Source organism: Dama dama, chromosome 7 (assembly GCF_033118175.1).
Source record: "Dama dama isolate Ldn47 chromosome 7, ASM3311817v1, whole genome shotgun sequence".
NCBI classification, from domain to species: domain Eukaryota; kingdom Metazoa; phylum Chordata; class Mammalia; order Artiodactyla; family Cervidae; genus Dama; species Dama dama.
This window is the reverse complement of record NC_083687.1, coordinates 37,057,243-37,119,595: the sequence shown is the minus strand read 5'-3', so window position 1 is coordinate 37,119,595 and position 62,353 is coordinate 37,057,243. Positions and strand designations below refer to the sequence as shown.

Sequence of the window (62,353 nt, the reverse complement as noted above, 5' to 3'; positions counted from 1 at the left end):
CCATATACTTTTTGAGATTGAAACTGTGACATGAAACTTTTGAAAAAGAAATCATCAATCCAAGATAGTTTGACCAGAGAATTCTAACAAATATTTAAAAAAGTAAGATCAATTTGACATAATCTCTTCAAGAAAAAGAAAGAGTAGAAAACCTTTCCCAACTAATTAGATGGGGCCAGTATTGCTGTATATCAAAATAAGACAAAGACAGTACAAAAAGGAAATTTCAGACTAACGTCTCTGACAAATTTGGAATTAAAAGTTTTCACTCTCACACATACAAATCAACCAAATGAATTCAACTATGTATAAAAACATGTCTTGATAGTTTCTGATCCCTTCCTAAGTCTGGTCACATTACCTATCTCTTCAAAGGGTTTAAGTGAATCAAGTGTACAGACACTTCAGTTCAGTTCAGTTCAGTTGCTCAGTCATATCTGACTCTTTGAGACCCCATGAATCGCAGCACACCAGGCCTCCCTTTCCATCACAAACTCCCAGAGTTTACTCAAACTCATGTCCATCGAGCTGGTGATGCCATCCAGCCATCTCATCCTCTGTCGTCCCCTTCTCCTCCTGCCCCCAATCCCTCACAGCATCTCAGTTAGGGTCCCAGTAAGAATATTATCATACCAGAAATACAGTGACAAATCCTCGAGTCTAGGTCAAATCAGCAACTGACCTCTCCCATTCAAGTTAATCCTACCCAGTCATTTTAAGTGTCTGGCAAAAATCACTGCAACTAGATTCATAAGATAAACAAAACATATCTACTACATAGAAATGGTGGGTGAGTTTGATATTCTTTATTAGCCTCTCTGGAACCCTGTTGATCATATTCTATTATGTTATGAACCTTTGGAGGATGAGAAGACCAGACTTTATCCCTCTAGCTCTCCTGGCCTCTGGCTTCTACTTGAGTTTGGCCAGTGGTTGACAAAAGAAATTATTGAGTCAGTGGAGAAAGAGATTCATGGATTGATTCTTTCCTCTGACTCCTTTCTTACTGGGCAGTGGCCAGATCTCTCCACTGAAGCCCAGAGCTCTGGTCAGAGGCGCTTGCTTTTAGCTGCAGCTATGTACAAGACTCTTTAGAGACTGCAATATCCATTCTCTTCTTTGTCCTGTGGCCCTAAAAGTGTTCATGCACCCCTGTTCTTGCATGTCTCAAAGAGTTTTACTTTTCCTTTTAAGCTTTCCTGAGCTCTGCTACAGCTTCCAAATCCTTAAAGACCATTGTGTGTTAGTCGCTCAGGCATGTCTGACATTTTGTGATCCCCATGGACTGTAGCCTACAAGGCTTCTCTGTCTGAAGGAATCTTCAGACAAGAATAGTGGAGAGGGTAACCATTCCCTTCTGGATGGATCTTCCCTACCCTGGGGAGTAACCCAGGTCTCCCACATTGCAAGGAGATTCTCTGTCATCTGCACCACCAGGGAAGCCAGTTTCCTTTATTTTCCTTATCTGTGTAAACCATCTTGATTTCTGACAATGATAGGGGTGGCTATGGAGCTGCTAGATAAAGATGGTCCCTCAAAGATCTAATGCTAAACTATTATAACAGGAGGGGGAGAACTTTTTTCCTGACTCCAAAATCATAAATACAAAAACTTGTCACAGGTCATGTGAAAATAAGTGCTGAGAAATCAATGATTTAAGAATGAATTCGGTAAAAGTGTACAAACTTTAAGCTGTAAGATGATGACTGAGATCTAAGGATCTAATGTGTAACATGGTGACTATGGTTTGTAATGTGTTATTGAAATTTGTGGTGTTTCCCAGGTGATGTTAGTGGTAAAGAACCCTCTTGTGAGTGCAGGATGCATAAGAGATGTGGGGTGAATCCCTGGGTCAGGAAGATCCCCTGGAGGAAGGCATGGCAACCCACTCTAGTATTCTTTCCTGAAGAATCCCCAAGGACAGAGGACCCATGCAGGCTATAGTCCATGGGGTCACAAAGAGTTGGACATGACTGAAGTCACTTAGCACACATGTAAGAGAGGAAAACTTAAAAGTTCTCACCAAAAAATCTTTAAAGGTAAATATGTGAGGTGATATTAATAGATATGTTAATTAAATCAATGAGGGAATCCATTAATCATGTATACCTATTTAAATTGGCATGTATACTTTAAATATCTTGCCATTTTATCTGGAAATTATATTTTAAAAGACTGAACAAAGGAAAAAAAACAAGAATTTCAATGCTTTTTATATAATATTGTAGATATTTCAGCCATTACTCTTGGTATGTAAAAGGGTTTTCTTTATTCCAGACAATAACCTGTGGGATTCACTGGATATTCGGAAATGGAAGAAACGTTGGAAATTATCTAGACATTCCTCCCATATTAAGGATCTATAAGTGAATCCAAGAATGATTAAGTTACTTATCTAAACTTATAAACTCGATACAAAGGTAGCAATAGCAACCAAGTTTCCTAGGTTTAAGGAACTATTTACCAAATTACCTGGCAAATGGAAATATCTCCTATGCTTTGTAAAACTTGATTCTTATCTCTTTCACAGAAGTGATCATATTCTGCTTTGTATTCATTGTCCAGTTAGCATAAGTTTTACCAAGTAAATGAAATTATTTGAAGGTTCAGCCCTGGCATGTCTGTTCTTCTCACTCTAAATTCTCACTTATGGCTAAAGCTCTTTATCAATGCCATTTCTTCTCTCTGGAAGACCCTCGCTCTTTTACCTCATGACTTCCCCAACATCTTCAGCTCTCAGTGAAAACCACTGCCACAAAGCAGCCTTTCGTGATTCTGACACAGCTCAGGTCTCCTTATGTGGACATATGGCATTTTGTGCTTTTCCCTCTTGACACGTGTCCCAATTATGGTGCAATATTTAACTTTGAAATTTATCTCATTTCTCTTTTTCTATTAAATTTTAAGTCCTACATTACAAAGTCCACATGTGTGCTCCTGACTACTGTCCATTCTTTGCATCCACCATGGCTTCGTTAGGTGTCTGGTCAATGAAAGACTTCTTTCCTGCAAAGTTAAATTCCACTGAATTTTCATGCTGCTCTCACAGCATACAGTGAGAACCATACAACCATTGAGGTCTTTTCTTTCCACCCAAATCCTCATACCCTGATTATTTGGACATAATTACAGAAATAGAAGCGAGGGGCTTCCCTTGTGGCTCAGCTCGTAAAATATCTGCCTGCAATGTGGGAGATCTGGGTTTGATCCCTGGGTTGGAAAGATTCCCTGGAGAAGGGAAAGGCTACCCACTCCAGTATTCTGGCCTGGAGAATTGCATGGACTGCATAGTCCATGGGTCACAAGTCGGACACGACTGAGTGACTTTCTTTCAAAGAACTGTGGATGCATTTGCTTTCAGTTTTTGCCCTATTAGATAGAAAGCACTGGATGTTTGGTCTTTTATTCCACATACACTAGCCGTCACAGTTTCCTGTCCTATGATAATGTGATAATTGATCACTGACTAAAAGGCTGAATAGGACAGAACTAGAGACAGTGCTCTGAACCTGCCACTTGAGTCTACTTTTTACCATAGGATTCCTAACTTCACTAGAGGAGTTTACTTTCTTAGCTGTACTCTCTGATCATGACAGATAAAAATACTTTAAGGAGAGCCTACAAATCAAATATTCTTACATTGTACACAAACACCTAATCTCTCTTCAAACTCACAAATGAAATTCACCTCCTTGATGAATTGTCACCTACTTTTCCTAGATGAATGTACCATTTTCCTCCTTAGGGCTTCCTAATTTCATTCTCACCATTTTTATCTCCCTGACCACATTCTGACTTATATTATAGTTAATTATCTGAGCAACACCAACCCCCACTCCTTTAATTCAGTTCCCCTGGGTCTACATACGTATGCCAACTGCCTGGCACCCCACTCCAGTACTCTTGCCTGGAAAATCCCATGGATGGAGGAGCCTGGTGGGCTGCAGTCCATGGGGTCGCTAAGAGTCAGACACGACTGAGCGACTTCACTTTCACTTTTCACTTTCATGCATTGGAGAAGGAAATGGCAACCCACTCCAGTGTTCTTGCCTGGAGAATCCCAGGGACGGTGGAACCTGGTGGGCTGCCATCTATGGTGTCACATAGACTCCACACGACTGAAACGACTTAGCAGCAGCAGCAGCAGCAAACATGGCAGAAACTGGCCAGCCATTTGTTCTTTCTGAGATAAATATAATCAAAAACAAATAGCCAGCCTCTGGTATTTTGGATAAACTGACAACTGGACAAAATCTTAACTGCTATTCCAGATAAAAGTTCCCTTTGTTTTAATGTCTTTCTTTTAGAGAGAACTTCCGTTCTACATAGAGGTCGGGTAAATAGAAATGGGACTTATATGTTAGCTGGAAAATAAACCCACTGTTGCAGGAAACAAAAGTAGACAAATCACTCATCTTCTGTATACTTCAAGACCCATTTTATTAGGGGCTGGCAGCACAGACTGTAAAGAGTCCGCCTGCAGTACAGGAGACCTGGGCTCCATCCATGGTCAGGAAGATCCCTGGAAGAGGGCATGTCAAACCACTCCAGTGTTCTTGCTTAGGGAATCCCCATGGACAGAGGAGCCTGGCGGGCTGCAGTCCAACGGGTCATCAGTCCATGGGCTCATAAAGTGTTGGACACGACAGAGCAACTACACACAGTAACTTCTCAAGTTGACATAGTGACATTTAGAAATAGTTTCTCTCACTAGTGTGCTTTACTACAACTCCTGATTTTCAATGGAAGATCAAAGATAAAAGTAATATTCCATAACAGTCAAGTAATTATTTCTATCAATGATTTGTTCTTAAAGCTAAACTAGAGAAATACATTTTGAGATAGAGCATATAATGAGAAGTATAAGACATCCAAACAGGGAAGTTGCTCAACCAATCGATAATTTTCTTTTCAGAAAAAAGAACAAACGTCAGTTTGGAATCATCTTTTATACAGAGATTTGCATAATCTTTGAAAAGGTAAAGGATTTTCTACTCTAATTGTCCTTTTCCAGTTAAGAAAACCTAGCTGTAGTGAAGTGAAGATAGGTTTTCCAAGTCAAAGAGTAGTTATGTTAGGATTCTGATGAGAGCCCGGTGACAGGCCTTAGGGTCCAGTTGTTTCATCTTTACACTGACAGGCTGGAGTTGGGCTACCAGTATTGGTTCTATCTTCAGACTGATATCTTTAATTTTGAGAAACTTCTTTCTTTTTTCTTAATGCCCTCAACTGATCACAAAAAATCCACAATCTATAGGTTTAAATGTTAATTACCTCTAAGAAAATATGTTCCCAGGTGAGCATGTCAAAGAACTACAATTTGAAAGAAATGTACAATTCTTTGGAATATATTACCATGTGCCACTTTATTTGGAATTGAATATCTATGCTACGTGTTCCACACTCATGACCTTGGAAGGGAAAACAACATTGACAAGTTTTTTTTTCCATTTAATCATGCCCAGTGTTTTAGTGCATGCAGGCTGCTCTTACAAAATGCCAGAGGCTGGGTTGTTTATAAACCACATTATTTGTCACTGTTCTAGAGGCTGGAAGTCCAAGATCAGGGTGCCAGCATGGTTGAGGGAGTGAGGGCCTCTTCCAGGACATATCCCTGAATAGAAGGGATGAGCAAGCATTTCAGGCCTCTTTCACAAGAGCCCTAATCCCATTCATGTGGGCTCTGCCCTCATGACCTAATCATTTTCCAATGGTCTCACCTCCTAAAATCATCACTTTGGGGATTAGGTTTTCAACATATGAATTTTGGAAGAACACAAGCATTTAGACTATGGCACCCAACGAGGAGACTGGCTTGTCTAAGGTAACGCAATGCCTCATGGATACTGAATGCTCTGTGGTGCTGATAGGGAGCCAAGGCCTAAGGAAGTTGAATAAGGACTAGCAGCCCCGGGTGGAGGGTCTGAAATGGCAAACTCCTTGATGGACTTTACAACAATATATGAGTGTCTCCAGTGTCTTCCTTGGTTATCAGTCATTGAGGAATTCCCCCCTCCTATACATGTTCCTATATGACATATGAGTTAATTACTGAGTTCCTAGAGAAAGTACCATTTGATCAACATGATAACATCACGACTATACATAGGAAGAAATGGGCCTTTGACAGATACAAATTTCAGACTGGAAAGTCTTCAAGACTTTATTCACTTCAGGTAGCAATTACAAGTTTGGGGACCTCCCAAGACCATTCTTGGGTTCCATAATCAGCCTGGATTCCAAGAGCTCACTGAAAGCTGTAATACATGTGGTTATGGTTTATTTCAGATCTTTGATTTATTTTTAATTCATTTTTTTATTTTCGATGCTATAAATGTCAATTGTTGTTGAACAGTGAATAACTTGTTTGTATATAAATATATCCACTTTTGTTTAAATTCTTTCCTCATGGAGCAACAGACAGGTTTCAAAAAGGAATAGGAGTATGTCAAAATTGTATATTCTCACCCTGCTTATTTAACTCATATACAGAATACATCATGAGAAATGCTGGGCAGGATAAAGCACAAACTGCAGTCAAGATTGCTGGGAGAAATATCAATAACCTCAAATATACAGATGCCACCACCCTTATGGCAGAAAGTGAAGAAGAACTAAAGAGCCTCTTGATGAAAGTGAAAGAAGAGAGTGAAAAACTTGGCTTAAGCTCAACTTTCAGAAAACTAAGGTCACGGCTTCCTGTCCATCACTTCATGACAGGAACATGGGGAAACTGGATAGTGGCTGACTTTATTGTTTGGGGCTCCAAAATCACTGCAGATGGTGATTACAGCCATGAAATTAAAAGACGCTTACTCTTTGGAAGGAAAGTTATGACCAACCTAGATAGCATATTAAGAATCAGAGACATTACTTTGTCAACAAAGGTCCGTCTAGTCAAGGCTATGTTTCTTCCAGTAGTCATGTGTGGATGTAACAGTTGGACTGTAAAGAAAGCTGAGCACTGAAGAATTGATGCTTTTGAACTGTGGTGTTGGAGCCGACTCTTTAGTGTGTTGGAGTGCAAGGAGATGCAACCAGTCCATCCTAAAGGAGATCAGTCCTGGGTGTTCATTGAAGGACTGATGTTGAAGCTGAAACTCCAATATTTTGGCCACCTGATGAGAAGAGCTGACTTATTTGAAAAGACCCTGATGTTGTGAAAGATTGAAGGCAGGAGAAGAAGGGGATGACAGAGGGTGAAATGGTTAGTGGCATCACTGACTCAGTGGACATGAGTTTGGGCAGACTCCGGGAGTTGGTGATTCACAGGGAGGCCTGGCGTGCTGCGGTTCATGGGGTCGCAAGGAGTTGGTCACGACTGAGTGACTGAACTGAACTGAACTCAAGTAGGTCATTTCAGAGAGTTGAGTAGAGTTTCCTGTTCCATACAATAGGTCCTTATTAGTTATCTATCTTATATATATTAGTGTGTACACATCAATCCCAGTGTCACAATTCATCCCTCCATTCTTGCCCCTGGAACCATAAGATAATTTTCTACATTGTGAGTCTCTTCCTGTTAATAAGTTCATTTGTACCACTTTTTAATATCCCAGATATCAGTGATATCATATGCTTTTGTCTTTCTCTGTCTTACTTCACTTGGTATGACAATATCCAGGTCTATCCATATTGCTTTTGTTAGCATTACTTTATTCCTTCTTATGGCTGAGTAACATTACATTCTATATCTGCAATACATCTTCTTTGCCCATTTCTCTGTTGATGGACATTTAGGTTGCTTCCATGTTCTGGCTATTATAAACGGTGCTACAATGAACACCGCTATGCTTAGTCACTTAATTGTGCCCGACTCTTTGCGACCCCATGGATTGTAGCCTGCCAGGCCTCCCTGGAGACTACCCTTGGGGGTAGTCTCCGTGGACAATAATAGGCAAGAAGATTGGAGTCGATTGCCATCCTCTCCTCCAGGGGATCTTCCCAACAGAGGGATCGACCCAGGTCTCTCGCACTGCAGGTGGAATTTTTACCCTCTGAGCCACAAGGGAAGGCCTGATGGAGGAGCTTTTTAAAAGATACAGATAAAAAACTGCCCAGGAAAAAGCATATAGGGCAGAGTCAAAGGAAACGTGAAACTTGGAATTTTGGTTTCATCTTCCCAGGGTGTCATGGGCAGCTCTGTGTTCCCAGCATCTATGTGCCAGCAGTGAGCACTTGCAGACAGGGGAGCTCACTCCAGGCTCCGTGTCCAGAGTTTTACTGGGGCTCCATCGCCAAGGAATGACTGAGGGTCCGTACAGCTGAACTCAGGCTCAAACCTCTCTAGAGGTGCAGCTGATACTGCATGACCAAAACCCTCGTCATGATTCACATCATTTTTGTGGCTCAAACTTTTTACTCTAAGTCATGCTTTGACATCCCTGTCAGGCTGGCCCAAGACCCTCACAAAAACAAAGGCACTTTTCTCAGTGTTAACCTTTGACACCTTTAATCACCCTTTCTCAGAGGAAACAGCCTAAGGGTTTAGAGAGGAGCTTCCAGGAACAAGGGCAAAGTCCAGACTTCCCTTTGGATGAGACTGAGCCCTTCACTACACAGCCCTGTGGATGGATGGTTTTGCTTGAGAAGGCTCCCTTGTTGTAGCTTCACAATAAGAAAATGTGGAGTTACAAACATCAGTCAAACATTTATCTTCTCCTGGTCTTTCTCTGAAATGTTTTTTTTTTTTTTTTTTGCACTATCTTCATTAATTCTTATGCAACTCCATGAGGTAGACACTTGTTTGAATGGCCTTATGGAGAGAAGTAAAATAAGGCTTGCCTAAAGGTTCAGGGCTCATGAGTGGTGGAGTGGGAGTATGTACAAGGTCTAGAGGACTCCAAGGTTCATACTTAAAGCCACTAAGTTGAAAGATAGCGACAATTCTTTTTTAGCCGTTTGTTTTTTGTTTGTTTGTTTGTTTGCTTGTGTTGCTTAGGGGCTATTTTTTTAGCAGTTTTATTTTTTTGGTTGTGAGGCTGAGGGGCTATTCGTCCACTGAATACTACTTAATTATTAATCCTTTTGCTTAAGTGATATTTAAGCATCAAAAAAAGTCTCCATTTTGCCTTTCTCTGTAGTACTGCAAAGTTTTTCTTTTTCCTATGTAGACAACAAGATATATAAATCAAATGTCATGAATAGTGACTAGCAAGCAGAGTATTGTTTGAAGCAGAATTGGCAAAGAAAACTGTAATATATTTAAAGTATATAAAATGAGAATTTGATAAAGATATATCTTATTTTCTTAATTTATTTTTTAATTGGAATATAATTTCTTTAAAATGCGTTGTGCAATGCTGTGAATCAGGCTGAAGTGTACATATACCCCCTCCCTCTTGAGTCCCCCACTCGCACCCCGTCCCGCTTCTCCAGGCGGTCACACAGACGGGGTGAGCTTCCTGTGTCATACAGCATCTTCCCACCAGCTATCTGTTAACATTTTACACATGGTAATGTACTGTGTTTCAATGCTATTCCCTCAGTTCAACTTGCCCTCTCCTCCCCTGTTATGTCCACAAACATGTTCTCCATCTGTGCCTCTCTTCCTTCCCTGAAAATAGGTTAACCAGTGCCATTTTTCTGGATTCCATATATACATTAACATACAATATTTCGTTTTCTCTTTGTGACTTACTTCATTCTACATAACAGGCTGTAGGTTCATCCACCTCAGCTTAAGTGACCCAAATTCGCTTCTTTTTAGGGTTAGTTAAAATTCCCTTGTATAGATTTACCACAACTTCTTTATCCATTCCTCTCTCAGTGCACATCTAGATTGCTTCCATGTCCTGGCTATTGTAAACACTGTTGCAATGAATTTTGGGGTACACTTGTGCCGGGCTCCAGCCCCGACAAGAACCAGGGGTTCCCTCAGGATGAACGGTGTCGGCGAGGGAGAGAGAGAAAGAAAGAGAGAGAGAGAAAGAAAGAGAGAAAGAGAGACAGACCAGACTGGGGTTGTGCAGCAGAGTCTGGCAGTGCTTTATTTTTTACCATAGCGTTCATACCCTAAGTTAGTACATTTCTAAGGGGAAGATAGTTTAACATTACATCAGCTTGTCCTTCACGAAACCAGGGTGTTTTCTGCATACTTCTTTGTCTGTAAGGGTCTTGTACATTACCTTCTGGCCTTCGGGCCTATTGACACATTATGCAAGTCAGGTGAATGTAAACCTATTTTTCCTTTCTGTGGTGATCTTAACAGAAAAGTTTCAGTCTCTTAGGGCAACAGTACAGCATGTCACAACATTGTAGAAGTATAACCTTGTTAACGCAAAGGTCAATTCTTCTGCAGAAGTTGTCAGTTGAATTTATCTAAGAGGATTACCCCATCCAGACTCTGTGGCTTCAGTGAGGTAGCCTCTGCCTAGCACTCCTGGCTGACAATTAACAACCATCTCATTGTTACCACACTAGGGCTAAGCTCTTATTTTTCTAGACCTTTAAGTATATTAACAATGGTTTCCATAACTTAACCTTAGCACATTAAGAGCAGAAACACAGCAAGCAAATGTTAACCCAATAGCCACTTTTAGAATAATTTTTCTTGTGTTTTCTAATAGGGCTTCCTCACTCCCCGAAGGGCTCTATGTCTATTAGGGCCTTTATATGATTAGGTTCTTTATGCTGTTTTATGATTAGGGTATTGTAAGCAGTCATGCTTATTAGTACCAAGGGCATAGAGGCATTTGCTAATCAAACTAGAATGCCAGCATAGGAGTTTAAATTGAAACACTCCTTTCATCCTGGATAATCTCATAAGATACCACCACCCAGGAAATTTATTGATTAAACTTCTAAATTGATTCTTATTTGGAAAGAGATCGGGAAAGGCCTTCTGCCTGTGTCACAGAAATTAAGGAGTAGTCTGTTGAAGCAAGCATCAGAAACACAGATATCATCTTTAAGGTGAGTGCCGGGGGCAGCTTTTTGGAATCCCTGAAAACCTGATCCGCCTTGCCTGTCAGTTTTCTCCTCATGACCTTGTCATGGGTGGGATCTCGTGAGTTGGCTCCTGGCACATGTGTGTGTTTGAATTATGGTTTTCTCAGGGTATATGCCCAATAGTAGAATTTCTAGGTCATACTGTAGAGTTGTTAGGACTACCCTGATGGCTCAGCAGCTAAAGAATCTGCCTGCAATGTAGGAGACACAGGATATGGTTCAAACCCTGGTTCAGGAAGCTTCTCTGGAGGAGGAAATGGCAAGCCACTCCAAATGCCATTTCCCCCTACCCCTCTGCCATAGTGCTGACCCTCATTTACATATGTATTAGAAAAGAGTTTCCCTTTCTACTAACTTAAGTAACATAGCTATCATCTGACATGTTTCCCTTTTATTTTTTGAAGAGAACACAGATAAGTTCCATTCTCTTAGACATCACCAATTATACAACACAATTTTATCAGTTATAGTCATCATGCTACACATTAGATCCTCAGACCTTATAATTTTCATATGTTAAGATGTATAACCTTTTACAAACCCGTTCCTATTTCCTTCACTCTCCAAGCCCTGGCACTTTCCTACACCGTTTCTGAGTTCCACTATTTTTTTTTTTTTTTTTTTTTTAGATTTCTTACAAATAGATCATACAGTATCTGTCTTTCTCTAACTTATTTCACTTAGCATAAGGCCCTCCAATTTCATCCATGCTGCCACATATCAAAGAATTTCTTTCTTTTTTAATGGCTAAATAAAATTCATATATATATATATAAATCACACTGCATTGTTTTAATCTCGTCACATGCTGACAGATATTTAGAATTTTTTTCCAATAGGTTGTTTCCAGGCTACTGTGATGGAGAAGGAAACGGCAACCACTCCAGTACACTTGCCTGGAAAATCCCATGGATGGAGGAGCCTGGTAGGCTGCAGTCCTTGAGGTCACTAAAAGTCAGTCATGACTTCACTTTCACTTTTCACTTTCATGCATCAGCAAAGGAAATGGCAACCTACTCTAGTGTTCTTGCCTGGACAATCCCAGGGATGGGGGAGCCTGGTGGGATGATGTCTATGGGGTCGCACAGAGTCGGACATGACTGAAGTGACTTAGCAGCAGCAGCCGCAGGCGATTGTCAATATTGATGCAGTGAATATGGGAGTAAAGATTTCTCTTTGAGGTAATTACTTCATTTCCTTTGAATATATATTCAGGAATGAATATATATCCAAAAGTGTGAAATTTCGTGAGAAACTTCCCAAAGGTATTCCATGGGAGTTGCACCAATATACATTCCTACCAAGAATCCATTAAGACCTCCATTTTCTACACATCCTCAGCCAAACTTGTTTCTTACTTTTTGATAGAAGCTATTTAAATAGGAGTGAGGTGGTTGGTGTTATACTTTTTTTTTTTTTTTTGGTGTTATACTTTTGATTTGCACTTCCCTGATATGATGTTGAGCATCTTGTCATATACTTCTTGGGATTCTGTATGTCTTATTTGGGGGGAAAATTGTCTATTCTGTAAAAAATAGCATATATTTTGTATATTGCATTTGAATATATAAAACTCAGGTACCTTTCCATACACCAAAAAAATTACAGAAATACAAATAATTCCATTTATAATTGCATTAAAAAATTAAAATAGTTAGAAATAAATTAAAACAAGGTGTTGAAAGATCTATGTAAGAAAATATTCAAGACACTCATGAAAGAAATGTTTAAAAGACACAAAAGGAAACATGTTTCATATTGATTGACTGGCATGGAAACAGACACATAGATCAACAGAGCAGAACAACAAAGCCAGAAAGAACTGCACACCCATATATTGTCTGTTAGCTTATGAAAAAGGACCCAAGAATATCCAGTGGGGAAAGGAGAAGCTTTTCAAATACGGCACTGGGAAAACTGGATAGTGCTATGAAAAAGTGAAACTGTGCCCCCATCTTTTAGCATACACAAAAGTCAACTAAAAAGGGATTAAAAAATTGAACATAAGACTTTAAGTGATTAAACAGCTAGAAGAAATCATTGAGGTAATCTTCTTGCCATCGGTCTTTGCAATGAATTTTTGGGTCTCACACTAAAAGCAAAGGCAACAACTGCAAAAACAAACAAGTGGGACCACATCAAACTCCAAAGAAAGGAACATCAACAAAATCAAATGGCTTTTTACAGATTGACAAAAGATATTTCCAAATCATATATTTCATAAGGGCTTAATATCCAAAAATACATGAGACATACAACTCGAGGGCAAAAAACCCCAAATAATTCAAATTTTTAATGGAGCATAAGAAAAGTAAGAGTTTCATTAAATCTGAAGATCAGACTATAGATGAGAGACACTGCAAGGTTTTCCTGCTAGAGCAACAAAAGCCTGTGCCTTCCTGACATTACTTTCTTCATCTCCATTCACATGTTTGACAATGACAGTTCACAGTGTACATTCTTCAGTCAATAGAAATCACCCCACAGTGAGCTATAATATTTACTAAGCACAGCCTCACAGGGGGAAAAAAAAAGCAAAACTAATATTTGCATACTAACTAATGAGACATACAAAAAGGAAGGTCAATTGTTTCCATATTTCCTTTTAAAATTGAGCCACCTAGTAAGGAAAATGACTTCAGAGACCTCACTAATATATTGATAGAAAATCAGTTTCAAATGGGATCACTAATGGATTATAATTTGGGGGTAATTTATTACTAGTGTTGAAACTGAAGTCCTTTTGATTCTCTACTGCATTGGGTTAATAATTTATTATAAATATTAATAGCAACATAGGGACAAATACTACTAAAGTTATAGTGAATAGAGAAAAACATAGAATATAGTAGGAAGAAGTGAAAGTATGGGAAGTCAGCAATGGTAGTAAAGTAAAGGGCAGTATTACCTTGAGAGGGAGGAAGGTTCTCAAAGTTTATTCAAACACCAAGAATGAGTCAGATGTGAGGAATTAGCTTAATTTGTAAACCAGAAACTCTACCAGAAGAAATTTAAGTTAATAAAAATTTTACAATGTTAATATACACAATTTAGACAGAGAACAGGGTAGGGTAGTGTATATAGACATTCAAAACTCTTCATTGCTTAGTGCATCAGGCACTCAAGGAACACCCTCACTGAAGTCTTCTCTATTGCTCAACCTACAGGTACCAGCATGGAGAAAGAGATAGCTCTACTCCACAGGCAACTGAGCCCTACTTTTATGGCCTCGTGGATTTCCTTAAGTAGCATTCGATGCAGCAGATTTCCTCCATCCCATCCCATCTGGCTGACTCCGCACGGTCAACAGGACTTCTCACCCTGGGGTCATTCTGCAGTCCCCATGGCTCCAGCTCTCAGCTTCCATGGACACCAGTGGACTTACAACCCTGTCCGAGGTATGAAAGGCAGCAGCATGGCTTGTCTATGTGGTTCTCACTCCATTCAGACGGTCGCTGATTAGTTAGTTCACTCCCCAACAGCTTCAAATGACTCCCCTATTCCAGAGGACGGTCATGGAGGCGGGGATCTCTCCCCTGCGCTTCAGCTCCCTCAGACCCAGGTGCAGGCAGGTCCCACCTGTTCACTCCTTCTTTCCCCTTCCTCCTTGTCCCTTCTTTCCTTTCTCCTACCAAGTTCTGTGTGGATCCAGACATTCCTTCTCTGTAGTCATGGAGTCATGCCAGTATTCACCTGGTCTTCTGTGAGAACTGCTGTGTCTTTAGATGTTCTTGATGCATTGGTGGAGAGAGGTGTACCCCACTTCCAACTACCCAATCATCATCTTGTCAACCCCCATTTGTGTATGTATTAGAAACGAGTTTCCCTCTCTATTAAGTAACATTGCCATCACCACACCTTTAAACTTTTGTGGTATGCATACACAATGGAATATTACTCAGCCATTAAAAAGAATAAATTTAAATCAGTTCTAAAGAGGTGGATGAGACTGGAGCTTATTATACAGAGTGAAGTAAGCCAGAAAGTAAAACACCAATACAGCACACTAACATAATATATGGACTTTAGAAATATGGTAACGATAACCTTGTATGCGAGACAGCAAAAGACACACAGTTGTATAGAAGTCTTCTGGACTCTGTGGGAGAGGGTGAGGGTGGGCTGACTTGGGAGAATGGCATTGAACCATGTATATTATCACATATGACATGAATTGCCAGTCCAGGTTCGCTGCATGATCCAGGGTGCTCGGGGCTGGTGCACTGGGATGACCCAGAAGGATGGGATGGGGAGAGAGGTGGGAAGAGGGTCAGGATGGGCATACTTTTACACCCATGGTGGATTCTTGTCAATGTATGGCAAAACCAATACAATATTATAAAGTAACTAGCCTCCAATTAAAATTAACAAAATAAAATAAAATAGTAATACCAACATAGAGACACATAGTGCTCAAGTTAGAGTAGACTGAGAAAGACAAAGCTTATGAGGCAGGAGGTGAAATCACAGAAAATTAGCAATGGTATTAAATGAAGGGGCAGTATTGCCTAGAAAGAAAGCAGAGTTCTCTAATTTTTTGGAGACAACACGAAAAAGCCAGATGGGAGCCCATCAGCTTAAACTGTATACCGGAAACTTCACCAGAAGGAAAATGAAGTTCATAAAAGTATGCTGATGCTGAACGCCAAAATCCAGACAGTAAGCAAATAGGGAAGGGTATTTGTAGAGACTGAAAACTACTCAGAGAGGTAGACATGGAAGCAAATACACTAATGAGCATCAGAAAAATCAAAGCACAAAAGGGTCTGAAAAGTAAATCGTAAAGAGACTTGGTAGTCTGATCAAAAGAATAAGAGAATCAAATTAGACAATCAAAATAGAAAGACTTGTGCACATGATAGAACCAGAGAATGCTCAGGAGAGAAAGTTTCAGACCTAGTGGACCAGCGAACAGAAGCCTCCAGCATCAGGAACAGAAACCCTGAACAGAACTTATGACTGTGTGCTTCTGGGAACGGTGTCAGTTTCAAAGTTTGGGCACAATGCCGCCTAAAAGCAAACGCAGACAAGGATTATAGCTTGCTATGACACTGAGTCACAGACAATAGTGTTTGTTAGCTTACTTTTCTCATTCAACTATAAAGTTAATGAATCACTGACCAAGGATAATTGACACCATCAGTTTGCAGTCAGATCCTCTTTAGTCATTCAATGGATATCTGAACCTGTTATATGATCCCCGGTAACAGTTTTAATCATTAAATTTATTGATGTTTAATTGAAGGCTAATTACTTTACAATACTGTACTGCTTTCTGCCAACCATCAACATGAGTCAGCCATAGGTTTACCTATGTCGCCTCAGTCTTGAATCTCCTTCCCACCTTGATTCCCATCGGACCCCTTGAAGCTGTTAGAGAAAAATATGGAAGGCTTCATAAATTTGTGTGTTATCCTTGGGCCAGGGCCATGCTAATCTTCTCAGTATTATTTAAATTTTCTAATATATATATGCTACCAAAGCAAACACACAAATAACAATTTAACAGAAAAAAAATCATATATCATATTGTTAGTCATCAACCAACAAATGATCAATTATATTAAGAATTAGGGTATTCTGTTACATTTACTGCCACTTATAAAATTGAATTTTATAAGGTCCAAAGTTCCATGTAGGAATTAAGCATATATTTATTCATAACACATGTATACATGCACAGAATATATACACAGAAACACATCTATGTTATACAAGCTATTATTCTCCTTGCCTGTCACAATAAGCTCTTTAGTTGATGACAGAGATTGTCCCAAATTTCTCCAACTTATATGTCTTCTTTTTGAGAACCAGTTCTTTGATTTTTATCACCTAATTTTAAATAACCATTTTATTCTTAGATACCATGCCACTTTAAGCTAACTAAGAGCAGAGAAAACCTAGTAAATGCTGATATCTTATCCTTCATTAAATTACCACTATTCTGGAAAATTGGAAAAAGAATCATGTTCAGATCTCATTCAGGAGGATAAAATTCCTGTTTAATCAGTTTCTTGTCCAAACTCTATTCTCCTCACTTCAGTCTTAAATTTTACTTACTTACAAAGGACGGACAGGAAAAGTAATATTAAAATCAAGCTTGCAAGAGTCTATGATTTTATGCTTCTGTTGGCCAAAAGTAGGGCCAGAAGTAATTTGTGAAATATTAAAATACATAATGGAAGCATGAAGGTCTAGTTCTCTTATCAAGCGGTGGTGTTTGGAGATGGTTCAAAAACTAAGTCCCATGGGTTGTCAGGATATACTCCCGACCAGACAGATGAATTTACTCCCTAAAACATCAAAGTCAGGCCTTTATTCACAGAGCCAATGACGCTGTCTTGGGTGCTGATTAGGTAATATTCTTGTATTACTATTTGGAGATTTACCTGCCATTTTCTCGAAGAAACAAATGTAATGAGAAGATTAAGGATGCTTAATAGTAGAAGAGTTGTCAAGTTGCCTAGAAGCAACGTTGGCCAGGAAAACCAGGCCCCTACACTGATAATTGTCAAAGACTTTAACGGTGAGTGTTTTAGAGACAGAGCAGAACGAGTGGATAAAACCAATGTTCTATGGTCACTGCTGTTTTGTGTAAGAACGCCCCGGCAAGACAAAGAGAGCGACGGAGTATCAGGAGGCTTTTATTGGGCAATCGCTCCCAGGCAGAGCTCCCAGGCATGAGCAGGGGGAAAGCGGGAGTCTGCAACCTGCGGGAAGGGGGGCGACACCTATATACCCTGGCGGCTGTGGACGTGGCGGGACCTTTCCATATACGGTTAGGGTCGGGCTCTAGGGTGCTGGTTGGACTTTCTGGTCTCGTGCCAGTTTTTGATTGGCCGGAGTCTTGGTGCCTTTGTGTCCATCAGTCTGCCTGGCAACAGGCCATTGATTGGTGGATGTCTGTCCCTGGGACTTATCCGGGACTTTCCGGCGGGGGCTTCTCTGTCAGCATTTTCTGGCTGCAGCTTTCCCGCCTGCGGTCAGCGTGACCTTTCATCCTGGCCTTTTGGTATAGGACAAGGGACTACGTTTGTCTTCTGGCTACTGCCTGCTGAATGGGGGCGACGTGGGGGTCAGGGCTGGTCGGGACGAAAGTTCAGCTTATGTAGGATTGTGAGGTGGGTCTATGTCTTCTTGATTGAGTTGAGTGTAAGCTGTTAGTATCATGGCCTGTCCGGTCGTGGCCTGCGCTATTTTTTGGACCCTGCAAAAAACAAGTTGGAGGAGGCAGGGGCCTATGGTGAGGCTCATAACCAGCAGGAGTATAGGGCCTAGAAGTAGCAAGAGGTATGGGAGTAAACCATAGAGTCCGGTCCAGAGGGGGCTCTCCTGGAGCTGTCTGCGCCTTTGTTCCAGGTAGTCCTGTAGCTCCTTAATCTTAGTCTGGACTATTCTGGAGCGGTTGGCATAGAAACAGCATCTTTCCTGTAAGAAAAGGCATGTGCCGCCCTCTTGGGCAGTGAGGAGGTCTAGCCCACGTCTATTTTGGAGGACAACTTCTGCTAGAGAATCTATTTGCCCCTGAAGTTCTAACATGGTGTCAGCCACATGTTGGACATCTGATATGATCTGTTGGGAGAGCTTGGCATATCTGTGCTGTGAGAGGCCGATCCCTGCTGCCCCTGCCGCTAAGCTGGTGGATAAGCCCAGTCCCATCAGCAGGGGTACCATTTGGATAGCTCGCTTTTTTTTCCCGGCCACATGGTCTAGAGTGGGTATGGGGACTGGTTCTTTTCCTGATATCAGGTCAATGTCTGGGAGCAGGACTGCGAGTACGCAGGTTCCAGTCCAGTTTGTAGGGAGGAAAGTATAGTCCAGGTTTCCTCCACAGACAAAGACCAGGGGATGAGGGGCGCATATTGAGGTGGTGATGTTCTGTATTGTGGTGCAGCTGGCAAAGTCTCCCACCCCCTCGTCTAGAGCTGTCTCATTGTCTGTTATTTGGCCTCTTAGGCAGTATCCTATTGAGGCTTCTATCGGTTGTGCCTGCAAGGGTGGTGTCACTTTACACGCTGCTGGGTATACAGAGGTGTTGACAGGTTGGGAGAGGTTGGCCGGCACGGCTAGCAGGCGAGGGGTTCCTACGGCTAGGCATATCCAGCAATCTTGGGCCCACTCGGGGCTGGACTGATTTAGGGTGTTCCATATTAGCTGTATTAAGTTTGTAGTTGCTGGGTCTAGTTGTAGAGGGCCCCGCTGATCAGGCAGGGCCAGGGGATGGTAATGGACTTTTGGAAAGTAATGGTCCATTACTTCTTGGAGTCTTTGTTGGGCTTGTTCTCTTCGTGCCATATCCTGGACCCCTCCTCCATCTGAGACGTGTATGGGTGCCTTTAGGTTCCAGCAGACCTCTTTACCTGCCTTATTTGGGCACACAGGTGAGGAAGGGCCTGGGCCCGATGTACCCGGGAAGTGTCCTGTTTGTGTTGCAGTCCAATAATTCTTATTTTTGGGCCCCTGCATTGGCTTGCCTGTTCCTTAAGGTAGCATAGAGAGTGGAGAGTTTCCTGGTATTCTCAGCAAGAGCAATTCTTGAGCTGACCTGGGGGTAGGGGTTCTGGGGTCTGGATGGCGTTAACGCATTGCCATGAATTGGCTTTTCCAATGTGTGAGTATCCATTTGAGGAAGACTCGTATCCCGACCCTATAAAGCTGTAAGCCATTTTGTCCCTGCAGTTGACTGATTGGACGTGTCTGACCCTTCCCTCAGGATATTGGGAGAGAGTACCCCCGGTGCAGTCACAAGGTTTTCCCATTTGCCTGGCCAGGATTTGCCTCGCCTTAGCTGGGTCATCAAATCCCCCGTAGGTCTGACCAAGGAGAACAAGCAATAGGAGGGTACCTGTCATTCTTTGGCCACTGGTGGGAAGGGGGTCCGGGAGATTTTTAGTTTTGTGGGCCCCGTTAGAGAGGACTGGTATGTGTCTCCTGGCGAAGCCTTTGGACCCGAGCCTAAGCCTGGATCTCTTTCTGGAAGGCCTGGGGGGGCTCGTTTGAGCCTGGTCACGTGGTACCAGGGTTCGAGGCCTGAGAGGTTGGCTGCAGTGGGGGTGGTCAGGACTACTGTGTAAGGATCCGTCCAACGAGGTTGGAGGGGCCTGGGAGACAGGGTCCTGAGTAGCACCTGGTCCCTGGGCAACAGCGGTCTGATGGAACCATCACCTTCTCCAGGTTGTGGCAGGAACCGATCTGCATGTTCCCTGAGTAAGGCGCGCAGGCGGGTGAAGAGGGGCAGATAATTGGCCAGGGGAGGTGGTTTTTCTGGGGGCAGAAGGGTCAGCAGGTAGGGCCTGCCGTACAGCAGTTTGAAGGGGGTCAAACCTGTCTTTGAGTATGGTGTTGTGCGGATGCGGGTGAGAGCCAAGGGGAGGAGGTCGACCCAGGAGAGCCACACTTCTGAGGCGAGCTTGGCGAGGTGGGCTGTGAGGACCCAGTTGGCCCATTCTACCTTACCCGATGACTGGGGTCAGTACGGGATGTGACGATGCCAGGTGATGTTGAGGGCTGCAGCTACCTGCTGGGTTATCTGCGAAACAAAAGCAGGTCCGTTATCGGACTGGAGGGAGCTAGGGAGTCCGAACCGGGGGATGATGTGTTTGACCAGCGTTTCGGATACTATTGCGGCTGTTTCGCAGGAGGTGGGGAAGGCCTCGACCCATCCTGAGAATGTGTCCACGAGTACCAGCAGATAACGATAAGCCCAGTGTTTGGGCATGTGAGTGAAGTCCACCTGCCAATCTTGACTGGGCAGATGTCCTCTCAGCTGGTGGGTTTCCTGGGGGGGCCGGAGCCCTCCTTGAGGAGAGATCATTGCGCAGGTCAAACAGGAGCGATGTACGGTCTGGATGGCCTGTCTAAGGTGAAGAGGGGAGAAGAGCAGGCTAAGGAAAGTTAAGAGAGCTCGCGGTCCGATATGGAGGATGTCATGGATCTGCTTTATGATGGTGATGGCTTGTTGTTCAGGGAGGACCAGTTTTTCGTGGAGGGTGATCCATCTGGAAGGATGTGTTTGTGTCCCCTCCTGGGCGAGTAGAGCTCTGGTTTCTGCCTTGGTGTATTTAGGGGTAAAGGATGTTTCCAGGACCAGTAGAGGGACCGCCTCTTGCTGCAGGGCGGTTTGCCGGGCCACTTGGTCAGCCAAATTATTACCCTGGGCTATTTTATCACGAGCTGCCTGGTGTCCCCGGCGATGTAAGCTGGCTACTTCTTTTGGCAGGGGGATGGCCTCCAGTAGTCTGGTAATATGGGAGGCATTACATATGGGGGAGCCCTTAGTTGTGAGAAAGCCTCTCTCTTTCCAGATTGCTGCGTGTGAGTGGGCGATTAGGAAAGCGTACTTAGAGTCTATGTAGATATTGGCCCTTTTGTTTCTTGCTAGGTGTGGGGCTCGGGTCATTGCAGTTAGTTCTGCCTTTTGGGAAGTTGTTCCTAGTGGGAGGGGTTGGGCCTCAAGGACTTTCTGTAGGGTGACTACAGCGTAGGCCGCTGCCCGGCGCCCATCTGGGTCCTTTTTCGAACTCCCATCGACAAACACGGTTATATCGGGATCCGGCAGTGGCTCTGCAAAGAGGTTTGGAGGTGGCTGTGTCAGAGAGTCCAAGATCTCGGTACACTGGTGAGCAGGGACTCTTGAGGAAATCGGGAGAGACGGAAGCGCAGATAGCGGGTTCAGCTGGGAACTACGTCCCACGGTGACCTGCGGGCTGTCTAGGAATATTAAGTGGAACTGCTGTAGTCTGGAGTCACTGAGGTCAAAGAGGAACCTGGAAGCCAAGAGGTCACTGAGGTGGTGAGGGGAGAAAATGGTTAGAGGTTGATTTTGAAGTAATTTTTTGCGTCCATGTAAACCGCTGCTGCCGCTGCCAGTGCTCATAGGCAGGGGAACCATCACCTGGCAGTGGGGTCTAGTTGTTTGGAGATGAAGGCGACAGGCAGCAACTCAGAGCCCACCGGCTGTACCAGGGCCCCAAAGGCTATTCCCCCCTTTTCATCAGTATAGAGATGATATGGGTAGTTTGGATTAGGCAGGGAGAGGGGAGCGGCAGATGTCAGGGCGGCCTGTAACGTGAGGAAGGCTCGGGTGACCTCGTCTTGTGAGGAGAGTGGCCCCTGTGGGGTTTCCTGTGCCGCTGTGTAGAGGGGTCTCGCCAGGGAGGCATAGTTGGGAACCCAATGGCGGAAGAACCCCGCCAGGCCCAGGAAAGACAGGATTTGGTCTCCGTTAGTTGGAGGCTGGATAGACCGGAGGAGTTGGCAACGGTCGGTTGTGAGGGCCTTGGTGGTGGGGGTAATTTGTAACCCCAGGTAAGTAACTGAGGACTGGGTGAGTTGGGCCTTTGACTGTGAGGCCCGGTATCCTCTGGAGGCCAGGAAGTTAAGGAGAGCTGTGGTGTGTTGTTTTGAGAGATCTTCGGAAGGGCTACATAGTAAGAGGTCATCTACATATTGGAGCAGGGTACTAGGGCTAAGAGGGCAGAGGGCCAGGTCCCGGGCCAGGGCCTGGCCGAAGTAATGAGGGCTATCTCGAAACCCCTGAGGCAGGACCATCCACGTGAGTTGAGTGGCCTGTCTGGTGTCAGGATCAGTCCAGGTGAAGGCAAACAGAAATTGACAGGCGGGGTGGATTGGTATGGAAAAGAATGCATCTTTGAGATCGATTACCGTGAAGTGGGTGGTGCCCGTGGGTATTTGGGACAATAAAGTATAGAGGTTGGGGACCAGCGGGTGTGTAGGGACAACGGCCTCGTTGATAAGCCGGAGGTCTTGGACTAGTCGGTAGGCTCCTGAGGCCTTACGGACCAAAAGGATGGGGGTATTACATGGGGACGAGGTGGGGACCAGTAGGCCCTGTCCCAGGAGGCAGAAATGATTGGCTTAAGCCCTCGAAGGTTGGGCTGGGACAGGGGGAACTGGGCCTGAGCCGGAAAACAGGTGGGGTCTTTTAGGTGGATGAGGACTGGGGGTTGGTGTTGGGCAATTGTTGGGATCTTGGTGTCCCAAACCTGGGGATCTATTTGGGAGCTAGAGGACCCAGTGAGTAGCAGTAGGAATCTGCCTGTGGAAGGGAAAGTCCCTGGGGCTAGGTGAAGTGTGGCCTTATCTCTCCCTAGCAGAGGGGTCAGGCAGGAGGGAATAACTAGAAAGGAGTGGGTGAATAGGCAATTGTCTAATTGGCAGTTTAAGGGCTTGGTCTCTAAAGGCTGTGACAGCTGGCCGTCAAATCCCATTACCGAGACCCGGGAAGGACGCAAGGTGCCTCCAAAAGAGGGAAGGACCGAATAGGTAGCCCCCGTGTCAACCAAGAAGTCAATGGACTTACCTGCTACCTGGAGCATTACCCTGGGCTCGGCTTGGGTTATCGGGGTTCCTGAGTCTGGGCGGCTTCAGTCTTCACCGAAGGTCAGCAGTTGTAGGGCGGGGTCTGGGTTCGGAGTCATCCTGGGTCACTCTGGTCCCTTACCCCCTGGGGTCAGGGGCGAGAGGCCGAGGGACAGTCACTTGCCCAGTGCCCGCGTTGCCTGCACTTTGGGCAGGGCCTTGTGGGCGGTCTTGGGTTAGGACACATTTTGGCCCAGTGTCCCTCTTTGCCGCATTTGAAGCAGGCCCCCGGTGGGGGTTTTTGTGGGCCCGAGCCCGTTGCCGGCCGCAGGGTTGCTATCGGAGCCTGGGTTTGTTGGTTGGGGAGGCTGGCCTGGAGTTCGCCCTTTTGTCTCAGTCTGGCTTTATGACTAGCCTCTGCAGTCTCTTCCCGGGCATTGTAAACTTTAAAGGCCATTTTTACCAGGTCTCGTATGGGAGTCTGAGGGCCGCCCTCAGCCTTGGCCAGTTTTTTTTGGATGTCGGGGGCAGATTGAGAGATAAAACAGTTGGCCAGAGTGACTGCTCCGGCTGGGGAGTCTGGAGCCAGTCGGGTATATTGGATAAGGGCCTCTGTCAGCCTATTTAAGAACATAGCGGGGTTTTCGTCAGGGCCCTGGGTGATCTTATCCAGCTTGAGGAAGTTGACCACTTTATTAGAAGTGGCTTCCATGCCACCCAGGAGGCACTCTACCATATATCTGACCCTGAGTTCGCCTCCCCCGGTCTCCTGATAGTCCCAGTTAGGGTCTGTGTTGGGGACTGCCTGGGCCCCTGGGGGGCGCTCAGGAGAGGGGTTAGCGAAGTGTCTCTGGTTGGCCTGGGTCTTAGAGGCCATCCAGATGGCTTGTCGCTCTTCTGGGGTGGTGGTGGAACCTAAGACCACATAGATATCTTTCCAGGTTAAGGCGTATGAGCGGGTCAGTTGGGTGAACTGCTTGATGTAATGGGTAGGGTTGGATGAGAATGACCCAAGCTTGGCCTCGATTTGAGACAGGTCTTGGAGGGAGAAGGGGATGTGGACCTGTGCCAAGCCCTCGGCTCCAGTTACTTGTCTCAGAGGGAGTGGGGGGGCCGGGGCACCGGGAAAAGAATCTCGGGACGGCTGTCCATGGGACCATGTGTGTGAGCTGACCGGTGATGGGGAGGGTATTAGGGGAGGTAATGGAGGATAGAGAACGGGAGTAGGAGGGAGGTATATAGTTTCAGTCAGTTGTGTATCGATTGAGGAAGTGTGGGGAGGTGTTGTTGGGGCAGTTAGGGAAGTGGGAGTGGGGGAGGGAGCTGCTGGAGTCAGAGGAGCATAGGGCAGGGGGGCGACCAGGTCGTCTGGGGGAATAGAGAAGGCAGAGGACTCAGGGCCTGGCGATTCTTTGGGAGAGGGGTCTGGATTTGGGCAGGCGGGCCGTTTAGGAGCCATGGTGAGCATAATTTGGGTCGGGGAGCAGGTTGTGCAAAGGGTAGGGCGGGAGCGCAGTGTCCAGAAAGCCTGTACGTAGGGGACCTCGGACCATTTTCCCATTCTCCGACAGTAATTATCTAGATCACGGAGGACATCAAAGTCTAGCGTCCCTGTGGGGGGCCAATGGGAATCATTGTCTAGGGGGTATTGAGGCCAAGCCTCTTAGCACAAAAAAGTGAGCCATTTTGGCCGGACGTAGCCTGTTAACCTCAGATTTTTTAGGTTGGCCAGCAGGCATTCTAGTGGAGTAGACCAATTGGACTCGTGTTTGGAGGCCGCTGACCCCATGGCGACCACGTGGGGCTAGCCTCTATTGTCCGGGCGTCCCCAGGCAAACAGAGGCAGCCAGATCGGAGGTCTCGAGAGAGACCGGGGGTTACTCAGCTGATTAGGACATCTCCAGCATGAGCTGAGAACCGGGAGGAGGCACTCCTGCTGGATGAGGGCCTGATAAGTGCGCACCGGTTATCTGGCCCTAGGAAGTGGTAGCCCAGGGTGGCGGGACCCAAAGCCAGAGGGACTTACCCCATCGTCTGCCGTCTGGGAGGTTGGTCCATGGCTGGGGCACATATGGCCGCGGTGGTGGAGCTTGAGGGGCCCCGCACTGCATGAGCTGGGGCACTCACCTCGAGCCCCACGTTGTGCGCCAAATGTAAGAATGCCTCGGCAAGACAAAGAGAGTGCTGGAGTATCAGGAGGCTTTTATTGGGCAATCGCTCCCGGGCAGAGCTCCCAGGCACGAGCAGGGGGAAAGCGGGAGTCTGCAACCTGCGGGAAGGGGGGCGACACCTATATACCCTGGCGGCTGTGGACGTGGCGGGACCTTTCCATATACGGTTAGGGTCGGGCTCTAGGGTGCTGGTTGGACTTTCTGGTCTCGTGCCAGTTTTTGATTGGCCGGAGTCTCGGTGCCTTTGTGTCCATCAGTCTGCCTGGCAACAGGCCATTGATTGGTGGATGTCTGTCCCTGGGACTTATCCGGGACTTTCCGGCGGGGGCTTCTCTGTCAGCATTTTCCGGCTGGTGCTTTCCTGCCTGCGGTCAGCATGACCTTTCATTTGCAGTCAAAGACAAAATATCTTTTGCGTTAAGCAGAGTCATCACAGCTCCTGATATGGTCCTGGTTACACACATGCAGACTGAGAGCCCACAGACATGTGTGATGTGACATCAGGAAGTGAACAGATGACTGCATTGGTGCCCAGTCACCTCCATCTGCTAATAATGGGACCAGGGAAAATTATTTGCCCTCCACAAGTCATTGCATCTTCATTAACATAACTTGATGATCATAGTGAAGATGAAGGCTACCTCACAGGGTTACTGTGAAACACAAATTTTAAGATGTTTTAGAGCTTTTGGGAAAGTATCAAAGACATGCATGGGGTTATGAAGGTGAGTTAGCAGATCCAAGGTACAGTACCTTTTTCTCTTAGTATTCTCTCTGTACTCAATAGTAGCGATCAGTCAGTCATGTGTTTACTGTTACCCCAGCATGATGGTAAACCACACAGGTCAACTGTACACTTCTTGTCATTTCTGTGTCTAGAATTCAAGCACTGGTCAATGTAGAGTGAAAAAATAACACACTCCTATAGGGCCTCACTGCTCAGAGTCTGCAGAGTCCCAACATTAAACTGTCTTAAAAGAAGGGCCTAAATACTCTGGCTCAGAATTAAGTCCCAAATGTTTGCAGAGCACAGAAGTACCTCTGGGAGCAATACAAAAATGCAGGGAGTATCCTACTTCTCCAAATATCCATCTGTCCAAATATCATCATCCATCTAAATTCACACAGAAGGCACTCCTACTTCCCCACCCCAGCTACTACAGCTCCAATTCCTGCTCAGAGCAACAGGGAAAGAAAAGGCTTCCCTCCACAGGATGGATTTGATAACCTCAGGTGACTAGATCATCTCAGAATGGCTCATGTTTTTATTTTAGCAGGGTCCTGCCTGCTCCTGCTGCTGGTCCTGTCAAATCTGCTCCTGTGCCAAGGCAACTTATGCCCGTCCTGCGGTCCTGATGTGTTTGGCGTCCCTCTGAAGTTCCTTAGAACAACGTTTAGCCGTGTCTCCAGGCTGTCCCATGACATGCATAAACTTTCCACAAGAATGTACAATGAGTTTGTAAGTACTTTGGTGGTGGTAGTTTAGTTACTAAGTCAGTTCCGTCTCCTGGGACCCCATGGACTGTAGCCCGCCAGGCTCCCAGAAGGTACCTTTGTGTAAGTGACTGGGCCATACTGTCCTTTCAACAAGAGGGCTGCATCAGCCAAACTTCAACTAACACACTCTCAAGGTTAAAGATGCTGTCAGCTCATAAGACGTGGAAATCAAAGAAAGGACCAGTTTTGTGAAATCTGAAAGTTTCCTAGGAAGTGCAATAACTTTTTCAATTTCCTTACATTCATTTTCTTTTTTAAATTTCCAAAATAAATGATTTTGTACTTGTCAGCTAGGAATGCCATAAAAGAATACAATAGACTCAGGGCAAAAACACCAGAAATTTATTTCCTCACAGCTCTGGGTGCTAGAAGTCCCAGATCAGAGCACCGGCAAGGTGAGGCTCTGCTGAGAACTCTTTCTTCCCAGGATGGCTTCTCCTTGCGTCCTCACACAGGGTGTGGGGTGGGGAAGAGAGACAGAGGAAAGGACACACAGACACAGACACAGAAGGGAAAATTCTCTGGTGTTTCGCTTCCTGGAGACACTAAACCTATTGGATGAGTGTTGCACCCTAAGAGCTCATTTAACCTTAATGGGCTTTGCTGGTGGCTCAGATGGTAAAGAATCTGCCCACAATGGGAGAGTCCTAGGTTCTATCCCTGTGTCTGGAAGACTCCCTGGAGAATGGAATGGCAAGCCACTCCAGTATTCTTGCCTGAGAAATCCCATGGACAGAGGAGTCTGGTGGGCTATAGACCATGGCGTGCCAAAAAGTCAGAACCCTTTTCAAAACACAGTACTTTGGCAATTCTGGCTCTAACACATGAATTTGAAGAACACACATTCAGTCCATAATACTATCTGACAGAAAGCACTTTTAGGTGGGACTGGGGAAAATGAAGCATGGTGATTTTCTGGTCCTTCAGTGTCTCTGTGGGCTTTCTTCTCCAGGCTCAGTGTAAATAGCCAATAAATGAGAACTGCTCTGCAGTGAACTGGGTGGATGGAACATGTTAAACAAAGCTGAATCCCGGTCACAAAAAAGAATACTGGTAGTTTTTTTAATGTTACAAATTATTGTTTTAAGATTTGCAGTGAATAGGTGTGGAGCTACAATAGAAGGGGAGTTTACAATTGGAAACAATTATTCTCTTTCTGATGAAGGTATTTGAAAGTTGTATGTTAATTTTTTTCGGTCATTCAAGGAGCACACAATAGAGCAGACAGCTAATAAAAGGCGGTGCTAAAGGTTTCTATTAAATTCATGTAGTTCTGTGTACTCACTAGTATTTGTTTCATCCTCTATTTTAGACTGTCCATTTTTTTCCAACCTTTCCAAGTAATCTCATCAAATGTTCATAACTTCCGTTAAAGATTAATTTTTCTCTATTAAAGTGTTAGTTAGATTTTTCTACTCTTATTTTTCTCAGTCCATTCGTTAGTATTTCCTATAACTTTATGCCATGTTTTTCTGCTGTACCATTTTGTCACTATAAACAATATTGTATTCTGCCCCTGGGATGAACAGTAATCTTTTTGGTGAGCTGGTTCAGAGAGATCAGTCATTACTGTATTACTCCTAATAAGGGAATATATTGGCTCTAACCCACAGTAAACTTGAGATTAAATGGTTAAATATAGGCGCATGCATGCATTCTAAGTCATATCAGTTGTGTCCAACTCTTTGCAACCCTACTGACTGTAGCCCATTAGGCTCCTCTATCTATAGATTTGCCAGGCAAGAGTATAGGAGTGTGCTGCTGTACCCTCGTGCAAGGGATGCTCCTCACCAAGGGATCCAACCTGAGTCTTCTTATATCTCCTGCATTGGCAGGAATGTTCTTTACTACTACTGTAACCTGGAAGGCACCAAGTATTGGTACAAAAGTACTATATTTGGTTCAAATACTAAGATAATGATAAAATAGAGAAGGGAAAAGTTTGAACTTAGGAAAGTTAGATGTAAAATCATTTTTATAGAGACAATATATAGAAAAAGTAAGAAAAGAATGACTTTCAAATTTTGTGATGCCTCCCGATTAAAAAATTACACGTCTTTCAGACATGTTAATGTTCTGGTAATGGGCTCATCTACTGAATACCCAACAACCCTAACTAATTGCCTGATCCCTTTAGGAAGAAAAGTATCCCCAGATTAAATTAGAGTATATCAATGCCACCAATGACTGCCACACCAATTTCCTCCATGCTCCTGGAAAAAGAGCAAAAGCCCAACAGATGAACGTGAGTATTTAACCCTTGTTTTTCACCAGATCTAATGTGAAAGTATGTAGCTTACCATGCTTCAGATTATGAGATGTAATGGAAACTGTACATGAAGAATAGGGTGGAGGAATTGTAAGCAGTTGAAGAGAAATCATATTATGCAGTTGATGAAGCATAAGGGAAATCAAGGGATAACTAAAGATCTGTAGTAGCAAAATAAACAACAGATCTATAAATTGTCCATGCAGACAAGTTTAGCTCAGGTAATGCATTAGACACAGGATTGCAGCTATTATTCTGCACAAAAACAGGAAATGAATGGGAACTTCCATGTGTAAAAAGAAGTTTGCAAAGTTTATGAATATGTAAGAAACACACCCCAATTTTGAGTACTCCCTGTTAGTAGTGACTTGTACATGGGAGTCCTACACCGCACCATTCGAGCCAGCGCGTCTGACTTTCAAGGTTCTTCTGATTCTGCTTCTACTTCTCTGACACCTCCTTCATTCGTCACTCTCAATGACTCCTCCGTCACCTTTTATTTTTAATTTGTAAGTTTCTCCCACAAAGGCTTATATAACATTGCTTTGCTTCTCATGGCTGCAACAATTGCCTTGTTTTGAGAACAACACAGTTTACATATCAAGCCTCAATGATTAATGACAACTCCATATTTTCACCATTATCATCACTCCTTTCTGATTTCCTGCATTATCCTTAAACCTAACATTATTTAAAATATTTTCACATGCATTCCCCCTTAAAATTCTATCTTTTCTCTACAACTTTCTCAATGATACCAGCATTCTTTTCCTCTGTTAAGCTCATTAATAATGAGGATGATCAAGTAAAGGAAAAGTTCAAAAACAAGGAGGATGAGGGATTTTTCAATAAGCTTGAATTTAAAGTTTATTGAGAGTTACTACATGGCCATACATGTTACTAAGCACTTTATGTGCATTACTATATTTCATCCTACTCAGTTCTCAGTTCTTTACCATTAAAACAGTTCATGGCTGTAAAGAAATCAAGTATATTAACTAGAGATCTTCAGAACCCAGGATTTTCATGCTCAATTCTGTTAGTAGTAGTGAACCTGGGGGGAAAACCCTCCATTGTGAATCCCACCGATGCTGTTACTAAAGACAACGCTGTGCCGTTTTCTGCCTGGACACGTGTCAACAAGACAGACTCTTCTGATACCAGCATGGGGGCAGGTGTTGGGATCAACAGAGGAAAGAAAGCCTGTTTAGGAATGGCATGTCTTCTTGATTGTCTCTTTGTTGTAAGATCACAAAACAAATTACCAATCGAAAATCAATACGAATGACTCATCTGATTCATTAATATGAAAGAATCACTGTGTGACAATGATGTGGACACAGGTAGAATGCCTCTTTCCTGGGTCAGGTACTGCAGGCACATACTGACTTGTCATAAAATACTTAGATTTCTATAATGCAAATAGACAAACATCAAAGAACTCACTGAGTGGGTGGTAGAATTTCAGAGGAAAAAGAAAATTCATGCTATAAATTAGAACTCATCAGAAGTATTAATTCCCAAAATAACCCTGTTTATTAATAATTCAGTGACGTGTGAACTAATAGTTTACAGATTACAATTTTGCAACTTTTACTACCTTCAAAAATCTCTGCATACACATAGGAATAAGCAAAAGTCTTTTAGGTCAGCTGCTCTGAGCAAACATCACATGTAACCAAAACCACTGAATTATGATTATTTCAATGAGACTGTTTCTTATATTTGCTTAGAATGAAGACCTTACTAAGTGGATACTCATGTTACAGTACCTCTGGACTACTCCTCTGGTTGATCCAGGCAATGAGAAGCAGATTGAGAAAGACCTCACAGATGCTATCAATACAAATGCTTTAGAGAATGCTAAAAAATCATTAAAACTTCAAAAAATCTTAGAGAGGCGATTCACCCAGGTGAGCATCCTGCAGAGGGCTTTCTTGCTTTGTTCATGAATGAAAGTGTTGACCTCTGTAATGCATAAGGAGTTTTGAAATATTTCATTTTGTAAGAAAAAGATTCATGAATTCTATATGCTAGACTGCTACTACATAAAGCAGGAGCCTAGTCATTTAAAGTGATAGATTCCACTGTAAGCAAATCAGAATTTCACTGCAATTTTTGACATGTGCAGCCTTTCCTCTATTGCACACGATTCCACCAAAAGCTTGCGTCTTCCTGGGCACAGGTGGTTGAAATATTTTCAAGAGTAAGAGAACTAGAGAACAGAATTTCCAAGCTCAGCATTTTCCTCAAAGTATCCCAGGACATCTGCTATTGAAGTTCCACTTGTTTTCTTTCTCTGTCCTCCTCAAATCAAAGGATGAGATTGGGAAGGAAGAAAAGAGAAAGTTAAAACTAAACTTGAGTTATGTTTCTACTTTTTAGATTCCTAATTGTTTTCTCATAGGCTGGCTCCAAAATCCATATGTAGAGAGTTTTACTTTTGCATGTGTTCCCCAAATCATAATTTGAGAATTACAAGGGACAAAGATAAGGAAATACTAATAAAAAGCATAAGAAATCATTGTCTTTTGGGTATTCAGATTATTCGTCCAGTCAGGGAGAAGGTGTCCGAGTTTCGCATGTACTGGTCAGGATACCGAGACCTTGTGTCCAGCGATGAAGATGTACGTCATTCTGCACTTTATAACCTGTTCAAGTGCCTGCGCAGTGATTCACGTAAAGTTGACATGTACAGCAAGATCCTGGCGTGCCGAATCAGCGATGAGTGCTAAATATACATCTATGGCATCCAGCTCGGAGATGGTCCTAATGATCTATCCCATAAAAAGCTTCTTTGAAATTTACAGCTTTTTAATACATGCTCTGTGAAATGGGTCTTCTCTTAAAAAAATAAACACAGACTCTGTAGAGATTTGGAATCTAAGAGGACAATTTGTTAACATTTCTTATTTTCATTGAATTGAAAATCAAAAGAAAAGCCACCCCTACAATTGAGAGAATGAATCTCCTATTAAAATTAGTCACAAATAGCAGAAGCTGACATTACAAAGAAGACCATTAAGAGATTATGTAAGAATCACAGAAAATTATTCTGGGTCAAGTTATGAGAATCAAAGTATCAGACAATTGTTCATGGTTCTGGTCATGCTACCAAGAAGACTGAATCCTCAGGATCCTTTATGAAAGCCAGCCGCAAACTGTCAGCCCACTGTCACAGTGTTAGACCAGCCAGGATCAGTGCCCCGCACCTTTGTACAAATAGCATGAGGTTTACTGAACTGTGTGAAGATTGTGAGGATGCTGTCTTAAACCTTCTTGGTTTTTATAAAAAATATCACAGACTTATAAACAATGGAAATGGATTTCCACAGCGTGGTCATGCAGGGTCTTTTCTGGTTACACACTTCTTATTGTGTCCTCAAACGGGGAGAAGGGCTTGGGACCTCTGTGTGTCTATGTGCATAAAAGCACTCATCTCATTGAGGAGGCTCCATCCTTATAATTCTATCACCTCAGAAAGGCACCACCTATGGATACCATAAGCATGGGAATCAGGATTTCATCATATGAAATCTCTGGGGGACACAAAGTTTGAGACCATAGCAGATACAAACATGAACTGCGTCCATCATCCTCCAGTGGCTGTCTTCACCCACACTCCACTGCATCCTCATTTTCTGCAACCTTGCAATGATTCCATACATTCTATCACTCTGGGTTTCACAAAGCCAGGTCATTCAAGTGTCAACTCCATCTCATATTCAGCCTATTCCTTGTTTCCCTGTCCCCTGCTGAGGCCCAGGGGACCTACCAGGAAGCATCGATGTATCCATTTCTGCAACGTTCCTTGTCTCTCCCTCTCTGGATCTTCATTCCTTAGGCCATGTTGGAACAGGGTAGATTGAAACGAGGTGGGAAAGTTCTGACATCACTGGCTTACATGGTGCTCTTGTAGCCTTCTCTTGGTCCAGACGGACTGATCTGAAATTCCCCCTGACTGACAACTGTTTCTCTTGTGTGGTGTCCTTGTGATTATCCAGGACATTCACAAGTTGGGGATCCCCAACGTCAGAGTTTCCTTTTTAATCAGGGGAAATATTCTGGTACCCACAGCTCGCCACCTGCAGTTGTCAGCACAGCCTCTCTGTTTCCCTCACTCTGCAAGCACCATCTGGAGAAAATTAAGTAGCCCACAGTGAGCTGCCTACTAGCTGACCCACAGGAAACTCATGTATCATAAACACTCTGAAGCATTGAATGGCAGAAATACAGGTGTGCATCTTCCCTGCCTGGGGCCTCAGGACAAATATTCAACTGTTCATATAGATATCGAGTAGATCAGAAAGCTGGATTTAAAAACACACTTATCTGAGAAGTGAGATACCATTCTCTCTTCCTTTTAGAGTAACTATCCTTGTCTTTAATTATTAGGCCTTACAAACATGCCCTAGTAGGTCACTGAATTATAAAATCCTCCAAATAGACTGAGTCTCTGCTGAGACTGGAGCAATGTGACTGGATTAGGGTTGCTCAGCTTGCTCTTCAGCCTCCAGACAACCGGGGATGAGGGCCAATCTTTTGACTGGCTCTCCTAAGAAGTCAGTGATGTTGCTGGGCTGGCTGTGTAGCATCTTTAGGGCTTTACCAGTAATTCCTAGTAAGCAGAAAATGGGAAATCAAAATGTAGATGGGAAAAGGGGGTGATAAGAGAGAAGGAAGAGAAAGACAGAAGGAAGAAAGAGCAGCAAAAGGAAAGTGAGTCAAGGATTTGGGTAGTGAATTTTTTAAGGACCCAAATACATACATACATATGTATGTATGTATATATGTATGTATGTATGTATGCATATATATATATATTTAATATTGTAAGAGCAAATATCTCATATTCTCTTTTATTTCCATTTTTTTCTTCTCTCCTCTTTTTTCTGAAATTGTCCTTTATATTAGGAGTATTCTTTTGCTGTTACTAAAGGCCATAGTTCTAGAGATGAACCAAGACTGGTAAGTCTTCAGGGCAGAATCCAGCCAAATTATCTTCTTTTAGGCAAAGACATATTCACCCACATACAGGAACACTGTCCAGCAAAACCAACCTCTTCCTTCATAGCCAGCATTATTCTGGCCTGAGTCCTACCCCTGTCTCTACCTGGGATGACCCAAACCTTCCAGAACATGACAAAATACTCTGTCCCAAAGGAATCTATCAAACCCTCCTTTGGGAGAATCACATATGCCAATTATCATTAGGGAGAATCTCATATGCCAATTATCTTTAGGGAAAATCATATATGCCAATTTGGAGAGTGTGTCTTTATTCTACAAAACAACAGGAAACCAAGAACATTTAGTCCAAGAGAGCAGGATGTACAGAATTAGAGAAGAGAAACTTCAATGTGCATTGAGAAGTTGTGGCTGCTGGGACTCGTAGGGAATAAGAAAGAGATCAGAAAGAGCTGGGAATATTATGACACTAAAAATCAAAGAGGACTCTGCCAAGTGAAAAGACGCAAAGGATGTGAGAGATACAGGAAATGAAAAGGACCTTGACCACGTGCAAGGAATGAGGCAGACATAAGAGCCAAGAAAGGCATCCAACAATATGGGACTAGTTCAGTCAATCAATGAAAAGTCAGAGAGAGGGGAGGATATAAATTAAGGTTTTATTCAAAAGCATCTGAGTTTTATTTTCCTGTATTTCATCAACTAAGTACCAGAAATCACCAAAAAATGTTAAGGTTCTGCAGCAAATGATAGAAATAAGTACTCTATGGAGCTTCTGCTAGACCCTCTGGAATACCAGAAGCAAAGCACAACTACCCAGTGATAACAAGCAGTAAGTCTCTAGTCACTTTCAACACTTAAATAAGACAGACATTGTAAAGCATAGAGGATGGATAGATATAAAATGGAAACAACACATACCTTTACAGAGCCAGCCTAAACAAAACCTAAAACCTAACCAAAATAGAGGTAATGGCCTCCTTAATCATGTGCCCACTTTCTCCAAGAGTTCCTCATTCCTTGTGCTGAATCCTCCCTTGTTTACTAACCCTTCATTGCCTTACTCTCAGCAGACGGTCAGCTAATCACTAAAACAATAAATAATTAAACAGTGTTCACTCCTGAAATATAGTTGTATTGATGGACTCTTCAAACTGAAAAGCTTTCTAATCCTCTGAAAGTAAAACTCTAATACTGGAAGGATTCCTCCCCAGCCTCTTTCTAAAATGCCCAGTGGGCAGTAACTGTGAGTGTAGCTACTTAGACATCTTCTGCCATAATTATAACCTGTTTGGATTGAATACAGGAAATGGATGAAACACTGAAACATGTCAAGAAAGAAATGCATGGACAAGTGGAAAAGATAGCAGAAGCCTTAAACACCGATCAATGCCTGCACACCATACCATGTGTGATGGAGCCAGGTGGGCCTAATCAGATGGATTTTTCAAGAAATCTCTATATGACTTGGCACTGAGAAGTTTGTTTCAACTCAACTGTTTCAACCTGATTCTTTGATTCTAAGACTCAAAGCCACTTGTGTCATTTAACTGCACTAAGTCAAAACAGGAATATACTTATTGGCTATTTGAAACTGCCAAGGTAGGAGAAACCCAAGTAAGATGGTAGGTGTTGCGGGAAGGATTCAAAGGGCAGACACACCGAATAATCACAGAAATCACATAATCACAGAAAACTAGCCAATCTGATCACATGGACCACAGTCTTGTCTAACTCAATGAAACCTAGCCCTGCCGTGTGGGGCCACCCAAGACAGATGCATCATGGTGGGGAGGTCTGACAGAATGTGGTCCACTGGAGAAAGGAGTGGAAGACCACTTCATTTTTCTTGCCTTGAGAACCCCATGAACCGTATGAGAAGGCAAAATGATAGGATACTGAAAGAGGAACTCCCCAGGTTGGCAGGTGCCGAATATGCTACTTTAGATCAGTGGAGAAATAACTCCAGAAAGAATGAAGGGATGGAGCCAAAGCAAAACAATACCCAGTTGTGGATTTGACTGGTGACAGAAGCAAGGTCTGATACTGTAAAGAGCAATATTGCATAAGAATCTGGAATGTAAGATCCCTGAATCAAGACAAATTGGAAGTGGTCAAACAGGAGATGGTAAAGATGAATGTTGACATTCTAGGAATCAGTGAACTAAAATGGACTGGAATGGGTGAATTGAACTGAGATGACTATTATATCTACTACTGTGTGCAGGAATCCCTTAGAAGAAATGGAGTAGCCATCATGGTCAACAAAAGAATCCGTTCAGTACTTGGATGCAATCCCAAAAATGACAGTATGATCTTGGTTTGTTTCCAAGGCAGCCATTCATTATCACGGTAATCCAAGCCTATGCCCCAACCAGTAATGCTGAAGAAGCTGAAGTTGAAATGTGGAATGTTCTGAGAGAATAGCATTGAAACAAGTATACAATCAAGGGTGAAACAGATCACCAGCCCAGGTTGGGTACATGAGACAAGTGCTCAGGGCTGGTGCATGGGGTAGACGCAGAGGGATGGGATGGGGAGGGAGGCGGGAGGGGGATCGGGATGGGGAACACATGCAAATCCATGGCTAATTCATGTCCATGTATGGCAAAAACCACTACAATATTGTAAAGTGATTAGCCTCAAACTAATAAAAATAAATTAGAAATAAAAAGAAAGGTTCTATGAAGACCTGCAAGACCTTCTAGAACTAACACCCAAAAAAGATGTCCTTTTCATTCTAGGGGACTGGAATGCAAAAGTAGGAAGTCAAGAAACACCTGGAGTAACAGACAAATATGGCCTTGGAGTATGGAATGAAGTATGGCAAAGGTTAATAGAGTTTTGCCCAGAAAACGCACTCGTCATAGCAAACACACTCTTCCAACAACACAAGGGAGGACTCTACACATGGACATCACCAGATGGTCAACACTGAAACCAGATTGATTACATTCTTTGCAGCCAAAGATGGAGAAGCTCTATACAATCAGCAAAACCAAGACCAGGAGCTGACTGTGGCTCAGATCATGAAGTCCTTATCGCAAAATTCAGACTTAAATTGAAGAAAGTAGGAAAACCACTAGACCATTCAGGTATGACCTAAATCAAATCCCTTGTGACTACATAGTGGAAGTGAGAAATAGATTTAAGGGACTAGATCTGATAGACAGAGTGCCTGATGAACTATGGATGGAGGTTCGTGACATTGTATAGGAGACAGAGATCAAGACCATCCCCATGTAAATCCATGGCTGAGCTGATTCATGTCAATGTATGGCAAAAGCCACTACAATATTGTAAAGTAATTAGCCTCCAACTAACAAAAATAAATGAAAAAAAAAAAAAAAAAAAAAAAAAAACGACCATCCCCTTTGAAAAGCAATGCAAAAAAGCAAAATGGCTGTCTGAGGAGGCCTTACAAATAGCTTGAAAAGAAGAGAAGGGAAAAGCAAAGGAGAAAAGCAAAAATATTCCCATTTGAATGCAGAGTTCCAAAGAATAGCCAGGAGAGATAAGAAAGCCTTCCTCAGCGATCAATGCAAAGAAATAGGGGAAAACAACAGCATGGGAAATACTAGAGATCTCTTCAAGAAAATTAGAGATACCAAGGGAACATTTCATGCAAAGATGTTTTCGATAAAGGACAGAAATTTTATGGACCTAACAGAAGTAAAAGATATTTAGAAGTGGTGGGAAGAATATACAGAAGAACTGTACAAAGAAGATCTTCATGACCCAGATAATCATGATGGTGTGATCACTCACCTAGAGCCAGACATCCTGGAATATGAAGTCAAGTGGGTCTTAGAAAGCATCACTAGGAAAAAAGTTAGTGGAGCTGATGGAATTGCAGTTGGGCTATTTCAAATCCTGAAAGATGATGCTGTGAAAGTGCTGCACTCAGTATGCCAGCAAATTTGGAAAACTCAACAGTGGCCACAGGACTGGAAGAGGTCAGTTTTCACTCCAATCCCAAAGAAAGACAATGCCAAAGTATGCTCAAACTATCATACATTTGCACTCATCTCACAGGCTAGTAAAGTAATCCTCAAAATTTTCCAAGCCAGGCTTTAGCAATATGTGAATCCTGAACTTCCAGATGTTCAAGCTGGTTTTAGAAAAGGCAGAGGAACCAGAGATCAATTTGCCAACATCTGCTGGCTCATTGAAAAAGCAAGAGAATTCCAGAAACATCTATTTCTGCTTTATTGACTATGCCAAAGCCTTTGTGTGGATCACAATAAACTGTGGAAAATTCTGAGAGAGATGGCCATACCAGACCACCTGACCTGTCTCTTGAGAAACCTATATGCAGGTCAGGAAGCAACAGTTAGAACTGGACATGGACCAACAGACTGATTCCAAATAGGAAAAGGAATACATCAAGGCTGTATATTGCAACCCTGCTTATTTAACTTATATGCAGAGTACATCATGAGAAACACTGGGCTGGAAGAAGCACAAACCATAGCATTGACCCGATGGAATTGTATTTATATATATAAACATATATGTACACACACCTATGTAAGGAAAAGTTTTGAAAAGGAATATAATTCTAATTTGGATGAAGAAAACAAATCAACTATTTTTTCTAATGTGCATTTTAGCTCTCATGTTGGATCTAAAACATTACTTTCAAATGTGGTTTATGTTTATGCTGATAAAAGAAACAAACATGTCTTAATCTTGTAACATCAACTGCAGAAGAGCTTATTTACAATAGCTAATCGAAACCACAAAATTTTGAAACCTATAGGCCTGCCCAGTATCTGGTATTGGTCATTTAACCAATTGATCATTGACTCAATTCCTCCTTGACTCAGAAACTCTTATAGGTGCTTAGTTTACATCAGTAAACAAAGCAGGCAGACACTTGTCCTCATGGAACTGAAATTCGAGCTGGGGTAAGACAGATAAACTGTAATAATCATGAATCCAAGTATATAACATGGTATGTTAACAGGTGACCTGTACTATGGGAAAAGAAATGGTAAAGCAGAGGATGGGGTTAAGGGATTGTATGTGAAGAAAGGGAGGTGATTTAAAGAAAAACAACTTAGACCACACGGATGGGAGCAAACATGCTTGCTTTCATTCAAGATTCAAGTTTTCCCTGTCCAGTCAGGTCTCTTGGTCTTCTACCTAACTTCAAAATGTTTCTCTCTCTGAGGCTCTATGCAAACTCATGCAAACATGGATGTTTTGAACATTCTGCCTCTCTTTAGTTGAACTGGTTTCAGAAAAATATTTTTGATAAACTCCCCTTAACATAAAATGTTAAGTAACGTTTTATGAAGGAAAATTTGATAATTTTCTGTTTCCTGAAGAACTAATCTCCAAATTATTTTTCATTTTAAAACACACTGTCAGTGACCTAATAATATGTAAAAATATTATATATGCATTGCTATTCTAATATATTATAACATTTAAAAATATGCCAGGGTCCAGCCTCAGCAGGATCCTTGATAGGGCCAAGTCTGCGAGAAAGAGAGAGAGAGAGAGAGAGAGAGAGAGAGAGAGAGAGAATGACCAGACGGGGGTGTTTTCAGGGTCTGGCAGAGTCTGGCAATGCTTTATTTTTTACCGTGGCTTTTATACCCTAAATTAGTACATTTCTAAGGGGAAGATAGTTTAACATTACATCAGCTTGTTCTTCACGAAACCAGGGTGTTTTCTGCATACTTCTTTGTTTATGAGGGTCTTGTACATTATCTTCTGGCCTTGGGGCCTATTGACATTTTATGACCGAGGTGAATGCAAAGCTGTTTTCTGTAATCTATTCTTTAATGAACACAAAGGTCAGTCCTTTCGCAGAAGTTATCAGTTAAATTTATCTAAAAGGTTTGCCACACGAAGACTCTGCAGCTCCAGTGATGCAGCCCCTGTTTAGCATTCCTGGTTAAAATTAACAATTTTAAACTCTTATTTTTCTAACTCTTTAACTATAACCCTTTTAGAATAACATTTCTGTGTTCTCTAACTGGGCTTCCTCACCCCCGAAGGGCTCTGTGCCTATTAGGGCCTTTATGTGATCAGGTTCTTTATGCTGTTTTATGATTAGGGTATTAGAAGCAATCATGTGTATTAGTACCAAGGGCATAAACACATTTGCCAAACAAACTAAAATACCAGCAAAGGAGTTTAAATTATAACACTCCTTTCACCCTGGATGATCTCATAAGATATCACCACCCGGGAAACTTATTGATTAAAGTTCTAAATTGGTTTTTATTTGGAAAGAGATTGGGGAAGGCCTTCTGCCTGTGTCACAGAAATTAGGGAGTAGTCTATTGAAGCAAGCATCAGAAAGACAGATATCATCTTTAAGGTGAGCGCCGGGGGCAGCTTTTCGGAATTCCTGAAAACCTGATCCGCCTTCCCTTCAGGTTTTCTCCTCATGACCTTGTCATGGGTGGGATCTCGTGTGCCAGCTCCCGGCATCTCCCCGTTTTTTATTTTTTAAGACAGCCAGATGGATCTCAGTCGCGAGCTTTTGAGTGCTCTGCTGGAGAGTTCTGACAATGCAAGGAAGGATTATAATGAGAAGTAAAATTAGGGCTGCTATAGCAGCATATTGAAGATAGTTGATAGGATATTTTTTCCAGTAATAAAGTTAGAAAAGGTATGAAAAAATTCATTAGCAGCTCCTGCAGCAGTAAAGTCCAGGCGGGAATGTTCTAAGGTTTTTATCTGACTGTGAAGCTTTCCAAGATCTAAACTAATGCTGGAGCTATTCCATACACCTGAAATATGATTTTTAATCCTTTCTCAATTGATCTGCATCATTTACTTTCAGGGGCATTACACAGATCCATCAATAGTTGGCGTGACAGGCTAACTTTACCCTTAAAGCCTGCAACTCGGTTCCAATATGCATGACTGCTTCTTTTAGGGCATCTATTTTTACTTCTAATTTTCTATCTATAAATTCTTGCGTAGCTAGAGCTAAAGAAACATTTTTTGACATATCATTGACATATTGAACAGTATGTACCTGTTGAGTCAATGATATCGCTGCCACAGTGACAGAGGTAATTGCTGTTATCAAAACTGAAATCCCTAAGATAAGTAATCCAACAAACCGTCGGAACGCATTAAATCTTGCAGTTGTTGCAGAACGGCTAAACTGTAATTGTCATGCCAATAGGCATTCACTGTGATGGGCACCATAAGGTAAGGTGGACGTTGCAACACCACAAAAGAACAAATGTTATATTGAGGGGTTAAACAGGATGAAAGCATGAATTGTTCACAGTAGACTATATTTGGTTCACCTGAATAATTCATTTGTATATGAAGCCTTTTTGAATCATTAGTAAACAAAAAAACGTAAGGGGAGGGTAAACAAGCCAGCACAGAATAGTGGAATTGTTTTCTGGCCAAGTTGAAGTAACAATGGAGGTGGCAGCAAGGGCTCTCCAAATTTCTGGTTGCCAAAAGGTTTTGCCCTTAGTAGTATAGGACAACATGGGGGGAACAAATTGATTATAATGCCATCTGCTGGGCACCAATGGCCAAGGGAGGGAATCATTTTTCCAATCGCTAAACCTACTGACATGGTCAGAAACAGCTCCTGGATTCTGACTTGGGTTTGGATTGCTCCAGTCTTGTACCAAATAGTTTCTGCCTCCCGGTATTCTATAATCTATTTTTGAATTATAAGTACAAGATTTCCATACCGGATATCCAAGGCGGTTGTCTATAGTTTTCTATATGACATCTGACGGAGCAACATCAATACAATTTGGATATTTTGGTGGAGCATTAAGGAACAAGGGTTTATAGGGGTCAAGGACCCCGGGCATATGGGCCTGTAATATCCAAACCAGCCGATCTCCTGTTTTGTCTGAAAATTTTGATGCTGGAGAATCTGTCAGAATTGCTTTCTTGGAGGCTCCAACACACCCCTCCTTAGAGGGAGTGATAAGATCACTTGTATGACTATGGGGGAAATTAAAGCAAAGCAGAAGGTCATCCGTTAATCCCCTAAAAGTATAGTTAAAATTGATGGGGTAGTGAACTTTATCATAAGAAGTATAGGATCCTCCCAAGAGATGAGGCTGGTCTGTGTTGACCCGTATAGGGTCATTGTTCCAAGTAACTACTTGGAAGGTCAGGGGATCAGGGAAATATGCCCAGTATTTTTCTGATGTAGAAGAGGTAGCACTTGCCTGGCAAGACAGTAAAGCAAGCATAGCAATAAAATCTTTTTCAGGAGAGGCTGAGGATCCCTGTAGAGAAGCTATTCCCTGTGCTAGGTGGCAAAGTGACTTAATTTGCCCCCATGTGGGTATGGAGGCTTGTTGAGTTGCCGGCACAGGACGTCCTGGTGGTTTCCATTTGTTCTTCCGAGATCTCCACTGCCGGTTGTTTCAGAGTCTGCTGGACCTTCTAGGTGGGCGGCGGAGGCAGGGGCAGAGGAGTGTCCTTCTTCTTTTGTGGTCGAAGCAATGGGGGAACCGGATGTCTGGGGGACTGCGACATGGCGAATCAGTTTGTCCGGGATCCAAATTGGCTACTCAGCACCCTGGGGGAAAACACAAGCACACCTTCAGCCGCTGGTTAGTAATGGGTCAGGACCCCTCCATTGTTCTGAAAGGAGGTTTTTCCATTTAACCAGAGGTTTTGTACTCTACTGCTCTGGACTCCAATGTCGGAGCATTGCAGTAACCCCAAATGAATCAGTGTTAAATTGTATATCACAAAAAGAGCGTGTTGTAGAATCTGGTGAGGGGAACTATACTTAAATTCACCATTATGTAGTTTTAAAATTTGAGTTTTTAGGATCTGATGTGCTCTTTTTACGATGGCTTGTCCCTGTGGGTTATAAGGGATACCTGTGATATGTTTTATATGAAACCTTGTACAAAAGTCTTGAAAAGATTTAGAAGTGTAAGCAGGGGCATTGTCAGTTTTAAGACATTAAGATAGCACAAGTCTAACAGTGAGGGGTTATTTTTGGTAGAAGCAGAATGAGTTTTTATATGTACCATAATCTTAAATAACACTTATTTACTTTACCAAAGTATCAAAAGATTTTAAAAACAAATATAAATCACTTAAAGGCAAAGAAATTCATAATTTGTTATTGAAAGATTCATTCTAAGAAAACTTTGTTCTCTTAACATAGAGAGTAGACTAAATTCCAGTCTGTTACCAATTTACCGGATAGCAAACAAACAAAATTTTTCAGTTAATCTTAGAAAAGTCTTTTTATAAATCTTGAAGAACTAGCAGTATTTTTTTTAAAGGCATGAGAGTGAAACCATACAAGGCATGTTTAAAATCTAATTAAATTGTAATTGACAAAGTAGCCTGGTCATTGTTGTGACTTGTAACACTTTAACGTGATAACTAAAATTACAACTGACATTTCACCAGGACATATCAGATTTTCATGAATTTCACATAATTTCTAGGATATCGATATAAGTAACATCAACCATACAATATAACCTGAGAAGATTTATCACTCCTCCAACAATAATTCCCATGCAATTTAACATGTCAAATGAACTCAGGTAGTTTAATAGCTCTTTGGGATGTCTCAGGGGCCCTCTGAAGCATCAGGTCAATGAAGTCTCTTGTTCCTTACCGGTCGGGGCACTCTGGCCAGTTGTCCGCGTCAGGAGGAGACCAGGGACAAAAGGGTCCCAGTTGTGGCCGCTGGGTCTGGTCCATTGGCAGGCAAGCTGGCCTCTGAGTACCCCGAGTGGTCAGGATGTCAGTCTCAGCAAAGAAGAGTCCGCACCAGAGTCGCCATTTGTTGCAGGAAGGGGGACCCCTTCCAGGGCCCGAAACTGAGCTCTTATAAATGAATTGTTGGAGAAGACACATGTGCTGACAAAGCAAGAGATCTCATTGGAAAGAGCACCGGGGTGGAGGGCAGGAGGCTAAGGGAACCCAGGAGAACTGCTCTCTTCTGGAAAACAAGGACATTGCTCTTGGACAAAGGTAGAGAAGGACTGAACACTGGTCGTTTTAACTTTAATTCCTCTGCGGTTAAGGAGTTGCATTATGATTCCAAAAAAAAGCTGTCTTTCTTTTGACTCACTGTTACCCATTTTTGTTACTAATTAGAAGAAGAAAAAAAGGGAAAAAAGGAAGAGGCTTAATTTGGAGAAGAAGGAAAGAACCTGAAACGTACCCACCTTTCTTACCCTACCTTTCTTATGTAGGGGGGCCTGTAGCGCCCTAGTGGGGTTCTAAAACCTGAAGCCTACCCACTTTCCTCACCCTACCTATCTTATGCAGGGGGGCCCGCGGCGCCCTAGTGGGGTCCTAGCTGTCCTGAAGACAACAATGCGGGGGATTACCTTCGGGTTCCCTGTTCGTGGCGCAACTTGCCAAACAAACTAAAATACCAGCAAAGGAGTTTAAATTAAAACACTCCTTTCACCCTGGATAATCTCATAAAATACCACCACCCAGGAAACTTATTGATTAAAGTTCTAAATTGATTCTTTGGAAAGAGATCGGGGAAGGCCTTCTGCCTGTGTCACAGAAATTAGGGAGTAGTCTATTGAAGCAAGCATCAGAAAGACAGATATCATCTTTAAGGTGAGCGCCAGGGGCAGCTTTTCGGAATCCCTGAAAACCTGATCCGCCTTGCCCGTCAGGTTTTCTCCCTCATGACCTTGTCATGGGTGACATCTCGTGTGCTGGCTCCCAGCACTAATCTCCAAATTATTTTTCATTTTAAAACACACTGTCAGTGACCTAATAATATGTAAAAATATTATATATGCATTGCTATTCTAATATATTATCACATTTAAAAATATATACAAAATGTAAATTAAATGACAGTGAAATAAAAATAAATAGAAACGGAAATGCTAACATTTTCTTCCCCAGTGGATGAGGTACTCATATTTTGGCCATTGGACTAATGGATTTTGAATGTACACACATAATTATACCAGTTGTTTAACTGTAATAATAAACTGATTTCTCTTATGTATAGCTTCAATCAAAGTTCGCAGAATACCAAACGGGGGCAAGAATAAAATTGTATATGAATAACTTTCTTCATATACATATATAAAAGTTTGAGCTCAATTAAGTAATCATCTTTAGTTCTTTTGTTATTCCGTCAATTCACCTACTGGTAAATAATACAAACTTTACAATTGATTTTTTTTTTTTTTTCATAAAAAAAGTAGAGCAATGGCCTTAAAAAAAAAAATGGCCTAGTGAAAAAGTTGGGTTAAAGTTCAACATTCAGAAAACTAAAATCGTGGCATCTGGTCCTATTATATCACGACAAGCAGATGGGGATAGAGTGGAAACAGTGCTGACTTTAATTTTCTAGTCTCCAAAATCACTGCAGATGGTGATTGAAGCCAAAAATTAAAAGATGCTTACTCTTTGGAAGGAAAGTTATGACCAACATAGATAGCATATTAAAAAGCAGAGACGTCACTTTGGCAAAAATTTCCGTCTAGTCTAGGCTATGGTTTTTCCAGTGGTCATGTATGGATGTGAGTGTTGGGCTATAAAGAAGCAGAGCACTGAAGAATTGATGCTTTTGAACTGTGATGTTGGAGCAGACTCTTGAGAGTCCCTTGGACTGCAAGGAGATCCAACCAGTCCATCTTAAAGACGATCAGTGCTGGGTGTTCATTGGAAGGACTGATGTTGCAGCTGAAACTCCAATACTTTGGCGACGTGATGTGAAGCGCTGACTCATTTGAAAAGATCCTAATGCTGGGAAAGATTAAGGGCAGGAAAAGTGGACAACAGAGGATGAGATGGTTGGATGGCATCACCAGCTCAATGGACATGGGTTTTGGTGCCCTCCAGGAGTTGGTGACGGACAGGGAGGCCTGGCATGCTGCAGTTCATGGGGTCACAAAGAGTCAGACACGACTGAGAAACTGAACCAAATTAATTAACTGAAAAAAATTGTTGTATGGGTATCATTATATATATATATATATATGTATATATATATATATATATACACAATATACATATATGTATATATATATGCATTTGTAAAGAAAATTAATGAAAAAATACAGAAGACTTACAGTTTGCTGAAACAGAAAGTGTACTCACTCAGAGCTGAATATACATGTAATCTAGAAAAAATACTTTCTCAGCTTCTGATGACTTCTAAAGAAAGGCACTCCATGACATTCATCTCCAGCCTACTGTGGACTCCTTTCCACTTCCCTCCTCAACTTCCGTCCAGAAAATCTCTTCCCTAGGTTATAAAACACACTTTGGGATTCTGGTTCAGACACGATGACCTTGATCTCTTTGTGCCCACTCCTCTGTAATTCTGGAAATAAGAAGAGACCACTAAGGAACTTATTATAGTTGGCAAGAAGAAGGGGAACTAGTTTAGGGCCTGAAGAAAGGAAAAGAAACACAGCAGCACATAACAGAAGACAACCCAGGCCCAGCATTCCTGACCTCCAACCTAGCATCAGAAGGCAGCCTGAGTGGGGCTGTTCCTCCCAAGGAATAAATGTGAAGGAACACCAGGTGGTGGTTCAGTTGCTAACTTGTGTCTGATTCATTGGGACCCCATGGACTGTAGCCCATTAGGTTCCTCTGTGCATGGAATTCTCCAGGCAAGAATACAGATTCCCATGTGCTTCTCCAGGGGATCTTCCCAACCCAGGGATTGAAGCCAGGTCTTCACAAGTCAAGTGGATTCCTTACAGTCTGAGCCACCAGGAAAGCCTGAGAAATTTAATAATGGCATGGATATTTGGAAATTAAAAGGATAAAAACACATGTGAATATTAGATAAAGTAGACTTTAGAGCAAAGAAAATATCTAAGGACAAAGGAATACAAGAATATTACATAAGGAAAAAAGAGTCAATCGAGCAGGAACACATACTAATCCTAACTATGTATACATGAAACTACATAATCTCAAAATACTTGAAGCAAAATTCGATACATCATATAAATACTCCTATACACTTTACTGATTTTGAAACTGTGACATAAAACTTTTGAAAAAGAAATCATCAATCCAAGATAGATTGACCAGAGAATCCTAACAAATATGTTTAAAATTAAGATCAACTTGATATAATCTCTTCAAGAAAATGAAAGAGTAGGAAAACATTCCCAACTAATTAAATGGGGACAGTATTACTCTATATCAACTCACACAAAGGCAGTACAAAAAGGAAATTTCAGACTATTGTCTCTCACAAATTTGGAATTAAAAGTTTTCACTCTCACACATACAAATCAACCAAATGAATTCAACTATGTATAAAAACATCTCTTGATAGTTTCTGGTCCCTTCCTAAGTCTGGGCACATTACCTATCTCTTCAAAGTGTTTAAGTGAATCAAGTGTACAGACAGCTCAGTTCAGTTCAGTTCAGTTCAGTCGCTCAGTCGTGTCCCACTCTTAGTGACCCCATGAATCGCAGCACACCAGGCCTCCCTGTCCTTCACAAACTCCCGGAGTTTACACAAACTCATGCCCATTGAGCTGGTGATGCCATCCAGCCAGATTATCCTCTGTCATCCCCTTCTTCTCCTGCCCCCAATCGTTCCCAGCATCATAGTTAGGGTCCCAGTAAGAATATTATCATACCAGAAATACAGTGACAAATCCTCGAGTCTAGGTCAAATCAGCAACTGACCTCTCCCATTCAAGTTAATCCTACCCAGTCATTTTAAATGTCTAGAAAAAATCACTGCAACTAGATTCATAAGATAAAGAAAACATATCTATTACATAGAAATGGTGGGTGTGTTTGTTATTCTTTGTTAGCCTCTCTGGAACTCTGTTGATCATTTTCTATTATGTTATGACCTTTGGAGGATGAGAAGACCAGACTTTATCCCTCTAGCTCTCCTGGCCTCTGGGTTCTACTTGAGTTTAGCCAGTGGTTGACAAAAGAAATTGTTGAGTCAGTGGAGAAAGAGATTCGTGGATTGATTCTTTCCTCTGACTCCTTTCTTACTGGGCAGTGGCCAAATCTCTCCACTGAAGCCCAGAGCTCTGGTCAGAGGCCCTCACTTTTAGCTGCAGCCATGTACAAGACTCTTTAGAGACTGCAATATCCATTCTCTTCTTTGCCCTATGGCGCTAAATGTGTTCATGCACTCCTGTTCTTGCATGTCTCAAAGAGTTTTGCTTTTTCTTTTAAGCTATCCATAGCTCTGCTACAGCTTCCAAATCCTTAAAGCCCATTGTGTGTTAGTCGCTCAGGCATATCTGACATTTTGTGATCCCCATGGACTGTAGCCTACAAGGCTTCTCTGTCCAAAAGATTCTTCAGACAAAAATAGTGGAGTGGATAACCATTCCCTTCTGGATGGATCTTCCCTGACCCAGGGGAGTAACCCAGGTCTCCCACATTGCAAGGAGATTCTCTGTCATCTGCACCACCAGGGAAGCCAGTTTTCTTTATTTTCCTTATCTGTGTAAATCATCTTGATTTCTGAATATGATAGGGGTGGCTATGGTGCTGATAAATAAAGATGGTCCCTAAAGATCTAATGCTAAACTGCTCACAACAGGAGGGGGACATCTTTTTTCCTGACTCCAAAATCATAAATACAAAAACATGTCACAAGTCGTGTAAAAATAAGTGCTGAGAAATCAATGATTTAAGAATGAATTTGGTAAAAGTGCACAAACTTTAAGCTGTAAGATGATGAATGAGATCTCAGGATCTAATGTGTAACATTGTGACTGTGGTTTGTAATGTGTCATTGACATTTGTGGGGTTTCCCAGGTGATGTTAGTGGTAAAGAACCCTCCTCCGAGTGCAGGATGCATAAGAGACGTGGGGTGAATCCCTGGGTCAGGAAGATCCCCTGGAGGAGAGGGCATGGCGACCCAGTCTAGTATTCTTTCCTGGAGAATCCCCATGGACAGACGACCCTTGCAGGCTATAAATCCATGGGGTCACAAAGAGTTGGACATGACTGAAGTCACTTAGCACACATGTAAGAGAGAAAAACTTAAAAGTTCTCACCAAGAAAATCTTTAAAGGTAAATATGTGAGGTGATATTAATAGATATGTTAATTAATCAATGAGGGAATCCATTAATCATGTATACCTATTTAAATTGTCATGTATACTTTAAACATCTTGCCATTTTACCTGGAAATTATATTTTAAAAGACTGAACAAAGGAAAAAAAAACAAGAGTTTCAATGCTTTTTATATAATATTGTAGATATTTCAGCCATTACTCTTGGTATTTAAAAGGGTTTTCTTTATTCCAGACAATAACCTGTGGGATTCACTGGATATTCGGAAATGGAAGAAACGTTGGAAATTATCTAGACATTCCTCCCATATTAAGGATCTATAAGTGATTAGAAGAATGATTAAGTTACTTATCTAAACTTATAAAATTCAATGCAAAAGTAGCAATAGCAACCAGGTTTCCGCGGTTTAGGGGATTCTTTACTGAATTACCTGGCAAATGGAAATATCTCCTATGCTCTGTAAAACTTGATTCTTATCTCTTTCACAGAAGTAATCATATTCTGCTTTGTATTCATTGTCCAGTTAGCATAAGTTTTACCAAGTAAATTAAATTATTTGAAGGTTCAATCCTGGCATGTCTGTTCTTCTCACTCTAAATTCTCACTTATGGCTAAAGCTCTTTATCAATGCCATTTCTTCTCCCTGAAGACCCTCGCTCTTTCACCTCATGCTTCCCCAACATCTTTCAGGTCTCAGTAAAAACTGCTTCCACAAAGCAGCCTTTTGTGATTCTGAGACAGCTCAGGTCTCCTTGTTATGTGGACATATGGCATTCTGTGCTTTTCCCTCTTGACACGTGTCCCAATTATGGTTCAATATTTAACTTTGAATTTTCCTCATTTCTCTTTTTCTATTAAATTTTAAGTCCTGCTTTACAAAGTCCACATATGTGCTCTTGACTATTGTCCATTATTTGCATCCACCCGGGCTTCATTAGTTGTTTGGTCAATGAAACACTTTTATTTGTGCAGAGATAAATTCCACTGAATTTTTATGCGGCTCTCACAGAATACAGTGAAAGCCATACAATCACTGAGGTCTTTTCTTCCACCCAAACCCTCGTGCCCTGATTATTGGGACATAATTACAGAAGTAGAAGTGTGGGGGCTTCCCTTGCAGCTCAGCTGGTAAAATATCTGCCTGCAATGTGGGAGATCTGGGTTTGATCCCTGGGTTGGAAAAATTCCCTGGAGAAAGGAAAGGCTACCCACTCCAGTATTCTGGCCTGGAGAATTGCATGGACTGCATAGTCCATGGGTCACAAGTCGGACACAACTGAGTGACTTTCTTTCAAAGAACTGTGGATGCACTTGTTTTAGTTTTTGCCCTATTAGATGGAAAGCACTGGATGTTCGGTCTTTTATTCAACAGACATTAGCCCTCACAGTTTCCTGTCCTATGATAATATGATAAATGAGTCACTGACTAAAAGGCTGAATAGGACAGAACTATAGACAATGCTCTGAACCTGCCACTTGAGTCTACTTTTTACCATAGGATTCTTAACTTCACTAGAAGAGTTCAGTTTCTTAGCTGTACTCTCTGATCATGACAGATAAAAATACTTTAAGGAGAGCCTACAAATCAAATATTCTTACATTGTACACAAACACCTAATCTGTGTTTGAAGTTACAAATGAAATTCACCTCCTTGATGAATTGTCACCTACTTTTCCTAGATGAATGTACCGTCTTCCTCCTTATGGCTTCCTAATTTCATTCTCACCATTTTTATCTCCCTGACCACATTCTGACTTATATTATAGTTACTTATCTGAGCAACACCAATCCCTACTCCTTTAATTCAGTACCCCTGGGTCTACATGGGTACACTAACTGCCTGGCACCCCACTCCAGTACTCTTGCCTGGAAAATCCCATGGATGGAGGAGCCTGGTGGGCTGCAGTCCATGGGGTCTCTAAGAGTCAGACACGACTGAGCGACTTCACTTTCACGTTTCACTTTCATGCATTGGAGAAGGAAATAGCAACCCACTCCAGTGTTCTTGCCTGGAGAATCCCAGGGACGGGGGAGACTGGTGGGCTGCCATCTATGGTGTCACATAGAGTCAGACACGACTGAAGTGACTTAGCAGCAGCAGCAGCAGCAAGCATGGCAGAAACTGGCCAGCCATTTGTTCTTTCTGAGGTAAATATAATCAAAAACAAATAGCCAGCCTCTGGTATTTTGGATAAACTGACAACTGGACAAAATCTTAACTGCTATTCCAGATAAAAGTTCCCTTTGTGTTAATGTCTTTCTTTTAGAGAGAACTTCCATTCTACATAGAGTTCAGGTAAATAGAAACGGGACTTATATGTTAGCTGGAAAATAAACCCACTGTTGCAGGAAACAAAAGTAGACAAATCACTCATCTTCTGTATGTTTCAAGACCCATTTTATTAGGTGCTGGCAGCTCAGACAGTAAAGAGTCTGCCTGTAGTACAGGAGACCTGGGCTCCATCCATGGTCGGGAAGATCCCTGGAAGAAGGCATGTCAAACCACTCCAGTGTTCTTGCTTAGGGAATCCCCATGGACAAAGCCTGGTGGACTGCAGTCCAAGGGGTTCAGTCCATGGGGTCGTAAAGTGTTGGACACCGTGGAGCAAATACACACAGCAAACTTCTCAAGTTGACATAGTGACATTTAGAAACAGTTTCTCTCACTAGTGTGCTTAACTACAACTCCTGCTTGTCAATGGAAGATCAAAGATAAAAGTAATATTCCATAACAGTCAAGTAATTTTTTCTATCAAATATTTGTTCTTAAAGCCAAACTAGAGAAATACATTGTGAGATAAAGCATATAATGAGAAGTATAAGAGATCCAAACAGGGAAGTTGCTCAGCCAATCGATAATTTTCTTTTCAGAAAAAAGAACAAACCTCAGTTTGGAATCATGTTTTATACAGACATTTGCATAATCTTTGGAAAGGTAAAGGGTTTTCTACTCTAATTTTTCTTTTCCAGTGGAGAAAACCAAGCCCTAGAGAAGTGAAGATAGGTTTTCCAAGTGAAAGAGTAATTATGTTATGATTCTGATGAGAGCCTGGTGACAGGCCTTAAGGTTCAGTTGCTTCATCTTTAAGCTGACAGGCTGGAGTTGGGCTACCAGTATTGGTCCTGTCTTCAGACTGAATTTCTCTAATTTTTAGAAACTTCTTTCTTTGCTCTTAATGCCCTCAACTGATCACATGAAATCGACAATCTATAGGTTTAAATGTTAATTACCTCTAAGAAAATATGCTCCCAGGTGAGCATGTCAAAGAACTACAATTTGAAAGAAATGTACAATTCTATGGAATATGTTACTTTGTGCCACTTTATTTGGAATTGAATATCTATGCTACATGTTCCACATTCATGACCTTGGAAGGGAAAACAAGATTGACAAGTTTTTTTTTTTCCATTTGATCATGCCCAGTGTTTTAGTGCATGCAGGCTGCTGTTACAAAATGCCAGAGGCTGGGTTGTTTATAAACCACGTTATTTATCACTGTTCTGGAGGCTAGAAGTCCAAGATCAGGGTGCTAGCATGGTTCAGTGAGTGAGGGCCTCTTCCAGGACATATCCCTGAATAGAAGGGATGAGCAAGTATTTCAGGCCTCTTTCACAAGAGCCCTAATCCCATTCATGTGGGCTCTGCCCTCATGACCTAATCATTTTCCAATGGTCCCACCTCCTATAATCATCACTTTGGGGATTAGGTTTTTGAACATATGAATTTTGGAAGAACACAAGCATTTAGACCATGGCACCCAACAAGGAGACTGACTTGTCTGAGGTAACCCAATGCCTCATGCCTACTGAAAGCTCTGTGGTGCTGATAGGAAGCCGAGGACAATGGAAGCTGAATAAGGACCAGCACCCGCAGGTGGAGGGTCTGAGATGGCAAACTCCTTGATGGACTTCACAACAATATATGAGTGTCTCCAGTGTCTTCCTTGGTTATCAGTCATTGAGGAATTTCCCCCTCCTATACATGTTCCTATATGATATATGAGTTAATTACTGAGTTCCTAGAGAAAGTACCATTTGATCAACATGATAACATCACGACTATACATATGAAAAAAAGGGCCTTTGACAGATACAAATTTCAGTGTGGAAAGTCCTCAAGACTTTGTTCACTTCAGGTAGCAATTACAAGTTTGGGGACCTCCTAAGACCATTCTTGGGTTCCATAATCAGCCTGGGTTCCAAGAGCTCACTGAAAGCTGTTATACATGTGGTTATGGTTTATTTCAGATCTTTGATTTATTTTTAATTCATTTTTTATTTTCAATGCTATAAATGTCAGTTTTTGTGGAACAGTGAAGAACTTGTATGTATATACGTGGATATCCACTTTTGTTTAGATTCTTTTCTCATGGAGCAACAGACAGGTTTCAAAAAGGAATAGGAGTATGTCAAAATTGTATATTCTCACCCTGCTTATTTATCTCATATACAGAATGCATCATGAGAAATGCTGGGCAGGATGAAGCACAAGCTGCAGTCAAGATTGCCAGGAGATTGGGTCATTTATTTTTCTGGAATTGAGCTTCAGGAGTTGCTTGTATATTTTTGAGATTAATCCTTTGTCTGTTTCTTCATTTGCTATTATTTTCTCCCAATCTGAGGGCTGTCTTTTCACCTTACTTATAGTTTCCTTTGTAGTGCAAAAGCTTTTAAGTTTCATTAGGTCCCATTTGTTTAGTTTTGCTTTTATTTCCAATATTCTGGGAGGTGGGTCATAGAGGATCTTGCTGTGATTTATGTCGGAGAGTGTTTTGCCTATGTTCTCCTCTAGGAGTTTTATAGTTTCTGGTCTTACATTTAGATCTTTAATCCATTTTGAGTTTATTTTTGTGTATGGTGTTAGAAAGTGTTCTAGTTTCATTCTTTTACAAGTGGTTGACCAGTTTTCCCAGCACCACTTGTTAAAGAGGTTGTCTTTTTTCCATTGTATATCCTTGCCTCCTTTGTTCAAGATAAGGTGTCCATAGGTTCGTGGATTTATCTCTGGGCTTTCTATTCTGTTCCATTGATCTATATTTCTGTCTTTGTGCCAGTACCATACTGTCTTGATGACTGTGGCTTTGTAGTAGAGTCTGAAGTCAGGCAGGTTGATTCCTCCAGTTCCATTCTTCTTTCTCAAGATTACTTTGGCTATTCGAGGTTTTTTGTATTTCCATACAAATTGTGAAATTCTTTGGTCTAGTTCTGTGAAAAATACCGTTGGTAGCTTGATAGGGATTGCATTGAATCTATAGACTGCTTTGGGTAGAATAGCCATTTTGACAATATTAATTCTTCCAATCCACGAACACGGTATGTTTCTCCATCTGTTTGTGTCCTCTTTGATTTCTTTCATCAGTGTTTTATAGTTTTCTATGTATAGGTCCTTTGTTTCTTTAGGTAGATATACTCCTAAGTATTTTATTCTTTTTGTTGCAATGGTGAATGGTATTGTTTCCTTAATTTCTCTGTCTGTTTTTTCATTGTTAGTATATAGGAATGCAAGGGATTTCTGTGTGTTAATTTTATATCCTGCAACTTTACTATATTCATTGATTAGCTCTAGTAATTTTCTGGTAGAGTCTTTAGGGTTTTCTATGTAGAGGATCATGTCATCTGCGAACAGTGAGAGTTTTACTTCTTCTTTTCCTATCTGGATTCCTTTTACTTCTTTTTCTGCTCTGATTGCTGTGGCCAGAACTTCCAACACTATGTTGAATAGTAATAAATGACCCAATCAAAAAATGGGCCAAAGAACTAAACAGACATTTCTCCAAAGAAGACATACAGATGGCTAACAAACACATGAAAAGATGCTCAACATCACTCATTATTAGAGAAATGCAAATCAAAACCACAATGAGGTACCATTACACGCCAGTCAGGATGGCTGCTATCCAAAAGTCTATAAGCAATAAATGCTGGAGAGGGTGTGGAGAAAAGGGAACCCTCTTACACTGTTGGTGGGAATGCAAACTAGTACAGCCGCTATGGAAAACAGTGTGGAGATTTCTTAAAAAACTGGAAATAGAACTGCCATATGACCCAGCAATCCCACTTCTGGGCATACACACTGAGGAAACCAGATCTGAAAGAGACACGTGCACCCCAATGTTCATCACAGCACTATTTATAATAGCCAGGACATGGAAGCAACCTAGATGCCCATCAGCAGATGAATGGATAAGGAAGCTGTGGTACATATACACCTTGGAATATTACTCAGCCATGAAAAAGAATTCATTTGAACCAGTCCTAATGAGATGGATGAAGCTGGAGCCCATTATACAGAGTGAAGTAAGCCAGAAAGATAAAGAACATTACAGCATACTGACACATGTATATGGAATTTAGAAAGGTGATAACGATAACCCTATATGCAGAACAGAAAAAGAGACACAGAAATACAGAACAGACTTTTGAACTTTGTGGGAGAATGTGAGGGTGGGATATTTCAAAAGAACAGCATGTATGCTATCTATGGTGAAACAGATTACCAGCCCAGGTGGGATGCACGAGATAAGTGCTCCGGCCTGGTGCACTGGGAAGACCCAGAGGAATCGGGTGGAGAGGGAGGTGGGAGGGGGGATCGGGATTGGGAATACATGTAAATCTATGGCTGATTCATATCAATGTATGACAAAACCCACTGGAAAAAAAAATAATAATAATAAAAATTAAAAAAAAAAAAAAAAGATTGCCAGGAGAAATTTCAGTAACCTCAAATATACAGACGCCACCACCCTTATGGCAGAAAGTGAAGAAGAACTAAAGAGCCTCTTGATGAAAGTGAAAGAGAAGAGTGGAAAACTTGGCTTAAGCTCAACTTTCAGAAAACTAAGGTCACAGCATCCCGTCTATCACTTCATGACAGGAACATGGGGAAACTGGATAGTGGCTGACTTTATTGTTTGGGGCTCCAAAACCACTGCAGATGGTGATTACAACCATGAAATTAAAAGACGCTTACTCCTTGGAAGGAAAGTTATGACCAAACTAGATAGCATATTAAGTATCAGAGACATTACTTTGTCAACAAAGGTCTGTCTAGTCATGGCTATATTTTTTCCAGTAGTCATGTGTGGATGTAACAGTTGGACTATAAAGAAAGCTGAGCACTGAAGAATGATGCTTTTGAACTGTGGTGTTGGAGCCGACTCTTTAGTTTGTTGGACTGCAAGGAGATGCAACCAGTCCATCCTAAAGGAGATCAGTCCTGGGTGTTCATTGAAGGACTGATGTTGAAGCTGAAACTCCAATATTTTGGCCACCTGATGAGAAGAGCTGACTTATTTGAAAAGACCCTGATGTTGCGAAAGATTGAAGGCAGGAGAAGAAGGGGATGACAGAGGGTGAAATGGTTAGTGGCATCACTGACTCAGTGGACATGAATTTGGGCAGACTCCGGGAGTTGGTGATGGACAGGGAGGCCTGGTGTGCTGCGGTTCATGGGGTCACAAGGAGTCGGACACGACTGAGTGACTGAACTGAACTCAAGTAGGTCATTTCAGAGAGTTGAGTAGAGTTTTCTGTTCCATACACTAGTTCCTTATTAGTTATCTATCTTATGTATATTAGTGTGTACACATCAATCCCAGTGTCACAATTCATCCCTCCCTTCTCCCCTGGAACCATAAAATAAGTTTCTACATTGTGACTCTCTTCCTATTGGTAAATAAGTTCATTTGTACCATTTTTTAACATCCCAGATATCAGTGATATCATATGCTTTTGTCTTTCTCTGTCTGACTTACTTCACTTGGTATGACAATATCCAAGTTCATCAATATTGCTACTGTTAGCATTACTTTATTCCTTCTTATGGCTGAGTAACATTACATTCTGTATCTGCAGTACATCTTCTCTGCCCATTTCTCTGTTGATGGACATTTAGGTTGCTTCCATGTTCTGGCTATTATAAACGGTGCTGCAATGAACAGCGCTATGCTTAGTCACTTAATTGTGCCTGACCCTTTGCGACCCCATGGATTGTAGTCTGCTAAGCACCTCTGTCCCTGGGGTAGTCCCTGTCGACAATAATAAGCAAGAAGAATGTGGTGGATTGCCATTCCCTCCTCCAGGGGATCTTCCCAATGCAGGGGTTGAACCCAGGTCTCCCACCCTGCAGGCAGAATTTTTACCATCTGAGCCACCAGGGAAGCACTGATGAAGCAAGGAACACTGAGGTGCATGTATCTTTACAAAGTATGATTTTCTCTTGATATACATCCAGGGGATTGCAGCTTTTTAAAAGATACAGATAAAAAACTGCCCAGGAAAAGGCATATAGGGCAGAGTCAAAGGAAAAGTGAAACATGGAACTTTGATTTCTTCTTCCCAGGGTGTCATGGGCATCTCAGTGTTCCCAGCACCGACGTGCCGGCAGTGAGCACTTGCAGACACTGGAGCTCACTCCAGGCTCCATGTCCAGAGTTTTTACTGGGGCTCCATCGCCAAGGAATGACTGAGGGTCTGTACAGCTGATCTCAGGCTCAAACCTCACTAGAGGTGCAGCTGATACTGCATGACCAAAAGCCCCGTCCTGAATCACATCATTCTTGTGGCTCAAACTTTTACTCTAAGTCTCAGTGTTGACATCCCTGTCAGGCTGGCCCAAGACCCTCACAAAAACAAAGGCACTTTTCTCAGTGTTAACCTTTGACGCCTTTAATCACCCTTTCTCAGAGGAAACAGCCTAAGGGTTTAGAGAGGAGCTCCCAGGAAACAAGGGCAAAGTCCAGACTTCCCTTTGGATGAGACTGAGCCCTTCACTACACAGCCCTGTGGATGGATGGTTTTGCTTGAGAAGGCTACCTTGTTGTAGCTTCACAATAAGAAAATGTGAAGTTACAAACATCAGTCAAGCATTTATCTTCTTCTGGTCTTTCTCAGAAATGTTTTTTTTTTTTTTTTTGGCATTATCTTCATTAATTCTTATGCAACTCCATGAGGTAGACACTTGTTTGAATGGCCTTATGGAGAGAAGTAAAATAAGGCTTGCCTAAAGATTCAGGGCTAGTGACTGGTGGACTGGGAGTATGTACAAGGTCTAGAGGACTCCAAGGTTCATACTTAAAGCCACTAAGTTGAAAAACAGCAACAATTCTTTTTTTAGCCGTTTTTTGTTTGTTGTTGTTGTGTTGCTGAGGGGCTATTTTTTTTTAGCAGTTTTATTTTATTGGTTGTGAGGCTGAGGGGCTATTTGTCCACTGATAAGTACTTAATTATTAATCCTTTTGATTAAGTGATATTTAAGCATCAAAAAGTCTCCATTTTGCCTTCTCTGTAGTACTGCAAAGTTTTTCTTTTTCCCTATGTAGACAACAACATATATAAATCAAATGTCATGAATAGTGACCAGCAAGCAGAGTATTGTTTGAAGTAGAATTGGCATAAAACTGTCAAATACTTAAAGTATATAAAATGAGAATTTGATAAATATATATCTTATTTTTTAAATTTATTTCTTAATTGGAGTATAATTTCTTTAAAATGTGTTGTACATGATGTGAGTCAGCCATAAGTGTGCATATACCCCCTCCCTCTTGAGTCCCCCACTCGCACCCCGTCCCGCTTCTCCAGGCGGTCACACAGACGGGGTGAGCTTCCTGTGTCATACAGCATCTTCCCACCGGCTGTCTGTTAACATTTTACACATGGTAATGTACTGTGTTTCAATGCTATTCCCTCAGTTCAACTTGCCCTCTCCTCCCCTGTTATGTCCACAAACATGTTCTCCATCTGTGCCTCTGCTCCTGCCGTAAAAATAGGTTAACCAGTGCCATTTTTCTGGATTCCATCAATACATTAACATACAATATTTGGTTTTCTCTTTGTGACTTACTTCATTCTACATAACAGGCTGTAGGTTCATCCACCTCAGCTTAAGTGACCCAAATTCGCTTCTTTTTAGGGTTAGTTAAAATTCCCTTGTATAGATTTACCACAACTTCTTTATCCATTCCTCTCTCAGTGCACATCTAGATTGCTTCCATGTCCTGGCTATTGTAAACACTGTTGCAATGAATTTTGGGGTACACTTGTGCCGGGCTCCAGCCCAGACAAGAACCAGGGGTTCCCTCAGGATGAATGGCGTCGGTGAGGGAGAGAGAGAAAGAAAGAGAGAGAGAGAAAGAGAGACAGACCAGACTTGGCGTGTGCAACAGAGTCTGGCAATGCTTTATTTTTTACCATAGCGTTTATACCCTAAGTTAGTACATTTCTAAGGGGAAGATAGTTTAACATTACATCAGCTTGTCCTTCACGAAACCAGGGTGTTTTCTGCATACTTCTTTGTCTATGAGGGTCTTGTACATTATCTTCTGGCCTTCGGGCCTATTGACATTTTATGCAAGTCAGGTGAATGTAAACCTATTTTTCGCTTTTGTGGTGATCTTAACAGAAAAGTTTCAGTCTCTTAGGGCAACAGTACAGCATGTCACAACATAGTAGAAGTATAACCTTGTTAACACAAAGGTGAATTCTTCTGCAGAAGTTGTCAGTTGAATTTATCTAAGAGGATTACCCCATACAGCCTCTGTGGCTTCAGTGAGGCAGCCTCTGCCTAACACTCCTGGCTGACAATTAACAACCATCTCATTGTTACCACACTAGGGCTAAGCTCTTATTTTTCTAGATCTTTTAACTATATTAACAATGGTTTCCATAACACAACCTTAGCACATTAAGAGCAAAAACACAGCAAACAAATGTTAACCCAATAGCCACTTTTAGAATAATTTTTCTTGTGTTTTCTAATAGGGCTTCCTCACTCCCCGAAGGGCTCTATGTCTATTAGGGCTTTTATATGATCAGGTTCTTTATGCTGTTTTATGATTAGGGTATTGTAAGCAGTCATGCTTATTAGTACCAAGGGCATAGATGCATTTGCTAATCAAACTAGAATGCCAGCAAAGGAGTTTAAATTGAAACACTGATTTCATCCTGGATAATCTCATAAGATACCACCACCCAGGAAATTTATTGATTAAACTTCTAAATTGATTCTTATTTGGAAAGAGATCAGGGAAGGCCATCTGCCTGTGTCACAGAAATTAGGGAGTAGTCTATTGAAGCAAGCATCAGAAAGGCAGATATCATCTTTAAGGTGAGTGCCGGGGGCAGCTTTTTGGAATCCCTGAAAACCTGAACCGCCTTGCCTGTCAGGTTTTCTCCTCATGACCTTGTCATGGGTGGGATCTCGTGAGTTGGCTCCCAGCACATGTGTGTGTTTGAATTATGGTTTTCTCATGGGTATATGCCCAATAGCAGAATTTCTAGGTAATAATGTAGAGTTGTTAGGACTTCCCTGATGGCTCAGCAGCTCAAGAATCTGCCTGCAATGTAGGAGACACAGGAGATGGTTCAATCCCTGGTTCAGGAAGCTTCTCTGGAAGAGGAAATGGCAAGCCACTCCAAATGCCATTTTCCCCTACCCCTCTGCCATAGTGCTGACCCTCATTTACATATGTATTAGAAAAGAGTTTCCCTTTCTACTAACTTAAGGAACAGAGTTATCATCTGACATGTTTACCTTTTATTTTTTGAAGAGAACACAGGTAAGTACCATTCTCTTAGACATCTCCAATTATACAACACAATTTTATCAGTTATAGTCATCATGCTACACATTAGATCCTCAGACCTTATAATTTTCATATGTTAAAATATATATCCTTTTACAAACCCGTTCCTACTTCCTCTAGTCTCCAAGCCCTGGCAATCACTTTCCTATGCCATTTCTGAGTTCCATTTTTTTTTTTTTTTTTTGATTTCTTACAAATACATCATACAGTATCTGTCTTTCTCTAATTTATTTCACTTAGCATAAGGCCCTCCGATTTCATCCATGCTGCCACAAATGGAAGATATTCTTTCTTTTTTAATGGCTATACTTTCTTTTTTAATGACTATATAACACACTACATTGCTTTAATCTCTTCACATGCTGACAGATACATAGGTTTTTTTTTTTTTTTTTTTTTTTTTTTTTTTTTTTTTTTAACAATAGGTTGTTTCTAGGCTACTGTGATGGAGAAGGAAATGGCAACCACTCCAGTATTCTTGCCTGGAAAATCCCATGAATGGAGGAGCCTGGTAGGCTGCAGTCCATGGGATCTCTAAAAGTCGGACACAACTTCACTTGTACTTCTCACTTTCATGCATCAGAGAAGGAAATGGCAACCCACTCTAGTGTTCTTGCCTGGACAATCCCAGGGACGGGGGAGCCAGGTGGGTTGCCGTCTATGGCGTCACACAGAGTTGGACATGACTGAAGCGACTTAGCAGCAGCAGCAGCAGGCTACTGTCAATATTGATGCAGTGAATATGGGAGTATAGATTTCTCTTTGAAATAATTACTTCATTTCCTTTGAATATATATTCAGGAATGAATATATATCCAAAAGTGTGAAATTTCATGAGAAACTTCCCGAAGGTATTCCATGGGAGTTGTACCAATATACATTCCTACCAAGAATCCATTAAGACCTCCGTTTTCTACACATCTTCAATCACACTTATTTCTACTTTTTGATAAAAGCCATTTGAACAGGAGTGAGGTGGTATGTGTTATACTTTTGATTTGCACTTCCCTGATATGATGTTGAGCATATATGATGTTGTCATATACTTCTTGGGATTCCGTATGTCTTTTTTGGGGGAAAATTGTCTATTCTGTAAAAAATAGCATGCATTTGTTTATTGCATTTGAATACATAAAACTTAGGTACCTTTCCATACACCAAAAAACTTACAGAAATACAAATAATTCCATTTATAATTGCATCAAAAAAATAAAGTACTCAGAAATAAATTAAAGCAAGGTGTTGAAAGATCTATGTATGAAAATATTCAAGACACTCATGAAAGAAATGTTTAAAAGACACAAAAGGAAACATGTTTCATATTTATTGACTGGCATGGAAACAGACACATAGATCAACAGAGCAGAACAAAAAATCCAGAAAGGACTGCACACCCATATATTGTCGGTTAGCTTATGAGAAAGGAGCCAAGAATATCCAGTGGGAAAAGGAGAAGGTTTTCAAAAACGGCACTGGAAAAACTAGATAGTGCTATGAAAAAGTGAAACAGTGCCCCTGTCTTTTAGCATACACAAAAGTCAACTAAAAATGGATTAAAAAGTTGAACATAAGACTTTAAGTGATTAACCAGCTA

At 41.9% G+C, this 62,353-nt stretch overlaps 1 protein-coding gene and 1 non-coding gene across 2 annotated transcripts; one reads left to right on the top strand and one right to left on the bottom strand.

The window, feature by feature from the left end:
• Nucleotides 1-14,173: 14,173 nt before the first annotated feature.
• LOC133059179 (chorionic somatomammotropin hormone 2-like) lies at nt 14,174-31,943 on the top strand. The gene is made up of 5 exons (XM_061146205.1): nt 14,174-14,348; nt 26,720-26,901; nt 29,077-29,184; nt 30,942-31,121; nt 31,752-31,943. Exons 1-5 carry the CDS (start codon nt 14,174-14,176, stop codon nt 31,941-31,943), a joined length of 837 nt encoding a protein of 278 aa, XP_061002188.1.
• LOC133060030 (U6 spliceosomal RNA) lies at nt 16,330-16,438 on the bottom strand. The gene has a single exon (XR_009693699.1). It is a non-coding gene; the product is annotated as a U6 spliceosomal RNA (small nuclear RNA).
• Nucleotides 31,944-62,353: the final 30,410 nt, after the last annotated feature.

What these genes read in the sequence shown, in the direction of transcription:
- LOC133059179 (XM_061146205.1), top strand. Translation starts at nt 14,174, where the DNA reads ATGGCCTCGTGGATTTCCTTAAGTAGCATTCGATGCAGCAGATTTCCT. An exon ending in GACTTACAACCCTGTCCGAG is followed by an intron (nt 14,349 to 26,719) that starts GTATGAAAGGCA and finishes TTATTTTAGCAG; the next exon opens with GGTCCTGCCTGCTCCTGCTG. An exon ending in CAAGAATGTACAATGAGTTT is followed by an intron (nt 26,902 to 29,076) that starts GTAAGTACTTTG and finishes TGATCCCTTTAG; the next exon opens with GAAGAAAAGTATCCCCAGAT.